Genomic DNA, 72,089 nt, shown 5'->3' with positions numbered 1-72,089 from the left:
TTGGGATAGCCAGAACTTATTGTTGTACATCACAAACCAGTGCCGCCCCCTCCTATCATTGTGATATGATGGTGAATGGACGACCCATGACAGCTTTAGCCGACACAGGATGCCGACAGAGTGTAATACGGCCTCAAGAATTGGGACCTGACCTCAAGATATCCGAAGAGATAGTGAACATACGATGTGTGCATGGAGACACCAAGCCGTATCCTACCACCTATGTGCATATACAACACCCCAACGATCCTGGTTCACAATTAAAAGTCGGACTCATCCCCCAACTTCCTGAACAAATCATAGTAGGAAGTGACTATCCACAACTGTCCCAACTATTGGATAAGGCCAAACTGGAAGACAAAGACTGGTGGGCCGATGCTCCCTTTTCCCGAGATGAAAATCCCGAGTGGCCTCCGTCAAAAAGCAGGAAATTCAAAACACAAAGACGTAAAGAACGGAAGAAACCCGCCATAGTTCTCCCAGTACAGACAGAGAACCATCCATGGGAGGAGGATCGGAACTTCCATGCAGCACAGAGAGAAGACCCAGTTCTGCAAGAAGCATGGAATCAGGCTATACCCAATGAAGACCCCTCACATGTATGTCCTTATTTCTTTATCAACAGGGGGTTGTTGTATAGGAAGGCTGAACCGGACTCGACACCCCAATTATTGGTTCCAGGCCCTTTCCGGGGAAAAGTCCTATATATGGCCCACAGTCATCTGTTAGGGGGACACTTCAGCAACGAGAAAACGGAACGCTCCATAACAGAGCGATTCTATTGGCCCGGAATATACAGTCAGGTGAAACAATACTGCAGAGAATGTCCCGTTTGCCAAAAGAATAGCAGGTATCGACCCCCTAAGGCCCCACTACAGCCCCTACCCATCATAGATGAACCCTTCCATAGAATAGGAATGGACATCATAGGTCCTCTTCTACCTTCTCGTAGTGGTTGCCGCTACGTTCTAGTTCCTGTGGACTATGCGACTAGATTTCCAGAAGCCATCGCATTGCGACACCCAAATGCATCTAGTATAGCTAAAGCCATGATCACAGTCTTCTCTAGGGTTGGTTTCCCTAGCGAAATTATAACTGACCAGGGAACCCCGTTCGTATCCAAATTGATGAAGCAGGTGTGTTCTCAATTAGGCATTAAACAGATACGAACTGCGGCCTATCATCCCCAGACGGACGGTTTGGTGGAGCGTTATAACGCCACCCTTAAACTCACGTTAAAAAAACTGCTAGCCCTAGAGTCAAGGCGATGGGAAGATCTCTTACCCTTAGCTCTATATGCGATTCGGTGTAAACAACAAAAGAGCACAGGATATTCCCCTTTTGAGCTGCTTTATGGCCACCAACCCCGCTCTCTGTTAGATATGACACGGGAAAGCTGGGAATCTGAACCAAACAAATCCACACCCCTCATTGAATATGTGAGTCAATTGAAAACGCATCTGCATCAGATACGTGCCATTGTTAGGGACAATATGGAGAGAGCCCAAGAGGCCCAAAAAGCGCAATATGATAAGACTGCAAAGACCCGTAGTTTCGCCATAGGAGACGCAGTATTGTTAATGATGGCATCATCTGATCACAAACTATTAGGTCAATGGCAGGGTCCCTATGTCATTCTTGAACAAATAACCCCCGTTACTTATCGAATAGAATTGGATAAAAATAGAGGGACGTCTCAGATATACCATGTTAACCTTCTCAAGAAATGGGAGGGACCCCTTCCAGCTCACGTAGGCGTCACAGAACCAAACCCTCCCCTATTTGCCCAATGCATTGATTCGGAATTACCAGCCTCCCTAAAGAAAACATTAGTCGAGGTCTTAACGCCCTTACAGGACATCTTCTCTCAGACCCCAGGGAGAACCACCTTATTAGAACATTCCATTAAAACTCGTCCCGGTAAGAAAGTGCGTCTCCGACCATATAGGATTCCGGAGGCGCGTAGACAGATCATACGAGACGAAGTACAGAAAATGATCAAGATGGACATAATAGAGCCCTCTATCAGTGAGTGGAACTCTCCCATAGTACTAGTACCTAAACCAGACGGCTCCGTCCGCTTCTGCATCGATTTCAGAGAGGTCAACAAGATCTCTGAGTTCGATACCTACCCTCTACCGAGAGTTGACGAGATGATTGAACGAATAGGTAAAGCAAAGTACATCAGCACCCTTGATTTATGTAAAGGGTACTGGCACATACCCCTGAGACCCGAAGATCGGGAAAAGACGGCCTTCTCCACACCGGACGGCCTTTTCCAATTCCGAGTATTACCTTTTGGATTACATGGAGCACCCGCTACTTTTCAAAGGGCCATGAACATAATCCTGCAGCCTCATGAATAATATGCAGGGGCTTACATAGATGATATCGTTATATTTAGCGACTCTTGGTCGGAACATCTTGAACACCTCTCTCGGGTAGTACGGGCCCTGGGAAACCATGGCCTAAACATCAACCCTGCCAAGAGTCACTTGGCGGCACAAACTGTAAGATATTTAGGTTACCTATTAGGGGAAGGTGTCATACGACCACAAAACCAAAAACTAACAGCGATATCCCAAATACCATTTCCCCAAACAGCTAAGGACCTCCGTGTCTTCTTAGGGTTACTGGGGTATTATCGTAGATTTATTCCTCAGTTCTCCCAAATAGCTGCCCCTCTCACGGACCTTTTGCAGAAAGCGGTGAACACCGAACATAAACTCCGACATCCTTCCCCAGAAACGGTACGGGCATTTGAGAAATTAAAATCATCCCTCACATCAGACACGGTACTGGCAAGTCCTGACTACACCTTACCCTTTGTCCTACAAACCGACGCTTCCGATCAAGGGCTGGGAGCCGTCTTATCCCAGAGGGACACTCAGGGGGAGGAAAGACCGCTGTTGTACATTAGTAGGAAGCTGTTTCCGAGAGAACGAAATTACGCTGTCATTGAAAAAGAGGCTCTAGCCATCAAATGGGCCATCGACTCCTTGAAATACTATTTAGAAGGACGCGAATTCACCTTATATACAGACCATGCGCCCTTGGAATGGATGGCTCATAATAAAGGGAACAACGAAAGGGTATTGCGGTGGTTCTTAGCCTTACAGCCCTACAAATTCCAAACCAAACATCGGAAAGGTACAGAGCAAATAAATGCGGATTTCTTTTCTCGATATCCTCTAGGGAACCCCCCCACTAGAAAGACAGCAAGGGAAAGGGGATGTCAGGAAGGACGTACCGAATCTCCGCCATGGCCCGTGTGCAGCGATCCTCACCGTTCACATATCGGCACTAGGACCCCGGGGCCGGAAAACAGGCGAACTGTAGCGAAGCCGATAACCAATCCCTTACGTCTGCCACCCTTACAGGAAGTACTCCATCAGCTCCCGAGAGAAGGCGGGAGTGACCCCGGAAGTACTGAGGAGACCGTGAAGAAAAAGAACCAATCACAGGAGAGAAGGCGCGAAGAAGCCGGAGAGAGGAAGTACACAGAGGACGAGGCGTTGAGGAGAAGAGGTGCGGAACACGACGAATACGACGGAACCAGAGCACTCCGAGGCGAGGAGGAGGAAGACGACGAGACGTGGTGTGAGGAGTGGTGGATACCTCAGGAGGAGGCTGGAGAGCGGCCGCAACTCGGGAGAAGAGTTGCGGCGGAGCCGGTGAGTGACACGGGACCGGGTCAGGGGGACGGAAGTGGGTGATTAAAAACCAGGGAGGTGTCGGGAGAACCTGGGAAACTGCGGGCACTTTCAAATCTCTCACTTCCTGTGCACAGAACCCTTTCTTTGCCCTAACGTGATAACGGTAGCCGAGAACTGGGTAGGATCACGATAAAACCCCAGCCTCGTAAAGTCCCTTGCCTTTATCGAGAAATGCATGATTGAGTACATCTTGGTTTTTGCACGTCCCGCATTGGAAGACGTAGTAGCACTCTTGGGTGATGGTGAAGGAACTATCCTGACCTTATGATATAAAAATTGGAACACTGACGAGCTCCTTTTTCTTTACATGCTCATGAGCCTCCGGGGGAACCCCACAACCCAAGAAGAAGAACCCTCCCGAAGGGAAACCACCGACGGGGACTCCGGGGAAAGAAAAGAAGAACTACCCGAGGACCTTGAACATTATTTCGTATCTCCAACCCCTTTGAACAAAGCTTTGAATAAAACTCGACCATTATCCTCCTACATACAGCCTCCGCGTCTGTTTATACGACCTGCCCTCCCACAGTGATAATGCATACCGCATTAATCACAAGGGGGCCACCATGTTCTAGATGCCAGAGTCGCATACTTCATTGTTGCGGGGAACAGGGGACGGCTCAGAGGCTTTCTGGAAAATAACAAAAAGAACAATTAATGGACAGAATGCAGAACAATGTCATACATTCACCCCAGTACAGAGATCTGGGCCTAAATCCATTGGTTTTTTTTCTCCCCATGCCATTCCAGTTTGAACCCAGCCATATGCAACTCAGTCTTGACCCTGTGCACAATGGGAACAGTCCAGCCCGAACTGCCAGGTCAGGTCCTCCCTGGACTGGAAACAAGCATCCTAGGACCAGTTTCTTGGTTTCACCCCATATCAGCCAGGATAGCTTGACTCCAGTGGCATGCAGAGCACAGGACCCACGTCTGGGCATACCCGTCCCACTCAGGGTGACAATTACAAAAAGAACAATTGATGGACAGAATGCAGAACAAAGTCATACATTCAACACAGTACAGAGATCTGGCCCTAAATCCATCATTTTTTAGCCCTGGCCATATGCAAATCAGTCTTGACCCTGTGAGGTGTCTGTCGCACTATGGTAACCTCCGCCGCACTGTCGAGGAGGGTTACCGCCCATCTCCTGTCGAGGACGAGGGTTCTCACTGTCTGAGGCATTCTTCTGAACTGGGGCACGATATTGAGGTGGTTCCTCCTGCCTGATTTTTGCATCAAACTGGCTCTGCGGGTCACGTCTGGCTTGCGTAGACTCGCCTTGTCTGTGATCCTGTCACCCTCCTCCGCCAAATTGTTGATCCGACTATTCCTGATAGGAACGAGAAGAACGAGGATCAGGAAACTGGGACCTCTCAGGTGTCTTAATTTTAGAGCGGTCACGCAAATCATATCTACGCTAAGAAGCGTCTGGTGGAGGTGAACCTGCACGAGAACCAGGCTTCTGTTGCTGCTGCCGCACATTTTTGTTCCATGCTTTTTGAGGAAAGACAGGAAGACCCTCCTTCTCAGGAAGGGGTTTAACTGGCGGCTGAGTAAAAGGTTGAATCCCTAAACTATTGCATCCCAAGGATGAATACACATCCGCAATAATAATCGGCAACTGTAGCTCCCGATCCACGTCCGCCATCCGCAGCCAGGCGTTGTCACACTTGCAAGCAAACTGTTTCACCTTTAATGTTGGCCAGAATCATATCGAAGACAACAGGGAACATGCCCACTAATTTCATCCCCAAATCCAGGGCTTGACCAGCCTGTGTTCATTCTGTACCTTCTTCAGAACACTCAGCAGAATGCTCATGGAGAGGGTGCCAAAGCACAGTGTATACACTGAAGCAAACACCATCCCCAGGTGGTGCAGTCCGCTAAAGGAGGAATCAGACCACTCGGCATACTCATTGTAAGGATGCTGTGTTTTTCAACAGGAGTTGTATGTGGAAAAACAGCCTCAAGCGTTCAGCTTTTTGGGCGAGCCAAAATGGCGAGTCATTCCGATTTTGAGGACGTTTACCCATCACTGAGTTAATCCCTAAGAATAAAACACCTCAAAGCCGTATGCGGGATCCACCTCAACCACGGAAATAATGTTAACCCCTGCATTGGGGGCTCAAGTGTTGAGTTAAGTAAGCTGTAACCGCTGCGCGGTTGGGTGCTGCAATAGCGACAGGTTGTGCCATGTGTATAAAGAAATGAACAAGTAAAACGGCAGCACAAAATATGTCCAAACACCTTTAAAACTTCAAGCTTGAAAAACTTATAGAAATAGGGATTCCCTACAAACATAGGAGGCTAAGCCTCCCCACACGGAAGTCTCCAGATGTCTTGTGAATAGGTACCAGACCAATCGTTGGTGGCGCCATGTTGCAGGGATTCTGCCCAAACACAGAACTATGTATAGGATTATGGGACCTTAGTGTATAGGGACTGTGTCATCCTCCCACCTTAGTACCCATGAGCCCAGGACCGACTAGCTATAGTGTCTTACTTGCTCTCCTACTCACTCACAGAGAAACAAGTGATTAGACAACCCAGAACTCAACACTCCCAGATCTCTCAGGAATCACGGGAACAAGACACAACCTTTCGCTCGCACTCTTGTACTTGTCCACAATAAGATCTGACAGAGACACAAACAAGTTTAAAATATTTATTTTAACGAATGTGCTCTAAGATGCAGTATGCGTGCCACAACAAGCAGAAAAATGCATAATACAAAAATACGGTCCGCATAGCAGTTAGTCCATATATCATGAAAGTAAATGTCATTGTCAAAAGACAGTAAACCTAAACTCCCTCCCCTTGTATAGAAATAGTATTATTATATATTAGAAGATCTCTGGGTGTTGTCTACAGACCCAATACATTAGCCTATAGAGAGTAGATCTACATCATTGGTGCTATCTCGCGCTTTTCCCTGGAAAGGTCCCTCTCCAAGTGTGTATTCCAATAAGACCAAAGTACGCTGTCCAAAACAACAGCTGCATTGGTATGTTTTGTCTAAGTGCTAAGGCCTGACCAGAACAAAATACCAAGGGGCATTGTTGTTCGACCTTGCTCACAATGTTCAGTCAAAATCCCAGGAACCTGCAGAGTGTGAACAAAGCGATGAGTTCTCATGTGAAAACAGCCATAGAGAATATCGCAAAAATAAAGTTGTGTAGTAACGTGCGCGAAGCAGCGGGCAAGCTGCAGCATGCTCATGCTAACTTAGACAAGACGGCAATGTCCACATGGGCCATGTGACAGGAAGGGGTGCTGGGAAGCGGAGGGCGGGGCTAGGCAGAAGGTGAGAAAACAGGCAGTAGGCGGAAATGGCAAATGAAAAAAACAAGGAGAAGCAGTGAAAATACAAAGGAAAAGCAGGAGAAAGCACTAAAAAAAATGGGGGAGAGGAAGGAGAAAGCAGTAAAAAATGATGGAGAAGCAGGAGAAAGCACTCAGAAAAGCAGGGAAAAGGAAGGAGAACGCAGTAGATAATGAGGCAAAAGCAGAAGAAAGCACTCAAGAGAAACAAAAGGGAAAGGTGGGGGGGAGCAGAAAACCGAGACAAAAGTAGGAGAAAGCACTCAGAGAAACAAGGAGGAAGCAGAGCTGTGCAGCAGCATAGGGAGAGGTGGGCCTGGGGCCAGACACTCTACAGTCAAGGTTGAGCCTACCACAGCTCAAGATATTCAAAACAATCAACATCTGTTGTAGGTACTGCTTTTATTTTCACTGACCACTCTATGGAAGCGGTGTGTCAGAAGGCACCTCCCACTAGTGGTGCATGGTAGGATGCAGGCCCTACCCAACCTTTGTGGGGTGGAGGGCTATAACCCTCATTTCAACCTCTAGCAATTCAGAATTGGGTGGTACTTTAACATGGGGGAATAATATTGCTTTGGGGTAATATGCAATAAAAGTTTACCCCAGGATGAAATTGGCAGTTGTAATTCCTCTGCGGTTAAAATGGGGTCTTTGTGTCTAAGCTCATGCACTGTCTAATTTTGATGCAGGCCAGGAACCACTCCACCAATTTCTTTTTTTTTTTTGTTAAAATTTTTATTAGAAACCGTTGGTACACAATAAAATACAGACAAGGGCCTACAACCACCAGGGCCGGCCGCTATGGAGCCCGAGGGCCCGCAGTGCAACACCACACATTCAACTGAACCAGAGGCAAAGCTCCCGGCAGTTCGTAAGCACATGTAACAGGCCGCGGCCATAGGCCAATAGCAATCGGAATAAACAGTTTCATTTTTTACTAAATATAAAACACACTCAAGGCAATGAGAGTCCGAAATAGTAGCGTGCTCTTCCCAGGACGGGGAACAACGTACAGTGTCCAAAGCAGTTCTTGTCTGGAAGCGGTAGAGGGGGGCAAAGCATGGAACACACCTCACACCATCCCGCAGAATGCGTGGCTAGGGGGACAAAGCAATATCGATCTCTAATGGCAGAGGCGGGGTGCAGATACGTCCTCGATATAAATTCCATGGACCCCATACCTTAGTCCACTTCCCTGGTTTGCCTCTCGCCACATACACCGTCTTTTCCCTGAACATACACCAGTCCATATTCTCCTTCCATACCTCGATCGTGGGCGGCCTCGGGGAGCCCCACAGCTGTGCAATGTTACGCTTAGCCACCATGTACCCCAAGGTCACCCACTGCGTCTGTGCCGCATTACAATCATTCGGTTCCCAGACATTCAACAAACACCTCCTAGCCTCTGGCAACAGAGCAACGTGCGTGACCTCCTCCATTACGGTGTGGATACCGTTCCAAAATCGTACAACCTCAGAACATTCCCATAAGATATGGAGAAAGGTACCCGACAGGCCACATCCCCGCTTACACAGTCCATCCATCGAGTAACCCATGCGCAGCAAACCAGGCCCAGTGACATACACTCTATGAAGGATCTTTAGCTGTACGAATCGTAAGCGGGCCGGGATCGCCACCTCTTTCGGGGAGGCCACCGCTGAGACCCAGTCCTCATCGTCCAGTTCAAAGCCATCGCCCGTCCATGCCTCCCGCAGACGGAGCAGCAAGTCCGCGCGGTCGTTAATGAGTTTCTTATAAATCAGAGAGATGGTGCTGTCGGGCACGTAGCCATCCAACACTCTATCCTCCAGTGGGGAGTACTCAGGGATAGCAGCAACGTCTGGAAAAGCCGAACATAGCGCATGGTAGACTTGAGCATACCGGAAGTACTCTATCATTTAATTTATATTCAGTTTTAAGCATTTCAAACGTTTTGAATGACCCCTTCGCCCACAGATCACCCACCTTACATATACCAATCATATCCCATTTCTCAAAGCCTTTCGATCTCCACAAACAGCCCAACCGCGCAGAGGCATACAACGGCGTCGCCCGAGTCAAACGATCCCTCCACCCCATCGCAGCATTCGCCGCATGCCACACACGTACCGCAACCTGCGTGGGTCCTGTCAACCGCGTGTCCGGGGTCACCGAGTACAGCGCTCTAGTATAGTCTCCGCCCGGGAGCAGAAATGTATCCATCTCGAAGGCCGGATTCAAGGCAGGACCGTATATCCCGTGATTCACCGACGCCAACTGAGACGCCCAATAGTATCGTTTAATATCAGGGAGGGAGACCCCCCCATCGTACCAAGGGAGCGTCAACCTGGCGAGAGCAATCCGCGGCCGCCCGTCCCAAAACAGTTGGCGCTGAAGACCCTCCACCTCCCGGAAATAACGGGCTGGCACGACATCTAGAGTATTTTGCAAAGCGTATAAAAAGCGAGGTAGCGACATCATTTTAAACAATGCCGCCCGTCCGAGTGGCGAGAGCGGAAGTCGGCGCCACCTCGCGACGTCGGCCTTCAATCGCTGGAGGGGAGGGAGAAGGTTTCGCTCATAGCGGACCGCGGGATCAAGGGAGATAAAGATTCCCAAATATTTGAACCCCAGGGTAGCAATCTGGATAGGGCAATCCCGTGGCAGGAGGGGGGCCTCACCCGAGAGGGCGTAAACACACGACTTGGCCCAGTTGATGACCAGGCCGGAGTTGTGACCAAAAGAATTCAGTACGTCCACCAATACAATTAGCGATTGTCGAGGAGAGGTGAGATACAGAAGGATGTCGTCCGCGTAGAGGGAGACACGGTCTTCAAACTCCGGCGTCCATCTAATGCCTCGCAACGACGGCTCCCAACGCAACCAGGCGGCGAGAGGCTCCAAAGAAAGCGCAAAGAAAAGGGGTGATAACGGACATCCCTGCCGCGTACCTCTCCCCAGTGCGAAGGGAGCCGATACCCTACCATTCACCACCACCTGAGCCAGAGGGTCAGCGTATAGTAATTTCACCCAACCAATGAACTCAGGGCCGAACCCAAATTTCGCCAACACGGCCCAAATATATGGCCACTCCAAAGTGTCGAACGCCATAGTAGCATCTAAAGATGCCAAGATGGCCGGCTCACGTATAAATTCCGCTCTCGCAAGCACGCCGTGCAACCGTCTCAAATTGAGAGCGGTATTCCGATGAGGTATGAAACCGGACTGATCCTGATGAATCAAGTCGCCCACGACCCGAACCAGCCGATTAGCCAATACCTTGGCCAGAATTTTGGGTTCCGCATTCAACAGCGAAATGGGCCTATAGGAGGCGCAGCGATCTCGCGGCTTACCCTCCTTGTGTATCACAACTATGTTGGCGAGGCGTTGGTCTGGGGGGAGGAAGCCCGCCGCACGTGCCGCGAGAAACATGTCCCGAAGATGCGGCGCTATCTTATCGGGACGCAACTTATATAGTTCGATGGGAAGACCATTAGGACCCACAGCTTTACCCGATGCGATCGAGCGGGTGGCCAGAGCGATCTCATCTGACGAAAAATTCGCCTCCATCAATACTGCATCAGCCTCCGATAGGGTTGGCAATGTAATGTCTCTAAGCAAAAGATGAGAATCCTCCTCCGAACGCACAGAGACCGGAGAGTATACCCCGCGGAAATGGGCCGCAAAGCAGTCAACGATCTCCACCGGGTCAGTCACACGCACTCCATCCATTCTCTCCACAACGGGCACCACCCTGCTCGCTCTCTCCTTCTTATCCAACCAAGCAATCAACTTTCCGGCCTTATCCCCCACATCATACAGTCGTCCTTGCTGCTCTCTACTCATCCCTTTAGCGGCTTTCGTAACCAGCACTCTAAAATCTGATTGTTTGAGGCTGAGAACATGCACTTTCTCATCAGTAACTCCCCGCTCCAAGTCCTCCTCCATTTCAGCTATTTCAGTTTCCAGGCGAACCACCTCCGCTCTCTCGCACCTCTTAGCATGGGAGATAAGGGACAAGGCCTGCCCCCTGACCACCACCTTATAAGCCTCCCATAGGGAGACGGCCGACGGCACCGACCCCACATTATCATTAAAGTAGTGATCAGTGGACTTGACCAGTTCCGCGCGGATCTTAGGGTTACGTAGATACCAGGGGCTAATAGGCGCAACTCTCCCCTCCGCCCCAGGGACAACCCTCAGTTGCAACCATATAGGGGAATGATCAGAAATACCTCGGGCTAAATGACGCACCTCCCCAATGATCCCAGCCTGGATCGCCGGCATAAGCATGTAATCAAGTCTCGAGAGACTCCCATGGGCCCCCGAGTGAAAGGTGTATTGCGCCTGACCCGGGTGCATCAATCTCCAGCAATCTACAAGTCCCAACGTGTCCAAAAAGCCACTCAACCAGGCCTGAGCCCTAGGGAGATCCCTGGGGGGGTGACGGTCCTCCAACCCAGAGACAACGGCATTAAAGTCACCCCCCAACACCAGAACCCCCCCAGGGAGTCCCAGGACCAAACGCCCCAAATCAGCAAATGTAGCCGTCTGTAACCCCGGGGGTACATACACAGCAACAAGCGAGATAATCCTGCCCTCCCATCTCCCCACCAGTGCCACATAGCGCCCCCTATCATCGTGAAGCACCTCATCCACTTCCAATGGGAGAGAGGCCCTAACCAAAATGCCCACTCCCCTAGAGCCAGAAGTGAAACCAGAGTGAGCGGCAAGGCGATAACCCCTCCTATTTAGGGCATGGAAGGAGTTCCCGATCACGTGTGTCTCCTGCAGGAAAACAATGTCGGGCGAAATCCGCTTCAAAAACTGCAGCACCACCCCGCGCTTGATCCTGTCCCCAAGTCCATTCACATTCCACGAAAGGATTCTCAATCCCCTACCCCCCATCCCACTCCCGTGCATGATACCCACATCCCGGAAAGCACAACCCGACAGAGAACTTCACATTGCCTTGAGAAACAAACAAACACTCCCCAACAACCCCCCTCCCCCACAATCCCCAAACCATAACTCCCCCCTCCCTGCACCCCTGCTTGAGCCCGAACAGCCCCCCCAACTCGCAGTGTGGCTGTTGCCCTAACATATACCACAAAAAGAACCCCAGAAGGAGGAAAAGGCCCCAATAAGCTCCCTACAACCCCCAAACATTTGAAGGGCAGAATGTGTCAATCTAGGGTCCAGTTGAGCCAAGGTACAAAACATCACCAGTTCAGTCCATCACCAGGAACCAAGTTCTAGTCCTGCGTCACCAAATCCCGTCCGCTCTCCTCTGTCCGACTGTCTCGATCCTGTCCCCGTGGCAGGGCATCCAACCAGTCTCCAGCCGACTCCGGCCGGTCGAAAAAGTGGGAGCGACCCTGAAACTCAACCCGCAGCCTCGCCGGGAATAGCATCGCATATTTCAGCTCCATGTCCCTCAAGCGCCGTTTGACACCCGAAAATCCCAGCCGTTGTTTCTGGACCGCTTGCGTGAAGTCCGGGTAAAAGCTGATATTAGAGTTCTCAAACTTCAGCGGCCCGGCAACCCTCGACGCCTGAAGGATAGCATCCCTATCCCGAAAGTTAAAGAGCCGGGCGATTATAGGCTGCGGGGGAGCACCCACCTTGGGCGCACCACCCGGAATCCTGTGGGCCCGCTCCACTGCAAAGAACTTACTCAGTCCCTTGGGCGCGAGATGATTGGTCACCAGATCCTCGACAAAAAGATCCGCAGCAGATTCCTCCGATCTTTCCGGCACTCCAATGATACGGACATTGTTCCGTCTAGCCCTGCTTTCGGAGTCCTCAAGTCGACGGTCCGTCAGATCACTGGCTAGCCGCAACCTACGGACCTCCGTCTGCAGGGCGGCCACGTCCACAGTTAGACTCAACGCCGCTTGACTCAAGGAGTCGACCCGCTCGTTAGTTTTGGACAGGTCTGCCCTGACCAAATTCACATCGATCAGGACCGCGTCCAGTTTATGAGCCAGGGTATCAAACTGCTGACCCACAGCGGTCTTCATCGCCTCAATGGCGCCCATGATGTCCAGCAGGGTCAATTCCGACGATGGGCCGGAGACCTCCTTAGACCTCTCAGGCGATTTATGCGAGCCACCAGGGGATCCCTTTGCCAGCGCATAACGATCCATGTTATTGACCTGGGTATAGGCACCCCTTCGGGTTGACTTGGGTTTTGACTTGTCTCCGTCTAGTCTCGCCGCCATCATCCGGAGGCCACCAAGGCCGGCACCTGCCCGCACCAGGAAAAAGGGGACCAGGTAGCTAAGTCAGTTGAGCACAGCCGTCGCCGACAGTCAACCCATGTATAATCCGAGAGTCAGGCCAGACACTTCGCCATCCGCGCCCCTCGGAAACACCAGAGTTGCGCGGCCGATTTCAAAGAGCAAGCTTGAAAGCGAAAGCGAAAGTGCGGGGTCCGTGACAGGTCAAGCCCAGCCAGCCGCTGTTGTTCACTTCGTGCCCTGGCACATCACCAGCTCGAGATCGGGACCAAGGCAAGAGCAGGCCGCAAACTTTGGAGTCCAACCATTCCGGGTCCCGGCGTCCGATCTGAATTTAGAAAACGGGTGGCACCTCAGCGCAAGTTCATCTGCAAAAGCCCGTCAAATAAACCAGGATTAAGTCAGGATAGACATGGGAGGTTGCGGAGGCCCTCGAGAGCCGTAAGCCTACGCGGCCATCTTGGTTGCGCGCTAGGCTCCTCCCCACTCCACCAATTTCTAATGAGCAGGACCAGGCCTTAGTGCACGTGGCTGGCCTGTCTCTGGATTCGCTTATTGGGCAATGTGATCCTACTCATTGCCTTTGGTTGAGACGTTTGCAAGCATCCCACACATCACCTTTTTTGTTATGAGCTACGTCGGACACTTTCAAATACAATTTAAGGAACCCCACGCCCCTTTGCATCATTGAACTAAGTGTTAGAAACTGAAACCAAATATACTAGTAGGTCCTCATTGTATGAGTAGCATGGGGATAAAAGGTTAGAGGAACAGTTGCCAATATTAGTGTACACGGAGCACTCAAGCACTCAAAATGCTATTCCACCCGGTGCACTGAAGCAATTCTCACCTTTCTTGCGTAGATTTACACTTCAGGCAGCCCCTTCTTTTTTAAATGAATTTGTTCCTGCACTGGAAGTATTCCATGAAACATCAGATTGCAGAAATTGAGAACCCCACCTGTTAATTTCCCACTAAATCCAAATAGTGTACAAAAGAACCATCTCTCCAAGGTCACTGAAGCCAAGGTCACCATGGCAAAGGCTCTCTCTGTGTGCTTGTGTCACGAATACTGTCACTCTAAAGGGCGCAGGGTCCTTCGGCAGCCGCAGAGACCTGCCTGCATGCTCCTCTTGTCCCTGTAATGGCTCCTGCAGCCTGTGCTGTGGCCTGGTGCCTTCACATGGAACTGGGGAAGTGCTGGGCAGAGGAGGACAATGACCATCCAGCAGTGCCACGAAGAAGAGACATCTCTGAATGGACCACAACCGGAGCAAAGATGAGCTGCCGAAGACACAGCGCCTGAAGCCGGATCAAGCGCTTCGTGTGCTTCTGTACACACTACACAGAGCTGCCGGCTAATATTGCCTTGATTTATTCTCCGGCGGCGCTTTCATGAGTATTTTAGGCGCAGATGGCTCCGCGGTTTATCACCTACAGATATGAGATTTCCCCTTTTATGATTGAAAACCTTTGAAAACGAACGACTCTGTTCTGTTCTGGATGAAGCTGCATTTGATTACATATTTCATTGTGTTCTACTTAGTATTCTGTAAGCCTCTTGAAGGCACGTAATAGTGTAGCTGCTTTTCTAACAGGAAAGGACAGAAGGTTTTAAGGAGAGCAGCCAAGGAAGCGATTCTTCCTTAAGCAGGAATTAAATGAAGCAAGTGATGGAGCAGGTAGTGCAAAATTTTGTATACCTCCTCCATTTTTGCATGAAGAAATTAATTAAATAATCTACTAATTGTAATATTATTAAACGAGTGTTGCATGTATACTAATCAACATTATTAATATTAAAACTACACATGGGATTTGCTAATTGCATGGCTATTTAATTCTTATAACTAAATTCTGTACGCATATTAACAATAGTATATGTGGTAATAGAATACTGCATGATATATATGTTGCTTTGTGATGTTGCCCCCTTGAGGAGGATAGAAAAGGTGAATATAATTGCTTTAAATGTCGCTATATGCTAGATAAATACAAGCACATAGAGGGATTAGCAAGGGGTTAACATTAGGATCACCAATTCTATGAATTAATTATTCTTTTGTGTTTGTTTCGCTTAAGTTGGCGTTTGGGCCTAAATCAAAGATGGCTGCTGTCACCACACGACGAAGTGGCCATTTTCTCATGTGGCACGGAGTGAGCTGTGCCTGCGCAAGATGTTTCCTAATCCTCGCAGGAACCTCTGCACAGACTGTCCCTGGTCAAGGATGGCAAAATTGGACTTTCGCCAAGAAAGGGGAACAATCATCCTAACAGTAAACCGGAACAAGCCGATACTTCTTTAACCGGTGACCTCACCCCTCGAACTGTACTGAAAATCCTGGGAAAAGGGTCGGACGATCTCAACCAGCCAATCACGACCACTCTAAAGTTTAAATTGGTATCTTCTATGTTTTATTTTATTATTAAAACCCTAGTAAAATAGAGAGGAAAGGCTAGCTATCAATCGACCGATCGAACTATCCCTACCTACAGCAACAGCAGCGGGTGCTACGTTCGTTTATTATTTATTAACGTGTGTCATAATTCTGTAGTAGGACAGACTGTTCGCTGTTCTCCGGAAAGACAGAATTCTGTGTGAATGAACATTTTCCGTATGAAAATGTCCACCAGTGCCACATAGCGCCCCCTATCATCGTGAAGCACCTCATCAACTTCCAATGGGAGAGAGGCCCTAACCAAAATGCCCACTCCCCTAGAGCCAGAAGTGAAACCAGAGTGAGCGGCAAGGCGATAACCCCTCCTATTTAGGGCATGGAAGGAGTTCCCGATCACGTGTGTCTCCTGCAGGAAAACAATGTCGGGCGAAATCCGCTTCAAAAACTGCAGCACCACCCCGCGCTTGATCCTGTCCCCAAGTCCATTCACATTCCACGAAAGGATTCTCAATCCCCTACCCCCCATCCCACTCCCGTGCATGATACCCACATCCCGGAAAGCACAACCCGACAGAGAACTTCACATTGCCTTGAGAAACAAACAAACAATCCCCAACAACCCCCCTCCCCCACAATCCCCAAACCATAACTCCCCCCTCCCTGCACCCCTGCTTGAGCCCGAAAAGCCCCCCCCAACTCGCAGTGTGCCTGTCGCCCTAACATATACCACAAAAAGAACCCCAGAAGGAGGAAAAGGCCCCAATAAGCTCCCTACAACCCCCAAACATTTGAAGGGCAGAATGTGTCAATCTAGGGTCCAGTTGAGCCAAGGTACAAAACATCACCAGTTCAGTCCATCACCAGGAACCAAGTTCTAGTCCTGCGTCACCAAATCCCGTCCGCTCTCCTCTGTCCGACTGTCTCGATCCTGTCCCCGTGGCAGGGCATCCAACCAGTCTCCAGCCGCCTCCGGCCGGTCGAAAAAGTGGGAGCGACCCTGAAACTCAACCCGCAGCCTCGCCGGGAATAGCATCGCATATTTCAGCTCCATGTCCCTCAAGCGCCGTTTGACACCCGAAAAACCCAGCCGTTGTTTCTGGACCGCTTGCGTGAAGTCCGGGTAAAAGCTGACATTAGAGTTCTCAAACTTCAGCGGCCCGGCAACCCTCGACGCCTGAAGGATAGCATCCCTATCCCGAAAGTTAAAGAGCCGGGCGATTATAGGCCGCGGGGGAGCACCCACCTTGGGCGCACCACCCGGAATCCTGTGGGCCCGCTCCACTGCAAAGAACTTACTCAGTCCCTTGGGCGCGAGATGATTGGTCACCAGATCCTCGACAAAAAGATCCGCAGCAGATTCCTCCGATCTTTCCGGCACTCCAATGATACGGACATTGTTCCGTCTAGCCCTGCTTTCGGAGTCCTCAAGTCGACGGTCCGTCAGATCACTGGCTAGCCGCAACCTACGGACCTCCGTCTGCAGGGCGGCCACGTCCACAGTTAGACTCGACGCCGCTTGACTCAAGGAGTCGACCCGCTCGTTAGTTTTGGACAGGTCTGCCCTGACCAAATTCACATCGATCAGGACCGCGTCCAGTTTATGAGCCAGGGTATCAAACTGCTGACCCACAGAGGTCTTCATCTCCTCAATGGCGCCCATGATGTCCAGCAGGGTCAATTCCGACGATGGGGAGGGAGACCTCCTTAGACCTCTCAGGCGATTTATGCGAGCCACCAGGGGATCCCTTTGCCAGCGCATAACGATCCATGTTATTGACCTGGGTATAGGCACCCCTTCGGGTTGACTTGGGTTTCGACTTGTCTCCGTCTAGTCTCGCCGCCATCATCCGGAGGCCACCAAGGCCGGCACCCGCTCGCACCAGGAAAAAGGGGACCAGGTAGCTAAGTCAGTTGAGCACAGCCGTCGCCGACAGTCAACCCATGTATAATCCGAGAGTCAGGCCAGACACTTCGCCATCCACGCCCCTCGGAAACACCAGAGTTGCGCGGCCGATTTCAAAGAGCAAGCTTGAAAGCGAAAGCGAAAGTGCGGGGTCCGTGACAGGTCAAGCCCAGCCAGCCGCTGTTGTTCACTTCGTGCCCGGGCACATCACCAGCTCGAGATCGGGACCAAGGCAAGAGCAGGCCGCAAACTTCGGAGTCCAACCATTCCGGGTCCCGGCGTCCGATCTGAATTTAGAAAACGGGTGGCACCTCAGCGCAAGTTCATCTGCAAAAGCCCGTCAAATAAACCAGGATTAAGTCAGGATAGACGTGGGAGGTTGCAGAGGCCCTCGAGAGCCGTAAGCCTACGCGGCCATCTTGGTTGCGCGCTAGGCTCCTCCCCACTCCACCAATTTCTAATGAGCAGGACCAGGCCTTAGTGCACGTGGCTGGCCTGTCTCTGGATTCGCTTATTGGGCAATGTGATCCTACTCATTGCCTTTGGTTGAGACGTTTGCAAGCATCCCACACATCACCTTTTTTGTTATGAGCTACGTCGGACACTTTCAAATACAATTTAAGGAACCCCACGCCCCTTTGCATCATTGAACTAAGTGTTAGAAACTGAAACCAAATATACTAGTAGGTCCTCATTGTATGAGTAGCATGGGGATAAAAGGTTAGAGGAACAGTTGCCAATATTAGTGTATACGGAGCACTCAAGCACTCAAAATGCTATTCCACCCGGTGCACTGAAGCAATTCTCACCTTTCTTGCGTAGATTTACACTTCAGGCAGCCCCTTCTTTTTTAAATGAATTTGTTCCTGCACTGGAAGTATTCCATGAAACATCAGATTGCAGAAATTGAGAACCCCACCTGTTAATTTCCCACTAAATCCAAATAGTGTACAAAAGAACCATCTCTCCAAGGTCACTGAAGCCAAGGTCACCATGGCAAAGGCTCTCTCTGTGTGCTTGTGTCACGAATACTGTCACTCTAAAGGGCGCAGGGTCCTTCGGCAGCCGCAGAGACCTGCCTGCATGCTCCTCTTGTCCCTGTAATGGCTCCTGCAGCCTGTGCTGTGGCCTGGTGCCTTCACATGGAACTGGGGAAGTGCTGGGCAGAGGAGGACAATGACCATCCAGCAGTGCCACGAAGAAGAGACATCTCTGAATGGACCACAACCGGAGCAAAGATGAGCTGCCGAAGACACAGCGCCTGAAGCCGGATCAAGCGCTTCGTGTGCTTCTGTACACACTACACAGAGCTGCCGGCTAATATTGCCTTGATTTATTCTCCGGCGGCGCTTTCATGAGTATTTTAGGCGCAGATGGCTCCGCGGTTTATCACCTACAGATATGAGATTTCCCCTTTTATGATTGAAAACCTTTGAAAACGAACGACTCTGTTCTGTTCTGGATGAAGCTGCATTTGATTACATATTTCATTGTGTTCTACTTAGTATTCTGTAAGCCTCTTGAAGGCACGTAATAGTGTAGCTGCTTTTCTAACAGGAAAGGACAGAAGGTTTTAAGGAGAGCAGCCAAGGAAGCGATTCTTCCTTAAGCAGGAACTAAATGAAGCAAGTGATGGAGCAGGTAGTGCAAAATTTTGTATACCTCCTCCATTTTTGCATGAAGAAATTAATTAAATAATCTACTAATTGTAATATTATTAAGCGAGTGTTGCATGTATACTAATCAACATTATTAATATTAAAACTACACATGGGATTTGCTAATTGCATGGCTATTTAATTCTTATAACTAAATTCTGTACGCATATTAACAATAGTATATGTGGTAATAGAATACTGCATGATATATATGTTGCTTTGTGATGTTGCCCCCTTGAGGAGGATAGGAAAGGTGAATATAATTGCTTTAAATGTCGCTATATGCTAGATAAATACAAGCACATAGAGGGATTAGCAAGGGGTTAACATTAGGATCACCAATTCTATGAATTAATTATTCTTTTGTGATTGTTTCGCTTAAGTTGGCGTTTGGGCCTAAATCAAAGATGGCTGCTGTCACCACACGACGAAGTGGCCATTTTCTCATGTGGCACGGAGTGAGCTGTGCCTGCGCAAGATGTTTCCTAATCCTCGCAGGAACCTCTGCCCAGACTGTCCCTGGTCAAGGATGGCAAAATTGGACTTTCGCCAAGAAAGGGGAACAATCATCCTTACAGTAAACCGGAACAAGCCGATACTTCTTTAACCGGTGACCTCACCCCTCGAACTGTACTGAAAATCCTGGGAAAAGGGTCGGACGATCTCAACCAGCCAATCACGACCACTCTAAAGTTTAAATTGGTATCTTCTATGTTTTATTTTATTATTAAAACCCTAGTAAAATAGAGAGGAAAGGCTAGCTATCAATCGACCGATCGAACTATCCATACCTACAGCAACAGCAGCGGGTGCTACGTTCGTTGATTATTTATTAACGTGTGTCATAATTCTGTAGTAGGACAGACTGTTCGCTGTTCTCCAGAAAGACAGAATTCTGTGTGAATGAACATTTTCCGTATGAAAATGTCCACCAGTGCCACATAGCGCCCCCTATCATCGTGAAGCACCTCATCAACTTCCAATGGGAGAGAGGCCCTAACCAAAATGCCCACTCCCCTAGAGCCAGAAGTGAAACCAGAGTGAGCGGCAAGGCGATAACCCCTCCTATTTAGGGCATGGAAGGAGTTCCCGATCACGTGTGTCTCCTGCAGGAAAACAATGTCGGGCGAAATCCGCTTCAAAAACTGCAGCACCACCCCGCGCTTGATCCTGTTCCCAAGTCCATTCACATTCCACGAAAGGATTCTCAATCCCCTACCCCCCATCCCACTCCCGTGCATGATACCCACATCCCGGAAAGCACAACCCGACAGAGAACTTCACATTGCCTTGAGAAACAAACAAACAATCCCCAACAACCCCCCTCCCCCACAATCCCCAAACCATAACTCCCCCCTCCCTGCACCCCTGCTTGAGCCCAAACAGCCCCCCAACTCGCAGTGTGCCTGTCGCCCTAACATATACCACAAAAAGAACCCCAGAAGGAGGAAAAGGCCCCAATAAGCTCCCTACAACCCCCAAACATTTGAAGGGCAGAATGTGTCAATCTAGGGTCCAGTTGAGCCAAGGTACAAAACATCACCAGTTCAGTCCATCACCAGGAACCAAGTTCTAGTCCTGCGTCACCAAATCCCGTCCGCTCTCCTCTGTCCGACTGTCTCGATCCTGTCCCCGTGGCAGGGCATCCAACCATTCTCCAGCCGCCTCCGGCCGGTCGAAAAAGTGGGAGCGACCCTGAAACTCAACCCGCAGCCTCGCCGGGAATAGCATCGCATATTTCAGCTCCATGTCCCTCAAGCGCCGTTTGACACCCGAAAATCCCCGCCGTTGTTTCTGGACCGCTTGCGTGAAGTCCGGGTAAAAGCTGACATTTGAGTTCTCAAACTTCAGCGGCCCGGCAACCCTCGACGCCTGAAGAATAGCATCCCTATCCCGAAAGTTAAAGAGCCGGGCGATTATAGGCCGCGGGGGAGCACCCACCTTGGGCGCACCACCCGGAATCCTGTGGGCCCGCTCCACTGCAAAGAACTTACTCAGTCCCTTGGGCGCGAGATGATTGGTCACCAGATTCTCGACAAAAAGATCCGCAGCAGATTCCTCCGATCTTTCCGGCACTCCAATGATATGGACATTGTTCCGTCTAGCCCTGCTTTCGGAGTCCTCAAGTCGATGGTCCGTCAGATCACTGGCTAGCCGCAACCTACGGACCTCCGTCTGCAGGGCGGCCACGTCCACAGTTAGACTCGACGCCGCTTGACTCAAGGAGTCGACCCGCTCGTTAGTTTTGGACAGGTCTGCCCTGACCAAATTCACATTGATCAGGACCGCGTCCAGTTCATGAGCCAGGGTATCAAACTGCTGACCCACAGCGGTCTTCATCTCCTCAATGGCGCCCATGATGTCCAGCAGGGTCAATTCCGACGATGGGCCGGAGACCTCCTTAGACCTCTCAGGCGATTTATGCGAGCCACCAGGGGATCCCTTTGCCAGCGCATAACGATCCATGTTATTGACCTGGGTATAGGCACCCCTTCGGGTTGACTTGGGTTTCGACTTGTCTCCGTCTAGTCTCGCCGCCATCATCCGGAGGCCACCAAGGCCGGCACCCGCCCGCACCAGGAAAAAGGGGACCAGGTAGCTAAGTCAGTTGAGCACAGCCGTCGCCGACAGTCAACCCATGTATAATCCGAGAGTCAGGCCAGACACTTCGCCATCCGCGCCCCTCGGAAACACCAGAGTTGCGCGGCCGATTTCAAAGAGCAAGCTTGAAAGCGAAAGCGAAAGTGCGGGGTCCGTGACAGGTCAAGCCCAGCCAGCCGCTGTTGTTCACTTCGTGCCCGGGCACATCACCAGCTCGAGATCGGGACCAAGGCAAGAGCAGGCCGCAAACTTCGGAGTCCAACCATTCCGGGTCCCGGCGTCCGATCTGAATTTAGAAAACGGGTGGCACCTCAGCGCAAGTTCATCTGCAAAAGCCCGTCAAATAAACCAGGATTAAGTCAGGATAGACGTGGGAGGTTGCGGAGGCCCTCGAGAGCCGTAAGCCTACGCGGCCATCTTGGTTGTGCGCTAGGCTCCTCCCCACTCCACCAATTTCTAATGAGCAGGACCAGGCCTTAGTGCACGTGGCTGGCCTGTCTCTGGATTCGCTTATTGGGCAATGTGATCCTACTCATTGCCTTTAGTTGAGACGTTTGCAAGCATCCCACACATCACCTTTTTTGTTATGAGCTACGTCGGACACTTTCAAATACAATTTAAGGAACCCCACGCCCCTTTGCATCATTGAACTAAGTGTTAGAAACTGAAACCAAATATACTAGTAGGTCCTCATTGTATGAGTAGCATGGGGATAAAAGGTTAGAGGAACAGTTGCCAATATTAGTGTATACGGAGCACTCAAGCACTCAAAATGCTATTCCACCCGGTGCACTGAAGCAATTCTCACCTTTCTTGCGTAGATTTACACTTCAGGCAGCCCCTTCTTTTTTAAATGAATTTGTTCCTGCACTGGAAGTATTCCATGAAACATCAGATTGCAGAAATTGAGAACCCCACCTGTTAATTTCCCACTAAATCCAAATAGTGTACAAAAGAACCATCTCTCCAAGGTCACTGAAGCCAAGGTCACCATGGCAAAGGCTCTCTCTGTGTGCTTGTGTCACGAATACTGTCACTCTAAAGGGCGCAGGGTCCTTCGGCAGCCGCAGAGACCTGCCTGCATGCTCCTCTTGTCCCTGTAATGGCTCCTGCAGCCTGTGCTGTGGCCTGGTGCCTTCACATGGAACTGGGGAAGTGCTGGGCAGAGGAGGACAATGACCATCCAGCAGTGCCACGAAGAAGAGACATCTCTGAATGGACCACAACCGGAGCAAAGATGAGCTGCCGAAGACACAGCGCCTGAAGCCGGATCAAGCGCTTCGTGTGCTTCTGTACACACTACACAGAGCTGCCGGCTAATATTGCCTTGATTTATTCTCCGGCGGCGCTTTCATGAGTATTTTAGGCGCAGATGGCTCCGCGGTTTATCACCTACAGATATGAGATTTCCCCTTTTATGATTGAAAACCTTTGAAAACGAACGACTCTGTTCTGTTCTGGATGAAGCTGCATTTGATTACATATTTCATTGTGTTCTACTTAGTATTCTGTAAGCCTCTTGAAGGCACGTAATAGTGTAGCTGCTTTTCTAACAGGAAAGGACAGAAGGTTTTAAGGAGAGCAGCCAAGGAAGCGATTCTTCCTTAAGCAGGAATTAAATGAAGCAAGTGATGGAGCAGGTAGTGCAAAATTTTGTATACCTCCTCCATTTTTGCATGAAGAAATTAATTAAATAATCTACTAATTGTAATATTATTAAACGAGTGTTGCATGTATACTAATCAACATTATTAATATTAAAACTACACATGGGATTTGCTAATTGCATGGCTATTTAATTCTTATAACTAAATTCTGTACGCATATTAACAATAGTATATGTGGTAATAGAATACTGCATGATATATATGTTGCTTTGTGATGTTGCCCCCTTGAGGAGGATAGAAAAGGTGAATATAATTGCTTTAAATGTCGCTATATGCTAGATAAATACAAGCACATAGAGGGATTAGCAAGGGGTTAACATTAGGATCACCAATTCTATGAATTAATTATTCTTTTGTGTTTGTTTCGCTTAAGTTGGCGTTTGGGCCTAAATCAAAGATGGCTGCTGTCACCACACGACGAAGTGACCATTTTCTCATGTGGCACGGAGTGAGCTGTGCCTGCGCAAGATGTTTCCTAATCCTCGCAGGAACCTCTGCACAGACTGTCCCTGGTCAAGGATGGCAAAATTGGACTTTCGCCAAGAAAGGGGAACAATCATCCTTACAGTAAACCGGAACAAGCCGATACTTCTTTAACCGGTGACCTCACCCCTCGAACTGTACTGAAAATCCTGGGAAAAGGGTCGGACGATCTCAACCAGCCAATCACGACCACTCTAAAGTTTAAATTGGTATCTTCTATGTTTTATTTTATTATTAAAACCCTAGTAAAATAGAGAGGAAAGGCTAGCTATCAATCGACCGATCGAACTATCCATACCTACAGCAACAGCAGCGGGTGCTACGTTCGTTTATTATTTATTAACTTGTGTCATAATTCTGTAGTAGGACAGACTGTTCGCTGTTCTCCGGAAAGACAGAATTCTGTGTGAATGAACATTTTCCGTATGAAAATGTCCACCAGTGCCACATAGCGCCCCCTATCATCGTAAAGCACCTCATCAACTTCCAATGGGAGAGAGGCCCTAACCAAAATGCCCACTCCCCTAGAGCCAGAAGTGAAACCAGAGTGAGCGGCAAGGCGATAACCCCTCCTATTTAGGGCATGGAAGGAGTTCCCGATCACGTGTGTCTCCTGCAGGAAAACAATGTCGGGCGAAATCCGCTTCAAAAACTGCAGCACCACCCCGCGCTTGATCCTGTCCCCAAGTCCATTCACATTCCACGAATGGATTCTCAATCCCCTACCCCCCATCCCACTCCCGTGCATGATACCCACATCCCGGAAAGCACAACCCGACAGAGAACTTCACATTGCCTTGAGAAACAAACAAACAATCCCCAACAACCCCCCTCCCCCACAATCCCCAAACCATAACTCCCCCCTCCCTGCACCCCTGCTTGAGCCCGAACAGCCCCCCAACTCGCAGTGTGCCTGTCGCCCTAACATATACCACAAAAAGAACCCCAGAAGGAGGAAAAGGCCCCAATAAGCTCCCTACAACCCCCAAACATTTGAAGGGCAGAATAGAATGTGTCAATCTAGGGTCCAGTTGAGCCAAGGTACAAAACATCACCAGTTCAGTCCATCACCAGGAATCAAGTTCTAGTCCTGCGTCACCAAATCCCATCCGCTCTCCTCTGTCCGACTGTCTCGATCCTGTCCCCGTGGCAGGGCATCCAACCAGTCTCCAGCCGCCTCCGGCCGGTCGAAAAAGTGGGAGCGACCCTGAAACTCAACCCGCAGCCTCGCCGGGAATAGCATCGCATATTTCAGCTCCATGTCCCTCAAGCGCCGTTTGACACCCGAAAATCCCAGCCGTTGTTTCTGGACCGCTTGCGTGAAGTCCGGGTAAAAGCTGACATTAGAGTTCTCAAACTTCAGCGGCCCGGCAACCCTCGACGCCTGAAGGATAGCATCCCTATCCCGAAAGTTAAAGAGCCGGGCGATTATAGGCCGCGGGGGAGCACCCACCTTGGGCGCACCACCCGGAATCCTGTGGGCCCGCTCCACTGCAAAGAACTTACTCAGTCCCTTGGGCGCGAGATGATTGGTCACCAGATCCTTGACAAAAAGATCCGCAGCAGATTCCTCCGATCTTTCCGGCACTCCAATGATACGGACATTGTTCCGTCTAGCCCTGCTTTCGGAGTCCTCAAGTCGACGGTCCGTCAGATCACTGGCTAGCCGCAACCTACGGACCTCCGTCTGCAGGGCGGCCACGTCCACAGTTAGACTCGACGCCGCTTGACTCAAGGAGTCGACCCGCTCGTTAGTTTTGGACAGGTCTGCCCTGACCAAATTCACATCGATCAGGACCGCGTCCAGTTTATGAGCCAGGGTATCAAACTGCTGACCCACAGCGGTCTTCATCTCCTCAATGGCGCCCATGATGTCCAGCAGGGTCAATTCCGACGATGGGGAGGGAGACCTCCTTAGACCTCTCAGGCGATTTATGCGAGCCACCAGGGGATCCCTTTGCCATCGCATAACGATCCATGTTATTGACCTGGGTATAGGCACCCCTTCGGGTTGACTTGGGTTTCGACTTGTCTCCGTCTAGTCTCGCCGCCTTCATCCGGAGGCCACCAAGGCCGGCACCCGCCCGCACCAGGAAAAAGGGGACCAGGTAGCTAAGTCAGTTGAGCACAGCCGTCGCCGACAGTCAACCCAGACACTTCGCCATCCGCGCCCCTCGGAAACACCAGAGTTGCGCGGCCGATTTCAAAGAGCAAGCTTGAAAGCGAAAGCGAAAGTGCGGGGTCCGTGACAGGTCAAGCCCAGCCAGCCGCTGTTGTTCACTTCGTGCCCGGGCACATCACCAGCTCGAGATCGGGACCAAGGCAAGAGCAGGCCGCAAACTTCGGAGTCCAACCATTCCGGGTCCCGGCGTCCGATCTGAATTTAGAAAACGGGTGGCACCTCAGCGCAAGTTCATCTGCAATAGCCCGTCAAATAAACCAGGATTAAGTCAGGATAGACGTGGGAGGTTGCGGAGGTCCTCGAGAGCCGTAAGCCTACGCGGCCATCTTGGTTGCGCGCTAGGCTCCTCCCCACTCCACCAATTTCTAATGAGCAGGACCAGGCCTTAGTGCACGTGGCTGGCCTGTCTCTGGATTCGCTTATTGGGCAATGTGATCCTACTCATTGCCTTTGGTTGAGACGTTTGCAAGCATCCCACACATCACCTTTTTTGTTATGAGCTACGTCGGACATTTTCAAATACAATTTAAGGAACCCCACGCCCCTTTGCATCATTGAACTAAGTGTTAGAAACTGAAACCAAATATACTAGTAGGTCCTCATTGTATGAGTAGCATGGGGATAAAAGGTTAGAGGAACAGTTGCCAATATTAGTGTATACGGAGCACTCAAGCACTCAAAATGCTATTCCACCCGGTGCACTGAAGCAATTCTCACCTTTCTTGCGTAGATTTACACTTCAGGCAGCCCCTTCTTTTTTAAATGAATTTGTTCCTGCACTGGAAGTATTCCATGAAACATCAGATTGCAGAAATTGAGAACCCCACCTGTTAATTTCCCACTAAATCCAAATAGTGTACAAAAGAACCATCTCTCCAAGGTCACTGAAGCCAAGGTCACCATGGCAAAGGCTCTCTCTGTGTGCTTGTGTCACGAATACTGTCACTCTAAAGGACGCAGGGTCCTTCGGCAGCCGCAGAGACCTGCCTGCATGCTCCTCTTGTCCCTGTAATGGCTCCTGCAGCCTGTGCTGTGGCCTGGTGCCTTCACATGGAACTGGGGAAGTGCTGGGCAGAGGAGGACAATGACCATCCAGCAGTGCCACGAAGAAGAGACATCTCTGAATGGACCACAACCGGAGCAAAGATGAGCTGCCGAAGACACAGCGCCTGAAGCCGGATCAAGCGCTTCGTATGCTTCTGTACACACTACACAGAGCTGCCGGCTAATATTGCCTTGATTTATTCTCCGGCGGCGCTTTCATGAGTATTTTAGGCGCAGATGGCTCCGCGGTTTATCACCTACAGATATGAGATTTTCCCCTTTTATGATTGAAAACCTTTGAAAACGAACGACTCTGTTCTGTTCTGGATGAAGCTGCATTTGATTACATATTTCATTGTGTTCTACTTAGTATTCTGTAAGCCTCTTGAAGGCACGTAATAGTGTAGCTGCTTTTCTAACAGGAAAGGACAGAAGGTTTTAAGGAGAGCAGCCAAGGAAGCGATTCTTCCTTAAGCAGGAATTAAATGAAGCAAGTGATGGAGCAGGTAGTGCAAAATTTTGTATACCTCCTCCATTTTTGCATGAAGAAATTAATTAAATAATCTACTAATTGTAATATTATTAAACGAGTGTTGCATGTATACTAATCAACATTATTAATATTAAAACTACACATGGGATTTGCTAATTGCATGGCTATTTAATTCTTATAACTAAATTCTGTACGCATATTAACAATAGTATATGTGGTAATAGAATACTGCATGATATATATGTTGCTTTGTGATGTTGCCCCCTTGAGGAGGATAGAAAAGGTGAATATAATTGCTTTAAATGTCGCTATATGCTAGATAAATACAAGCACATAGAGGGATTAGCAAGGGGTTATCATTAGGATCACCAATTCTATGAATTAATTATTCTTTTGTGTTTGTTTCGCTTAAGTTGGCGTTTGGGCCTAAATCAAAGATGGCTGCTGTCACCACACGACGAAGTGGCCATTTTCTCATGTTGCACGGAGTGAGCTGTGCCTGCGCAAGATGTTTCCTAATCCTCGCAGGAACCTCTGCACAGACTGTCCCTGGTCAAGGATGGCAAAATTGGACTTTCGCCAAGAAAGGGGAACAATCATCCTTACAGTAAACCGGAACAAGCCGATACTTCTTTAACCGGTGACCTCACCCCTCGAACTGTACTGAAAATCCTGGGAAAAGGGTCGGACGATCTCAACCAGCCAATCACGACCACTCTAAAGTTTAAATTGGTATCTTCTATGTTTTATTTTATTATTAAAACCCTAGTAAAATAGAGAGGAAAGGCTAGCTATCAATCGACCGATCGAACTATCCCTACCTACAGCAACAGCAGCGGGTGCTACGTTCGTTGTGACGCTTTCCTTGATGATCTAGATGCTGCCCGATTCTTTGAGGACTACGAACTTTCCAAAATCTACTGGCTATGATAGATGCTTGAACGGCTTCTGGTCCTTGGATAAACTTGGGACTGTAGCGTGCTGAGCAGAGAACTTTGAGCTTTGGCTTGCTTTTCGGACAATTTACGACAAAAATCTGGTCATACAGAGCCAATGAATTAGAGGACTTCAAATAGCCGGATTAGGTAAATATGATGTTCTGCGATTTACATGAATTAATCAAGAAATTCTGAACTTTGACGAGACAAATGCAAATATAAATTCTTAAGATAAATTTTGATAAACCATTATTGATTAACAAGAATTAATGAGTTTGTGGTTTTTCATTAAGGTGGAAAGGGTTTCTGAATCTTAAAATGTGTTTTAGCTGGTTCTAAATCACCATCAACCAATCCAACTAAATTGTTCCATTCGACCAAGTGGAAGGAGTGCCTTGATGTTTGAGATTAGGGATCTATAGGCGAAGGATGTCAATGTATATATTGTAAAATAACTTTTCTCTCCCTATAGGGTTTAAGGTATTTTCCCCCCACATGTCCAGTGCTTGAATTACTCATCCCTCCTGTGTGTAGACTCAGTGAGAGAGACGTGTGAGTGTTGGTGTTATGGGCCCCACAAGTGACTGCGTGTGTGAATGAGCAAGTGTGACGTCGGGTCTGCGACGCAGGGAGGGTATCGGTAAAGGTTATTCCCCATTTCCGGCTTTGCGCTGAATCAGTTTTTCTGGAGCAGAGTTATGGTTTTTATTGTTTTGGTTTGGTGATTATTGCTTGTAAATTGCTTATTGATTATTGATTGTGAGACAGTATTGGTTTATGTATTAACACTCTATGTTGAGTCACGTTGAGTTCCATGTTGTTTGACGGCTTCTGGGATGTAGAAAGTCGGATGTTTGTAATGATTCCGTAGTAGGGCAGAGGTAAGCGCTGCTCTCGGGAAAGACAGAATTATTGTTACCCTGTAGGTACACCGGGAAAACGTGTAATGATTGAAGTTGCACGACGCATTGTCTGGGTTCGATTTGGTAACATCGTCGTGTGTTGCCATGAGAGACATTTTCTGTATGAAAGAAGTGTATGGTAGCGAAGGTCACCTGTGAAATTTTGGTCTTTGGTACCAGGAGTCCAAAAGGCACTCTGATTACGCTTATCACTGGAAAGGTAATAGGTGTTCCCTAAGCTTGTTAGAAGGATAAAGTAGAGGGAAGTGCTACTTTATTAACGTGTGTCATAATTCTGTAGTAGGACAGACTGTTCGCTGTTCTCCGGAAAGACAGAATTCTGTGTGAATGAACATTTTCCGTATGAAAGTGCGTGAATGAAATAGCATTCAGGTTAATTGTGAAACTCTGGTTTTATTTCTCAGGAGCAGAGCGTCTCCAATTAGGTGTCTTAATTCTGGAGAAACATTTGGCTAATGCTTGTTAGAAGGGTAAGGTAGAGGGATGTGCTACTTTATCAACGGAAGTAACGATTCCGTAGTAGGGCAGAGGTAAGCGCTGCTCTCGGGAAAGACGGAATTCTCATAAGAAAGGTCATTAACTATTCTTTTGTTAGCGAAACAGATAATGGTGGCGTTTTTATGTCGTTACTAACAGATTTGTGAGTCAGAAAGAATGTAAGAAAAGTTTTCCGATAAAGTTTGTAAAGGAGGGGTCTGCAGAAGCAGGAGTAGCGAGAAAAGCTGACGTCAGAAAGACCGCGCTGGGATTGGCTAGTCAGTAAGAAACGTAGACGCTCCTGATTGGTGCACTAGTGTATGCCACGCTGGGATTGGAGAATTACAGAAGTGACATAGACGCTCCGGATTGGGTGTTAGTGTGAGTCGCGCTACGATTGGTTAAAACAACAGAATAGTCGTAAGGAAAATCTAGCGGTGCTGAAAAGACAAAATGAAGTATTATGATCCACCAGAAATAGAGAAATAGGTCCTGGTTTGGAAAGATCAAAGGTCTATTTAAAAAGGACAAACCGATTGTGACTAGAGAGGGACAGTTGCTTCCCCCACCAAAATCGCCCACATCCTTTATGGTTGCGAAATACGGATATCATACATGTATTTGGTTGGACAATTGGGCAAAATATACAAAGGATGATGGAGTTTTGGCATTTCCAGAACATGGTTCATTTAATTTAGCGTTTTTGAGAAATATGAGAGAGAGAATGATGAATCTAGAACCGAGACCTTGACCAACACAGTTTGAAGCATTGACGGAGTGGGAAGATGAAATGCATGACAGAGAAAGACAGAGAAGTGGCGGAAGATATAGGTACATGTTTGGTAGATCATATGGACAGGAGAATCATGATGATAGGATGAGGAGATGGCGAAATGCAAATATGACTGATGGTTTGTTCCCTGTGAGACATACTGAAGAAGTTAGCAGTAGAAAATGTGTGGAAAAGAGAAATAATATCGAGTCGAAAGGATATGGTGGCCATGAATCGGAGGATGATGTTCTTGACGACATGTTCTATAAAAATCCACCCCCTTATCAATCAGATTCCACCATATTGACACCAAGTGCCCCAATGAGAGAGACTCCACAGAATATAAAATTTGAATCTGTATTACCAGAGACAGGAAGGAACAATCCTTTTAAAGAACAACATGGTAAAGTGGGTAATGAAAATTCAGCCGAATTAGCGAAAACCACTTTAGAACTAACTGCAAAGATTTGGGAATTAACAAAAAATTTGGAAGCCGTAACTGTTCCTGTAACCATAGGACCTGTAATGCCTATTTTTGATAAGCAGAAGGATAGTGAGCACTGTCTGACGATTCCTTATAACAGTAATTAACAAACGGAGAAGCCAGAGAAGAATATAGACGAGAACCCATGGAGACAAACAACAAGAATTTTTTAGAACAGAGTACGCCTAAAAATTTGACAGTAAATCAAAGTTTAATGGATAGGATAATAATGACAACAGAATCAGTTCCAGGAACCCCAGAGAGATTAGCATAACAAAATACTGAGAAAGATAGTGTAGGGCCTACTTCAGAAGAATTAAGTGACTGGTTAAGGAGTTTGCAGCAAAAAGATAAGGAATCTGAATCTACAGATGTGGCTAAGCTGAAGATTGTTTTGGAAGAATTAATAGTAGGGACTAACCCCACGGAAAAGTTAAAAGCCTATCAAGATGAAGAATTACTATTTTTTTGTAAAAGTAGAACCTGGAGAGCCAGAAACTTACATGAAAGACTAGAAGAGGTGGCAAATGAAATGGGTATAGACTTCGAAAAAGTAAAAGCTTTACAAAAACCATATAGAGTAGATTTTTCTGAGAAAGATATTGAAAATCTGAATACCACAGGAAGAACAACCCAGATCAAAGACATAATCATGTTGTTAAGAAAATGGGCAGATGTAGATAAATGGAGGAGTAGATGGTTTCGAAGATTAGATGATGCCTCGGACAAAACGTTTGCAGCTTTCCCTGCAAGAGAAAAGGAAAAGGTAGTAACAGAATGTCCCATGAGAGAAATTCCGGGAGGAGGATATGTACATGTTCCTTGGACTAGACAAGATATGTTGTCATTTACCAATGATTTCCCTCGATTACGCGAAAAGCCAGTCGAGTGGTATAGGCAAGTGGATAGGTTCGTAAAGCTATCAAATGTTTTATGGATTGATTTAAACAGCCTTTTTGATATAATAGTGCGAGCAGATTTATGGACAGAGTGTAAAATCATGATAAATTGGACTACACAAGAATACCCTAGGGACCCAAAAACGGGGGCCCCTGACCCTGAAGTGATAAAAAAATTTGAACAAGTAATTACCTTTTTGGTAAAAACAAAGTACCTCCCAAGGAGACTGATTGGGTAAAAATTGACAGGAATCATCAGGAAGCTAAGGAATCAGTACACACTTATAATGAGAGGTTGATCCTTGCCTTTAAGCAGTTTAGTGGTGATGAGAATTTGAGTGCAAAGAATTTGAGTCACTTTGTATACCGATTTGTATATGGGCTGCGTCCAGAGATGAGTGAAATGATTAAACAGCATACAGTAGACTGGCAAAATAAGAAAATAGATGAAGTACTGAGACATGCAAAATATTTTTGCGACGAAATTGAAGCCAAACAGCGTAAGTTAAAAAAAAAGGCTATGTGGGCACAAGTTGAAGTGGCAGAAAGACAGGAAGCTCAATTGATTGAACAAGCAAATGGTGCAGGTATGAAACCAAAATGTAATAATGGAAATGGAAAAGGACAATTTAATATAGAAGAAGCCAAAAAGAAATGGCCATGTCATAATTGCGGAAGAATAGGGCATTGGAAATCCGAGTGTAAATTTCCCTCAAGTACTAATGGTGATAATGCCTCATTGAATTCGCAGGTGCAGAAAGAGGTGAGTTGTCCACCACAGCAACAGCAGCAGGTTGTTGCCCAACAGAATCAGGCGCCTAAACCGCCTTTTCCACAGAGCGTAAATCCTCAGAAATACAGTAATGAGACAGGATTCTACAACGAAAAACAGGTAAATAGGCTGCCGCGCTCTAGTGCTGTTTCGCAGTATTGGCTACAACGCGATGAGAGTGAGTCAGAAGAAAGCTATTGAAGGTGCCGAGGGGAGGAAGAAGAGTGCGTACTTGGCGCAACACTAGAAGTAGACCAGACAGGTCCTTTTGTGGGTGGAAAGGTAAATGATGAAAATATTACTTTCCTAGTAGATACTGGTGCTACTTGATCCACAGTCAGGTCAGCTGATGTTAAAAACCTTCCTCTCTCGGATGAAACAATCCAAGTAGTTGGAGTATCCAACAGACAGATCAAAACGTATCTTACGGAACCAGTAAAGGTTAACATAGGGAAATTTTCTGAAATGCACCGCTTTGTCGTGTGTGATTCAAGCCCTGTAAATTTGTTAGGAAGAGATTTGTTGTGCAAAATGAATTGCACTATATTTTGCACTCACGATGGTATAGCATTCGAGACCCCTGACAAAGATGTATTGTATAAAATGACTATGGCTAATATGGACACCGAAATTACTGAGGCATTTGTTGTGTTTAACCCTGAAGAGCTACCGAAAGAATTGAAGAAGACAGTAAAGGCAGAAGTCTGGGATTTCACAGGAGAAGATGTAGGATTAATGAAAAATGTAGACCCTGTAAAAGTGATAGTGAAAGAGGGAATAAGTTATCCAAATATTCCTCAGTAGAAATTGACACCCGAAATAATTGAAGGGGTTACTCCTATAATAGAGAAAATGATCAAACAAGGTATTCTGAGAGAAATAATGAGTAGTCCATGTAATTCACCAATTATGGGACTGAAAAAGCCTAATGGAACGTTCAGAATAGTGCAAGATTTGAGAAAAATAAACAAAATAGTTGTCATGTTGTCCTATTGTACCAAATCCATCAGTAATTTTGTATCAAATTCCACATGATGCAGAATGGTACACAGTGATTGACCTGTGTCATGCTTTCTTTTCCATTCCATTGCATAATGACAGTCAGCAGACTTTTGCATTCCGTTTTGGCGACCGTATTTTGGCATGGTGCCGAATCCCACAGGGGTATACAGAGAGCCCCTCAATATTTAACCAGATATTGAAAAGGTCCTTAGAAGATCTAGAGATGTCCGAAAGCTCAGCACTAGTCCAGTATATTGATGACCTGCTTGTAGTGTCAAAAACACGAGAAGCTTGTGTAGAGGATACCATAGCATTGCTAAATCATCTAGCAGATGGAGGACTTAAAGTATCCCCATCGAAATTGCAATTCTGCCAGAAAGAAGTACAATATTTAGACTATAAAATTGAAAAAGGACTGAGAAAAATAACAACAGAAAGAATCAAAATAATAAAAGGAATGAGAGCACCAATGACGCAGAAAGAAGTGAGAATGTTCCTTGGAATGGTAGGATATTGTCGACAGTGGATAAGTAACTTTTCCCTGATTGCAAAACCTTTGGTACGTCTGACAAGAAGTGATGTAAAAGATCCCATCGATTTGAATAAAGAAGAGTTAGCAGCCTTTAAACAGTTGAGAGATAGTCTGTGTTAGGCACCAGCATTGGGTATGCCTGATTATGAAAAGGAGTTTGAATTGTACTGCAGTGAAAGGAATGGATGTGCACTTTCTGTGTTAATACAGAAACATGGGAAACTGAGAAGACCAATTGCATTTTTCTCAGCTATGCTTGACCCAGTGGCTGTAGCGTTGCCTGTTTGTTTGAAAGCAGTGGCTGCCACTTGTAAGAGTTTGGAACAGAGTGAAGGAATTGTGATGGGATATCCTGTGCGAGTGTTTGTACCTCATGATGTGGCAATCCTTCTAACAAGGAAGGAACCGTACTCAGTTCATGACACATAGTCGGCTGACTAAATATGAAAAAGTCATATTAGGTGCAACGAATGTGAGCCTTGCGAGATGTCTGAATGTGAATCCTTCAACGTTATTGCCAGATGCTGAGAATGTGGAAGACAGAGACGACGTGGATCATGACTGTTTGGATGTGCTTGATTTTTGTACCAAACCACGTCCTGATATAAAAGATGAACCTTTGTCAGAAAGTGATTATGTGATGTTTGTGGATGGGTCATGCTTGAGAACAGACGAAGGAAACCTGAGTGCAGCATATGCAGTATGTGCAGTTGCAGCAGAAATGGAAGCATCTTACCTAAAAGGAGTCAAATCAGCCCAAGTAGCTGAACTCTTTGCATTGACAAGAGCATGTAAATTGGGAAAGAATGTAAGAGTGACTGTGATAACCGATAGTCAGTATGGCTTTGGTGTCATGCATGACTTTGGCCAAATTTGGTCACAGAGAGGATTTTTTACTTCGTGTGGAACCCCTATAAAGAATGCTGAAGTGGTTGGAACATTGCTCGAGGCGATACAGCTGCCTAAGCAATTGGCTGTTGTGAAGTGTGCTGCACACTCAAATACTGGAGATTATGTGGCAGTAGGGAACAAGTATGCAAATGATATGGCTCAATATTGTGCGCGGAACCAGAATTCAATCAACAGGGCAAAGGAAAAGGAAATGAATTCATATCCTTTGTTGTTCACTAACATTGTGAATACCTGGGAAGAGGTGAGGCAGTTACAAGAAGAAGCAGGAGATGAGGAAATGAGACAATGGGTCAAGGCAGAATGTGCACCAGGGAAGCAGATCAAGTATGGGTGTATCGGGATGGAAGACCAGTTATGCCTGATAGCATGGTGTCAGCCATGGCCCGGATGTATCATGGACAAGCACATGTAGGGAGAGATGCTATGCTTAGATTATTTAGGCAAACATGGTATAATGCAAAATTCAGACTTGTAGCTGAGAGTCTTTGTCAACGATGCCTTATATGGCAGCAGTTCAATCCTGGAAGAAAAACAGTGGTAAGTCTAGGAACGATAGGTCGAGAAGGAGGACCTTTCACCAGAATGCAAATCGATTTCATTGAGATGCCTCCCTGTAACAGGTTGAGGTATGTTTTAGTGATGGTCTGCCTATTTTCTAGATGGGTAGAGGCATATCCCACAAGAAGAAGTGATGGAATAACAGTAGCAAAACTGCTTTTGAGGGAGTTCATCCCAAGATTTGGATTTCCAGCCACTATTGAGTCAGACAGAGGAAAGCATTTTCATAATGAAATCATGAAGCTAATTTGTGAGGCATTGAAGGTACAACAAAAACTGCATTGCGCCTATCGGCCAGAGGCTTCTGGTGTGGTAGAACAGGTAAACGGTACTATCAAAAACAGAGTAGGAAAGATGTGTTTAGCCACAGGACTGAAATGGCCTGATGCCTTCCTTGCCTCTGGTACTCATGACTATTAGATCAATTCCAGACAGAAACACAGGTTTGAGTCCCCACGAAATTGTAATGGGGAGAGCAATGAGGCATGTATTAATTCCAGTCAACAAGTTATTGCCTATCTCTGATGACTTGGTGTTGGATTACTGTAAGGGGCTGGCTGACGCCGTACATTCTGTGTTTCATTAGGTTTGGATCGGATGCCACCACCCTTGAAAAGAAGCCAGCTATGATCTGAACCCAGGTGACTGGGTGAGAATCAAAGTGCACAGAAGAAGAAACAGTTTGGTCCCACTTTGAGGAAAACCACGACAAGTGATTTTGACTACAACAACAGCTGTAAAGTGTCCTGGAATAAAGAACTGGATCCATGCTAGTCATATTCTGCAAATTCCAAATCCAGTAGATAACAAAGAAGGAGAATATTTTGAAGAATCAGAATCCAGCTCTGAATCTGATACTGAAGACAATAGAACAGGACCAAATTTTGATAGGGGGGAGTCAGAACCAAACTTGACAGTTGCTCCAGAGAATATTCCCTTGAGAAAAAAGTTGCAGATACCAGACACCAGCTCAGACTCAGAAACAGAACAATCACAAGTATGTACTGGGCAAGAGAAAAACAAGAGACAATAAAAGAGATTCTTGATAAAGAAATTCCTGATGGAAAGTTGAGAGAAATTCCACCTGAGGTAACAGAAACAGATGGTCAGGTGCCAGATATAGAGAGTGAGGGAAAGATTTTTGCGGAAGACCCCCGAGGAGTTGTAGGGAATTCAGACATCCAGTTAGGAGAAGGGACAGTTAGTCAGCAGGAAGATTGTGCGCAAGAAACACGAGGAGGGACAGAAGTAGGGAGAATTGAAAAGGTGGTAGAAAGGAAAACGGTTGAAGGTAAAAGTCAAGTTGAAACAGAAACAGAAGACAGTGATGAAGAAGTACCTGAGGGTCGAGTTCTGAGGAAAACAGCATGGAGAGCTGAAAATAATGATAAAGGAAAGAAATGTAAAAGACCAGCAAAAGATTAAATTTGGCCAAACAAAATAAAAAGATTGAGATACTGATTGACACGAGTGAATTCATCTAGAGCTGAACAAGTGAATGAAGTATCTAGTCAAGAAAAGTTGAAAGACGAGGGAAAAACAACAGAAGAAAATAAGAGAACAAGAAGACCTAACCAGAAGAATAAGTCGCCAGAATGGTCATATGTGGCGCTGCCTGAAATAAAAGAAGAGGCGGATAGCCAAGGAAATCCAGAGGTGACTGTACTGGAATTGGTTGAGGAAGACGAAGAATCAGAAATCCTGAGAGTTATCTTGTCCGACATTGGAGAAGAGACGGATGTTCAGGAAGTTCTGTATCAAGACTATGAGAGAAAAGTGAAAGACGGTCAAATGCCAAACTGAAGAGACTACAAGCAATACCGATGGAAAGACAATAAATTACTGAAATAGACATAACTAATAGAACCAAGTAGGTGCTTAGAGCCTTGGGTTAGACAAACTAGTTGTGAAGTAGAAGAGGCTAAGTCAAAAGACACTGTTCATTTTACGAAATGGCAAACACAGAGAATAGAAAAACTAAATGTAGTTTTCTTAGAAGGTGGCTAAAAACATGTTGTTGTACAGGATTACTAATGCTTCTATGGAGTGTTTTAGCTTTGATGATCTCTTTTAAAGTTACATTAGATACAATAGAAGGACATAGTGAAAATAAAACTAATGTAGAAAAGTTTCAGAAAGTATATCCGACTAAAATAGATAGAAATTACTTACACAAAGATAGGTCTATAAATTATTTTTCTAACAATGTATTTTCAAAACTATTGTATGAATATGTGAAGACAATGGATGTGAGGGATTGCTACGTCTGCATGCAGTTACCTGCATCTGTATCTGAGGGAGTGACATACCATCACCTTCCAGTCACATATGGAATAACATGTAGTGTAATAGCAAGTTTGTTTTACAAAATAGGGAAATTAGAATACTACTTTTCAGATGTAGATAATATATTTTCACAAGTACCTGTAATTAACAAATTGAATAAAGCAAAACCTGCAAAAGTATTAGGTGAATTTTTCTTAGAAACTAAAGAATTAACATTAGAATCTATATTTAGAAATAATCTAACTTGTAGTTTAAAGAAGGAGGAGAAAGTGGTCTTGGATATGGTTGAAGAAGGGAGATTAAAAATGCAAAAGAAAGTTGCTGAGGGAAGAGAGGAAAAGACAGTCTGGGATGTTGAAACGGAAAAACATTTAAAAGGAGAAGATATGCCAACAATGGCTTTAGATTGGCCTCAGAAAGGAAAGTTGTGTATTAGAAGGAATCAAACTGCATATGATAATTATTTTGTAGGTAACAGTGATTGCTATGATACATATCGAATCATGGGTGGATGGGGATTTTAAGGAGGAAATGATCCAGTTTTTCCTGGATTATATTTTATCTGCGGGAACAAAGCATATTATTGATTACCGAATCATTGGTTTGGCCCATGTTATGTGGGCCCGGTTTTCCCAAAGATATTCCATGTGGGAAGAGGAAGAGATGGTGTACATGAGATAGGTAGACAACTAACACGTAGAAAGAGAGAATCTTGGTCAGAAATTGTAGGAGACATATTTGGAGCATTGATACCAGCAGTGGGAATATCTCTGAATGCACACAACATTAGAAAATTATCAACAGTAGTGGATCGCTTGTCAACAAGTACCGCTGGAGGATTTTTATTGGTAAATACAGAAATGGTTGCGATGCGTGCCATGATAATGCAAAATAGACTTGCCCTTGATATAATTTTGGCAAAAGAGGGTGGTGTCTGTGGAATGCTGAAAGTTCAACACTGTTGTACTTACATTCCAGACAAAAGTCAAGATTTAAAGTCTTACATTAAAAATATTACTGATTTGCTTGAGGAAATTGCACCACTGGAGGTTGAAGGTGTCTGGGAAAAGATTGGAAAGAAATTATCTTCCATTAAAGAATTCTTACTACAGTTAGGTAGTACATTTATAGGTAAAATCTTATTTCCATTAACCTGTGTAATTTTTCTAGTACTAGTTTTAAGACTAGGATGTTTATGTTGCAAAAGAAAGAAAATACAGAAAAACTTAAAAGGAGAAACTTTGAAAGAGAAAGAGAATAAAAGACAAAAAAGAGAATTTGAAGAAGTAGAATTAGAAGAAATTATAGAAAAGCGAGAGAAGAAGAAATTGGGAAGACAGAAATGTGAACTAAAACATTTATGAATTCAGTTTCTTTGCATAGTAGATATACAAAATTATAGGTATTGTGGTGATAAAAATCACCAAAGGGGGTATTGATGGAGCAGGTAGTGCAACATTTTGTATACCTCCTCTATTTTTGCATGAAGAAATTAATTAAATAATCTACTAATTGTAATATTATTAAACGAGTGTTGCATGTATATAGACAAAGATCAATAACAGTGGAACCTTCTGATGAACAGCACCTAACCTAGTATCACTCTCTCAATACTTTCCCTCTCAGTTTTAATAGGGATTCGTGTGCACACTGAAAAGCACACACTGCCACAGTGCCTATTTCCTCGGGAATCCAACAATATAAAATCATAGCACAGGTGCACCACAAGAGAAGATTACAGTTCTCAGTCATGGGATTGTCTCCAAAGACGCAGATTCTTCAAAATTATTCTCATTTATTCCATTTTCATAGTATGTAGACAAAATAGACTTCGATTCTTGGTAGACAACACACAGAACAGCTGACGCGTTTCGTCCTGATACAGGACTTCTTCAGGGCTGTCAATTACAAAACATACATATATAAATACACTCCACACCACAAGGACAACAAGCATTGGCATAGCCAATAGGTCTCGCCTTTGGGACCTCATAAGTATTGAGCCAGAGATATTGATTTTGCCAATTTCTTTAAGGTATGCTGTATAGAAGCATGACTGCTGTGCAGCATGTTGACAAGTTATGATAAAAAAGTGTCAGAAGCATTTTTGTTACCTTATATATGACCAAGCAGGCACTATGTACAACTGAACGACCATATTAAAAAAGTATTTACAATAAAAAAGTCCTTAGTTTTCTTTTATGCTTGCAATGCTTGCAACTTCTTTCTGCCTGTTCCAATGGTTGTTTGTTATAGTTTTTTTGTTGTTATTGGGGGCATAAACAACGGGAGGGTAAAGGTTGGGAAATAGTACTTGTATTATAACACTAGCAGTGGACGGACGCTAGAGGAGAATCAACAGATACCAGATTCTGAGAGTGATGTTGAGGTGGTGGTGACTGGTGCAGAGGTGATGCTCAGGTGATGCTGAGTGATACTGAGGTGGTGCCGAGTGATGCCGAGGTGGTGCTGACTGATGCTGTGGTGCTGAGTCATGTGGAGGTGGTGGTGCTGCACGTGTGCTCAGTGGGTCGCAGAACTGGTGCTCAGGTGGTGCTGAGTGCTGCTGAGATGGTGCTGTGCTGAGGTGATGCTGGACTGATGCAGAGGTGGTGCTAATGCTGAAGTAGTGCTGCGTTGGTGCTGAATTGATGCTGAGGTGGCGCTGACTGATGCTGTTGTGGCGCTGATTGATTCTGAGGTGGCTCTGAGTGATGCTGTGGTGGCGCTGAGTGATGCTGTGGTTGCGCTCAGTGATGCTGTGGTTGCGCTCAGTGATGCTATGGTGGTGCTGAGAGATGCTGAGGTGGTACTGAGTGATGCTGTGATGGTGCTGAATGATGTTGAGGAGGCGCTGAGGTGGCACTGAGTAACACTGTAGTGATACTGAGTGATGCTGTGGTGGTGCTGAGTAATGTTGAGGAGGCGCTGAGGTGGCGCTGAGTGACACTGTAGTGGCGCAGAATGATGCTGAGGTGATGCTGAGTGATGCTGTGGTGGCACTGAGTGATGCTGGGGCAGCTCTGAATGATGCTGAGGTGGCGCTGAGTGAGGCTGTGGTGGTGCTGAGTGATATTGAGGAGGCGCTGAAGTGGTGCTGAGTGACACTGTAGTGGCGCTGAGTGATGATGTGGTGGTGCTGAGTGATGCTGTGGTGGAGCTGAGTGATGCTGTGGTGGAGCTGAGTTGAGTATGCATGGTGTGGTAGAGCACTGTCTGGTAGGTTTCGACCTGAAAAAACGGTTCAGATGCCTGTGTATCTGTCCTAGAGATACTTGCTGCATAAAAAGTATCCCTCTCGGTTAAAGTTTCCTCACCATGACCAGTGGCACAGACGCCATTCAATTGTCACCCCCTCATTTCCTTACATGTGCTATAATGTTTGGTTGCCTTTTGCTGCGAGTTACAACACAAAATAGAATTTATAAAGACAAATCAGTGAAACCGCCTTCCTCTTACAGGACACCATTGCAATCGTAAACAGCTTTCTTCTAATTAGACTGAGAGGTAGAAATGGATGCTAATCAGCGTCTATTTTAGGCAAACTAGTGCTAATTCCAAAGCGATCCCCACCAGTGCTCACAAGAGTTCAAAAAGATCAGCCAAAATCAGTCCCACCCCACTAGATCCACCAAGGCCCAAGCACAGGGTGATCACCTGGATGACACAATAAGGCACAGACGGCTCAGGACAGAAGGAGGCCCTTTCTGCAACATTGAAATGCGCACACAGATTGCCTGAAAAAAAGCACCAGCATGCCAAGCATGCACCCACGGGTGGGCACCACTACAGGGATTGATTTTTCACCTTCCTTGGTTGATACGGTTGAGGGGAGGAACCTGAGGATGGGCACTGAAAACCTGGAAGGCCAAAACCAAGGTTGGAGCCTCGGAGTCGCGTCCACATCCTGTGATTCTGGGCAAATCACTTAATCTCCCCGTGCCTGAATGTGTAATGTAAATACGGTGCTCGTGTAAAGCGCTCCAATACCTTCGGGTCGAGTTCGCGCTATATAAATATGCAAAAAAAAAAACAACAAAAAAAAAGAGGGACAGACATAATGCACGTGAAATGTAACAGGACCTTCAATGTACTCCAGCAATATCCTAATTCTAGATTTTTACCCGTGATAACTGGTTGGACGATGGCAAGAATCCGTAATGGTAGAAGATGTGATGTTCTTTCACGCGGAAATGTAGGTCACAGCACATTAATGGTAACTCGACAAGAGTAACGGTCTTGTTTGGTTCTCAGATTTATAAGGCAGTGACATAACCCAAGAGTTCATTCATTATTGCACATAGCGGCTTTATTTTACCTTCCCATTCCTAGTTTTCTGGGTTTGAAGAGGGTACTGGGTGCAGTATTGAGTCACTGCACCTAAAGTCTACACACTTTCCTTCGTTCCGAATTTTCTCCATGCACATTTAACGAGGCACTGCTTTGCAGAAAGTGCACAGGGAAAAATGGCGAAATTAGCACAACCGGCTGTAAACAATCAGTCACTCAGAATCAGAGCACACAACGAAGCCTGACGGGCAATGTAAAAGGTACAGCACGGGTCCCAAAATCTCGCTACCTGTACCCAATGCTTCTCGGATCCTCCTTTGCAGGACAAGTTGGCAAACAAACCGACTCCACTTCAGATTGACTACAAACTGGAAAACCCCAAGCAACTTTACTTAGCTCTAATGGTTACAATCAGCAGGCCTCAAACCATCCTAGCACAAATCAAGCTAATAGACCGTATTTTCAACTATTACCCACAGAGCCCGGTCGACAACGCAAGCGTTCTTAACATTAAGGTTACATCGTACCTACTACACGCCTGTTGTCAACGCTTTAAGCATTTACCATTTTATCAAGACTCGGCATCCATAAGGATTCACCATAAAATAAGAATTTACTACTCGTATGGGCTCTTTGTAACGAAAAATATAAAAGAACCGTCATTCATTTCCAGATCAACCGACCTTAATTGAATGTATAAACATCTACCTAGGTGACCATCTATCAGAAAATCACCTTTTTAACTTCCTGGAACCCCGACATTTCCCTCTTGGAGTACAGGAATTGTGGCTTTTTTCCTGACGAAGGCGTTAATTACGCCGAAACGCGCGTCGAATAGTATACAGTTGTGCCACCACATTTGTCTACTTTTCCTCCTCATATAGCCTACTACCTATTTTATTGTTTGTCATGATTTTACTATGTGTATAATAAATTTGTTTTTATTTGTGAATGTACTAAAAAAATTATAATTAAAAAATAATAATAATCTCTAATTTTCGTCTTACTGCTTAAATTGCTCTGACTGTTGGATACAAAATTATTTTTAGTTGTCATCTTTAAGAATAGCCTAGGTTGTTATTTTTCAAACATACAAACTGGAAAACCCCAAGCAACTTTACTTAGCTCTAATGGTTACAATCAGCAGGCCTCAAACCATCCTAGCACAAATCAAGCTAATAGACCGTATGGATCAGGAGGCGTATGGTAACCCTTCTATTCACACCGCAGCAGACTGCATCAAAGATGAAATACAGAAAACAGAAGCAAGCCTCATGCTTATTTGAAAAGATAAAGGATGCACCACTGGGGAGGTGAGAAGGGGCAGATGGGGTAGGCATGTAGGCACACCAGAACACAAAACCAGAGGGTTTGTGGTTATGGCACCGAGCACGGAGGGCCGTGACTGTGGATACCAAGTAACGAGGGGTGGGACTGGGTTACAGGGAACAGGAAGGGTGACAAATGTACCCTAGAAAAGTTACCATAAACACTGAAATGACACAGCAGAGAAAAGGACTTAGAATAACACAGAGAGGGCTGGCATGGAGCCCTAAAGGACACGGGCTGGGAGAGAAACTGCAAAGCACTGACATCGCTAAGAAGGGGCCACAAAGCACCAAGAGAGCTGGGGAAGGGCCACAAAGCGCCAAGAAAGCTGGGGAAGGGCCACAAAGCTCCAAGATAGCTGTGAGCATGAACAACCAAGAGAGCCACTGGAGTGTGCAAAGAAAAAGGAGATCGGGACACGAAGAAACAAGAGGGCTGGAAGGCTCACAGAGAGCCTAGAGATAAGGGGTAGGTGGATATTCCAGTTAAATACCCAGGGTGGCATGACAAAGTACAGGGAAGATCTGAAGTACCACCAGGGCCTGGGGGTGGAGCACGTGGAGCACCAGATGCCCAGCAGGACACAAAGCGTACAGGAGGGACATTAAGTGTAAACAAGCAGCCGTGGGGCTGCGAAAGTGATCGCGATCAAACATCAAAGTGAAAGTAATCGCGGTAAAGTGCGGCGCCCGCGCACATGCACTGTAGCTCTAGGCTGGCCTGGTAGCACTTTTTGGAGCCCTCTCAATAAGTCTCGCCAGACCAGCGCATGCGCTGGGTCAGGCAAGACCTAAAAACAACAATATATGACGATTGAGAGACCAAAGTCTAGTCCTCATACAAGTTACAAATAGCAAAAAATTACAAAAAGTTTCAAAGAATAATATACTAATTTTCATAAACATTAAAAAAAAAATGTGACATACCACAAGGTGCAAAGCTTTTAAATAATTTTCTTTAAATATTCCGACACTTAAATATTTTTGTATTTATCTATTTTCACCTGGATTATTAATCCGGCCCAAAACAGATTAAAAATACACATTACGAAAGTTGAGGGAAAGATATTCCTCTACTTGCTAGCTTCTTGGACAGAATCGGAAACAGAGGGAGAGGAACTGCAGATCAAAAGAATGACGGAAGGAAAGGGGAGCAACAAGGTGATACATAGCGGGGTGTCAAATGATGAGAACATCTGGAAAGCTGTTACTTAGTAAGGAAAATAACAAGTACCCACCGCTAATAGTAAATGGTGAGTAGAATTTGATAGTGCTTGAGAAACTTGATAAGATTTGTGTTCGTCAACTTCTCCTATCCAGTAAAATCTAAAGGATGGAAACAACAGTAAGCATCTGGAGTCAGTTGTGATTACCTGATTCAATATTATAAGAATGAGATCTATTTGATGTATCTGAAAATATTTTAATCAGAGGGATTATATCTCTTTCTGGATTTATTCACCAATAAATGCGAAGCCCGTTCTTACATGGTAATATAAATAGTAACCAAATGGTAGTGCCTCGCAGTGTATAGAAAGAACATGTTATATCAACCTAGTTAGTCAATCTGTATCTCACACTTTAAAGATAAAACAATAAAGACTTAGAGCAAGGATCACCCTGTCTGGTTTTAACAGAACGCGCCAGGGGCATTTATACCTAGCTAGATGGAAAATCTGTATTGGAAGGATCACATATGTAAAACCCTTACCTTTAGAAGATCCAGCAGCAGTATTCACGTAAGTGATGTTATCACAGCATGTAAGCCGGATAGGGCCAAGCCCAAAGCATTCTGAAAGTTGATAATGCAACAGCTCAATATCGGATTTCCAATCGGCAGATATTCATTATTAAAATAACCCATTTTCCGCAAAGGTTATCGATGCCAGCCCCCTATTTAACTGAGATCAGCATACCTATATTTCCCTTACCAATCAACAACAATCCTGAAAAGAACTAGTCAAAGCTAGTAAATAACGTATGTGCTACAGATCCTGTGCTATCTTCTTAAAAAATGTTGAGTCAACAAATAATATTGCCCAGTCCAGGATTCAGATATAACAAGGACCGGAATGTCAGGCTATTGGGTAACATAGCACAACAATTAAAGCGCTAAACACGTCATCAATCTTACAATATAGACGAGAGAGAGAGTCCCTCCACAAAGAAGAACACCACAAGCATAAGGGGACCCAACAGCAATACCTAGAATAGCAATATTAACAAAAGAGACTTGATCCCGAAGGCTCACGAGAAACGACATGCCTTCTCCCCCAACCTTTCCGCAATGTAAAAGTCTCATTTGTAAGAAGTTCAAAAAGTTCAAAAAGCGTATGCGTTCGTGGGAATTTAAAACACCTATATGTAAAGTGTCAATGCAGCCCTGCCTTGGCAGTCCCCAACTCTCAAAGAGCGGCATACCTTGGCCCCCGAACTTAACGCAATATGATATTTGCGGACTGCATCAGATTGCAAATCACGACGTTACGGTCTGAGTGCCAAAACACGGAATCCGAGTTCTCATTCGACAGAGGTGTAGACTATCAACGGTGCCCTGCCTCCGCAGTCCCCGGCGGCACTTGCACGGCGGCCATCTTGTAATGTATAATATGTGTAAGTTTTCCCCGTATGTGCCCAACGTGATTGGTGACTAATAAACTATCTTATCATAAAGAGTGTCTTAAATGCACGGGATTTATACTTCATTAAAAATCCAATACATCTATACCTTAAAACTGATGAAGCGGTGAGAGTTAAAAAGATAATATGGACAGAACCTCCAAATATGGTATGCCATATAGGTAGGACGACTGTTTCAATGACCTCTTACATGCATCCTAGCTGATCGGACGGCTTCAATAAGTGTTCCATCATTTTTCAAAGGTATTAAGTATGATTAGTACTATGAGCAGCTGTATTCACCTATTTATTGTAAAAAACGGGGAGCATTAAGAATGTGCCGCTCATTCCCGGACCCTTCTTATTATTACTTGAGTTCGCCCGGCCTGCTTTCACATGCGCAACCACAGTAGGGGATAATTTTGATGGTCTATTAGTTAATACCTATCAGAATGGACGATCACTCAGAAGAACGCCCTCAGATTCGGAAATCTTAAGAACCTTAAATGCCAGGGGAACTTTGTTTCCCTATTATTGTGGGAGAGGCAATTTAAGACTCAACACCTTCTAGGGCCCCATTATCCCAAATTAAATCAGCCAGTTCTCTCACTCGTAACCATACGGTTTGGATTTTCTAATGTCATGGGGAAAAAATTAGCTTAACGAATAATTCGGAATTGTAACATCTTCGAATCCTCCTCAAATGTCACGCAAAATGACAACAATGCAAGTGCATAAATGGAAAAAGGAAAAAAGAGAGAAAAGGACAAGAAAAAGAGGGACAAGAGAAAAATATTTTACACCATAAGGAACAACATCAAAAATTATGATTATGAAGGAGGGGAGGATCGGCTATGATGATTCAACATGGATGTGCAGATTGTTATACCATTGACATCATTAATGTTGTGTATTGCTATAAGACAGTTAGGTCCATTCACATATATATATTATGCATAGCAAAACTAAGACGTCTTGCTGTTAGTCTGTAGGACCGGTGGGTTTTTTGCAACACCGGGAAGCAGTTGGATTCATTCACATATTTGTATCCTACATAGCAGCACCAATAGGTCTTACTAATGGTTCATCAATCCAGAAATTTGTAACACAGAAACCATAGGAGGGTAATGGCATAAGCAGAAAGTCATAAAAAATAATGCATTTCATCATCATTATTATAACCAAATTCTACACTTCGTAATCTACAGATCCACCGTCGCCTCATTTCTTCTCAGGGCTAATTCCCGATCTCCACCCCTTGGATTTGCAGGTATGTGGTCTATTCCCATAAACCACAGTTCCTCTTCAGAAGTATGAGTTTCCTGCATGTGAAATGTCAGGGGGTATACAGATAAATACAAAAATATTTAAGTGTCAGAATATTTAAAGAAAATTATTTAAAAGCTTTGCACCTTGTGGTATGTCACATTTTGTTTTTATTAATGTTTATGAAAATTAGTATATTATTCTTTGTAACTTTTTGTAATTTTTTGCTACTTGTAACTTGTATGAGGACTAGACTTTGGTCTCTCAATCGTCATTTATTGTTGTTTTTGTCCTTGTGGTGTGGAGTGTATTTATATATGTATGTTTTGTAATTAACAGCCCTGAAGAAGTCCTGTATCAGGACGAAACGCGTCGGCTGTTCTGTGTGTTGTCTACCAAGAATCGAAGTCTATTTTGTCTACATACTATGAAAATGGAATAAATGAAAATAATTTTGAAGAATCTGCGTCTTTGGAGACAATCCCATGACTGAGAACTGTAATCTTCCCTTGTGGTGCACCTGTGCTTTGATTTTATATTTTTAGAGTGTTGCATGTATACTAATCAACATTATTAATATTAAAACTACACATGGGATTTGCTAATTGCATGGCTATATAATTCTTATAACTAAATTCTGTACATATATTAACAATAGTATATGTGGTAATAGAATACTGCATGATATATATGTTGCTATGTGATGTTGCACCCTCGATGAGGATCGAAAAGGTGAATATAATTGCTTTAAATGTCGCTATATGCTAGATAAATACAAACACATAGAGGGATTAGCAAGGGGTTAACATTAGGATCACCGATTCTATGAATTAATTATTCTTTTGTGTTTGTTTCGCTTAAGTTGGCGTTTGGGCCTAAATCAAAGATGGCTGCTGTCACCACACGACGAAGTGGCCATTTTCTCATGTGGTGCGGAGTGAGCTGCGCCTGCGCAAGATGTTTCCTAATCCTCGCAGTAACCTCTGCAGACTGTCCCTGGTCAAGGATGTCAAAATTGGACTTACGCCAAGAAAGGGGAACAATCATCCTTACAGTAAACCGGAACAAGCCGATACTTCTTTAACCGGTGACCTCACCCCTCGAACTGTACTGAAAATCCTGGGAAAAGGGTTGGACGATCTCAACCAGCCAATCACGACCACTCTAAAGTTTAAATTTGTATCTTCTATGTTTTATTTTATTATAAAAACCCTAGTAAAATAGAGAGGAAAGGCTAGCTATCAATCGACCGATTGAACTATCCCTACCTACAGCAACAGCAGCGGGTGCTACGTTCGTTGTGACGCTTTCCTTGATGATCTAGATGCTGCCCGATTCTTTGAGGACTACGAACTTTCCAAAATCTATTGGCTATGATAGATGCTTGCACGGCTTCTGGTCCTTTGATAAACTTGGGACTGTAGCGTGCTGAGCAGAGAACTTTGAGCTTTGGCCAGCTTTTCGGACAATTTACGACAAAAATCTGGTTATGCAGAGCCAATGAATTAGAGGACTTCAAATAGCCAGATTAGGTAAATATGATGTTCCGCGATTTACATGAATTAATCAAGAAATTCTGAACTTTGACGAGACAAATGCAAATATAAATTCTTATGATAAATTTAGATAAACCATTATTGATTAACAAGAATTAATGAGTTTGTGGTTTGTCATTAAGGTGGAAAGGGTTTCTGAATCTTAAAATGTGTTTAAGCTGGTTCTAAATCACCATCAACCAATCCAACTAAATTGGTCCATTCGACCAAGTGGGAGGAGTGCCTTGATGTTTCAGATTAGGGATCTATAGGCGAAGGATGTCAATGTATATATTGTAAAATAACTTTTCTCTCCATATAGGGTTTAAGGTATTTCCCCCCACATGTCCAGCGCTTGAATTACTCATCCCTCCTGTGTGCACACTCAGTGAGCGAGACGTGTGAGTGTTGGTGTTATGGGCCCCACCAGTGACTGCGTGTGTGAATGAGCAAGTGTGACGTCGGGTCTGCGACGCAGGGAGGGTATCGGTAAAGGTTATTCCCCATTTCCGGCTTTGCGCTGGATCACAAGTCTAGTGCTTGGGTAAAATATTATTTAGGTATGCGTCAACTATCCCTTGATTCCCGTCCCCTAACTACATTCCGTCTATGAAAGTCGGTTTTTCAAAAAAATGATCAGCCTCAAGTGATGGTGGTAATACTGTTAGTCTTGAAGTATCTATGATTTATAATATATGACATCAGAGGCGCAACTAGAGCCAAATTTCGGGGGGGGGGGGTCTAACAAAAAGGTTCGGGGGGGCTGAATCTTTAAGCAATAGGCAGAGTGGAGCTGCAGGGGCTCTTAGAAGAGGTGAAACAACAGCAAGGCCTCTTTAACATGAAAATGGTCTTTTAAAGACCTGTGAAGTGCTCGAGTGTGGCTGTGTGTGTGCCCGGGAAGCTGTCTCATCCCGGTCTGCCACACACGACGGGGGGGGGGGGGGGGTGAAGCCCTTTTAGTCCAATGGGTGTTGCGCGCCTGTTAGACATCTTACCTTACATATTTCCAACACTCAGTGTACTTGCCGGACCAGCAAATACCCACGGGCTCTATTTTGTATTGCGGTCCTGCCCTCTAGTGGCTGAATGTATTCGAGACCTACACAGAGGCAGCTCGAGATTTAAGAACCAGATTAAATGACAGTGAGTAATCATTAGTAAGTACATTTATTGCCTTGTTAATTAAAACCTTAACAATTTTGTGGAGGATTACACATAGCACAAGTGAAACTTAATAACACCTCTGAATACAAACAATATTTTTAAATCATTGCAAATCATGGTACAGCCAGCTTTCTTCTAAAATCAGTAAAAACAATACGCAAATAAGCTTGATACATTGGAGGTTTGCTTGAAATTATAGCGTGTTGTCTTGCGCCTAAGGACAGTTCTATATTTTAGAAAAATGCCCTCAAAGTCCTCCAAATATGGTTGTGTATACGATATATGTTCTGCTCGTCCAAAATAATTTTGTTGTTCTTTGTTCTGTATCGGTTATTCACCTTTCTTTCTTAAAGATTCTCCTGATGTGTTAATCTTACCATGAGGTCATGTAATTTAAAATATCTTATCAGTTAGCAATTCAGTTGACAATCTTGACGGGTCCAGAGTTTGTATGAACGCTGCTCTGCATGTCCTAGTTCCTCTTGCAATGAAGGCTTCTTTCAATAAAGTGATGCTTGCTTTATGGAAGTATGGACAAATGCAGATTAGATGAATAAAGTCCTCTTTGGTTCCTACACAAAGTCTGCATACTATGGATATGGACCCGCTATGCTTACAATATGGTTGGTCAGCAAGTGATGGTAGTTGTCCAAAGGGGGTTGCCATCAGGTTTTTTTTTTAAATTCTTGCCAGATAAAGGGAGGCCTAGGTAGGCTGCTGGTTGTAAGGTTTTGTAATTTTTGATCACCATCCAGCCGTTTGATCTAAGGCTGAAGTATTAACGAATAAAGTTTCGCAACTTTGTTTAGTATGTGTTTACACATTTCAAAAGATAGGTTCTTGTTTCAGAGCTGAATTGAGTTGGTTAAAGTTGGTAACCAGATTACATGACAGTGCATTGGCACCAGTCGAGCATTCTCGCCACATTAGCAAGCTATATGGTCAATGTAACAAGGCTGGCAGTAAGTGAGGCACAGTAACCAAGATGCACATGTTTGTTTTTGATACCGTCATGCACTGTTGCTTTAAACCATGAGTTGTTGGAAAATGCTCTGCTTTGAGGAATAAAATACACATTATCGTGCCAAGGCCACAAGTAACGCAGGGGGGGGGGGACGGGGTTTGGGCAAGACCACAGACGTCAGGAGATGGGAGGGAGTCAAGAAAAGCACAAATAGCGGAGTAGGACAGACAGACTGCAGACACATACACTCTTAGAGAGTGCGTGTTTAAAAGTAAAAGAAGCATGCTTGTAATGCATGCAGCCAAGGGGAGTGTGCAGCCATAACCTAATAAAAGAAGTTCCATCCACCAAAGCGGACGAGAATGAGTACTCGAGCCATGGGACACTAATAAGAGAAACACACAAGAAACAACAGAAAATGGAATGCTACATCCTTTAGAAATGGAGGAAAAGTAAAGTGGCAAGCACACGGACCAAAAAGGAGTGAAGCTCCTTTTAAGATTTATTAAATGCAATGGATTTCACAAGCGCAGTGCAAGCACTGGGCAGACAAAACCTAAAAAAGGTGTAACCAAAAAGCGGGACCAGGAGCGCTCATTGGTCCAGCATAAGTGCTCCTTTTAGGATCAAGTATTTCGACAAAGGCTATGCAGTTCCTTATGGTGAAAAGAGAGAGAATATGTAGTCAGTCGTGAACTGGGGAATCGGACTGGGGGTCTGATTCCTCAGGAAGAAGAGCCCTCACACACCTAGATGGTTGTCATGTTTCATCATAGGGCATGCTCCTCTTCGGCCCGGCGCTGCAATGCCCAACGGGCACCCACAAGGGGACTTTTTACTGGAAATATTTTGTTCCAATGCCATATGTGAAGTGTAGGTGTAGGGCTACTTGTGTAGATAGGTGTAGAGAGACGTGTGTGCCTAAAATGTGCATATTAAAATAGACTAAGTAGTCCTCAAATGTAATTCTAGTGGGTGAGTCTACTTGTCCAATAAAAAACGTGATGGCTATCAAAAGAGGCAATAATCTATAATAGCTCAGAGGGTCAACATTTTTCTTGCCTTTTGTAAGTCACTAATGATCTATTGGCAATTTGTCAGGACCAATAATCCCTAATCTACACACAGAGGGACTATAGACAGATGAGGGACCCTGCTGGAGGGTGGTGGTGAATGAAATAGTGGATAAGGAGGTAAATGGGGTGGGGGCGCCAAGAAAGATTGTCACACCGCTCACCATCAGCACTAAAGCTGGCCCTGCAGGTAAAGATCAAACCCTATGCACTAACTACATTCTTTTAATAAATACGTATATAAAGATTATTGCAAAGATTTTGGCTAACAGCTTCTGTAAGGTGGTACCCTTGTTGATACATAAATCCCAGGTGGTATTTTGTCCCAGGAAGGTCCTCCAGGCACCACCTAAGGACAATCCTCAAGGAGCTCCCTTGAACCTACAGTGGCGCTCTCCCTCAACACCAAAAAAGCCATCAACCGAGTGGAGTGGGACTATTTATTTCGAACTCTTAAGAGATTCAACTTGAAATGGCTCCATGAAAACCCAGTGGCCCAGGTTACATGTGGAGAATTTATGTCAGCATAATTTTCAGTGCTGAGAGCTACAAGACAGGGCTGGCCCATATCGCCATAGGTCTTTCACTTAGCTCTCAAGCTTTGGTAATTGTGATTAAGTACCTTCTGACAATTCAAGGACTACAATTCCCGTCCGTGAAACAACAGCTCTTCTCTGTATAGATAATATCATGCTCTCTATCACTGATACACATAACGCTGTCCCTGCCCATGTGACAATAATTGAAGATTTTGGGTCTTTTCAGGATTCAATATCAACTGGTCAAAGTGTGAGGCACTCCTGATGTCACACATGACTTAAAAAACAATCCTCGATGGCTATGATTTTCAATGGATAACTAAATATTTGAAATATATAGGTAATCTATTGAATACAGGATTGAAGGACATGATTACTTACATTCTTAAGCCTTTATTAAAGCAAATGTCTCTAGAATTTAAGCATTCGGAAGCTTTGGAATTCTTTCTCGGGGAGGGCATAGGCCATCAAATGTGATCTTCCCTCAGTTTATCTATATATTAGGTGTTCTCCCTATGCTGGTCTCCTGGCACCTGCAACAGACATTAATCGAAACATAATGCTCTTTGTATGGAATAAAGAGAGGCCGAGAAAGTGACCCACAAATTTGTATGCACACACCTCAGATGGAGGACTTAGGCTCCTAACCACAGAAAGCAATCACACACCCTTACACCTCTCTCGGGTAATATTACTATTTCTGGAGGACATGATGGAGAGCTCCTCATACTGGGCCTCAATGGAGATAGACATCCTGACTAACAGTTTTGAATCGACTAACATTCATGCAGCTGACGCACGTAAGCTGGGACACATACCCTGTGATTAAAAAATGTAAGTAGTCTAAATATAATAAATTAAGATACAATATTTTTTATAAAATTTAACTTAAAAATAAGTTCATACCTAAAGTATAACATTATTTTATTGTTCATTATTAACTATTAAAAATGATGGATCGAATTTATTAAATTATATTTATTTATAATTTTAAACTATTTTGAATAATTCAATTTAGTTTAACATTATTACCAATGAAGTTTTATTTTACGTTCCTACCTACATTATTTTCTATGGGAGGGAGTTCCAGGGGTTGGCCATGTGTGATGCTAGATTTACTACTGTTTTTAGGTCTCGCCTGGGGTTAGCAGCGCGCATGCTTTGCTCTCGCCATGCGAGGGCTTCTTGGAATCGATACGATTCCAGAAGTCGTGTTGCTGCTCCGCCTACAATTTTGATTGGTGCGCTTCATTTTGTGTCATGGATGATGCAAAACACAGTGTAATGATTGCACCGGAGGCAATCATTACACTGAGCGTTGCCACCCTGTCCGCTTTTGGCCCTGCCCACTGGGATTTGATCTTTTACTTGCGGCGGGAGACAGTGTCTCTTAATTAGCGGCTAAGCACTTCTTTTTCGTATTACAGCGTTTGCCTTCAACAATGGCTGACACGCTTTTCATTTCTCGACAAACAGATTTTGCTCCACTTGTGAACATGTCTTTTTTTGTCTACTTCTTAAAATGGCAACATCAGAGATAGTGTGAAACCAGTTTGCTCCTTATACTGTATCAGTGTGAATTTTCAGTATTTCACAAGCCAATGGACTGGCACGTTTTTTGTACCAGTCCAAAGTTTCTGGGATATGACTCCGGTTGATTGTGCTGCAAATCACGTAGCTGACTGTGTAAGACTGAGTTAGAGAGCCCCGACTTGAGACCATCGCTTCTCTAGCCTCCTGCCCATGCATCATCCCAGTGTTAATCCAGAAGGCACCTCGCCCAGAACGCTAAGCTCCTGGCTAGTGATTGCCAGTTACATTTGTTAAATCACAGGCCGTTCACTATCATGTGGTGTGAAATCGTGTTAGCTGCACCCTTGACAAATCTATCAGAGGGGAGTAATGTTTACGCTTTGCAGTGAGCAGTGGGTCGTAAGGTCCCTCAACAGTAACAATCTTACACCAGGCCCCAAATAAGGCTGGTGTAAGTTTCGGCCTGCAGAAGCCAGACGCGCCTGTCCTTGGCAAACAGTGTTGTCTTTCCAGCAGCTTACTTCCTGGCCGACTAGCCCGCTGAGAGCATGCCAAAATGTACTGCGAGAGAGCATGGATTAATTATCTACAATTTAACCCTGGGCGTAGTTTGCGAAGTAGCGCTACGTGTAGCTACGCGAAGTGCACTTCACACTACACGAGCTACGCGTAGCTTCGCAAACTGCGTAGTGCACTGTGCAAGATGCTGTTCGCACTGATTGCAAAGTGCCAGATGCTTGTCCGCACTGTGCAATCAGTGCAAACTGCATCTTGCACAGTGCAAGCAGTCGTTTTCTGCCGCTCGAGTAGATTTCTACTCGAGCTGCAGCTTTCCCAACATGGACTGGTAGTTTCTCATCGTGAGTGGTCGCGAGCATACGCGACCACTCGCAATGAGAAACCTGACCTCCCCGCGTTGAGAAGCTCGCCGGGAGGTTTATTTTCCACGCTCGTGATTGGCAACTTGATGTTGCTGATCGCGAACTAGGAAAAAGTCTCGCCGGAATGTCATTTTGCTTGCTCGCAGTCGCCAACTTAACGTTGAGGACTGCGAGCAAGCAAAAAATGACCGCTGCACTACGCTACGTGTGTTTGCATTGTGCTACGTGCAATTCACGTAGTGCGAAGTAGCGCAAACTTCGCAAACTACGCGAGCGTAGCGTAGTGCTTTGCCCAGGCTTAATCTACATAAGACAGACTCAAACAAATTGCCTTGATGTAGACTGGCCTGAGAAGTTATTCATCGACATGATCATTCTCCCATTCAACATAAAACAAGCATTAAAAATGCAATAGGTCTTGCCTTTCATTAAGTTAAAGCCATTTGCTTTGTTATACAATACCATTAGCAAAGCAAATGGCTTTAAATTAATCAAAGGCGAGACCTATTGCATTTTCAATGCTTGTTTTAGTAATAACTTACACTTGTAGGTTAGGCTCAAGTCCCTTTTTCAGGGTATGCAAATGTGTCTCCATGACCCTGATCCAGCGGAAACGTGGAGGGGAAGAGGTCTGGACGTCTGGACAACAAAAACCTTACTTTCTACTTATCATTCCTGGTATAGCTTCAACTCAAATCATTAGGCTTATTTCTCAATATCTATCACTCTTGTCAATTTGGAAAACTTCTTCCAACTGCTACCAACGTCACTTAGGTACTCCGATGGATCTTACGTTGAGCTAAAAGGGACTAGAATGTTCGGGGAATGAACAATTATCCTATGAGGACCTGAAATAGATAATTGTTATCTCAAACTAATGTTTCAACACAAGCCATGAGTATAGATTCTTAAAAACAAAGAATATCACCAAAAGAATGAGACAGAATCGATAAAGGTGATTTAGTAAAAACATTTATCTAATGCCTCAAGAATGCGGGATATACAGAAACATATTAAGGATCAGGTTTTTAATAACAAACCAAAATTAGCCAGAAAAAACACACAGCACATGAGAAATTACAGGTTTAGTGATGCTCATACAAACCACTCAATGTCGTTTCAGTTTCTGTCCTCAAGATATCAGTTTGTGTCCATTATGCAGCTCCGAATACCACATTAGGAGTCAGAATAACCCCTCAGTCGAGAAAGATTATCTCCATGCGCCCGATTGCCAGCCGGCAATAACACAGGATAAGGTCTCAGTTCACCTAAGTTTCAGTTCGTTTGTGTCTCTGTCACTCAGAATAAGTGATTTGGGCAAGAGAAGGAATAAAGTTAAGGATAGGTTACATGCGTGGATCAAAGAAAAACCCAATAGCATGACGAGCAGGAAAAAGTCAGAGAGCCAGCCAGCATTAACTCCTCCTTAATTTGGCAATTATACTCCAATACATCCAGGATTACACCCCTTAAAGTATCAATTCCATCAGTCCATGGGACTTTCATTTGTCAGTCACGATGGGTGGTTTTGTTGTCATCGGTAACATATACAAATCCGGAAGAATTAAGTAATCCTTTTCTCACGTTTTCTCTGGGGTCATTATCTTCCATTTAGTTAGTATCTAGCAACATCCTCGGAAGTAGGCGGTACATTTTTTCATCTGTCCGTTGCCAGATGCTTTTCGGCTGCGATGCAACAAATTTGTTACAATTTTCTACATTGTAAGAAGTGAGTCCATTGTAAACGAGAATTCATATGGAAACTTTACAGAAATTTCTCATAGAGCTGGGGTGACAGTTTTCACATGACTTAACATTAGCTAAGGAAAGAAAATCTTTTGAGGCCTAAGCAAAATTCAGCTCAATCACGAAATATTAATATTATTAATATGCACACATTTCTAACTGCATTTGATCTTTTCTTATGAATTCAAATACGATTCTTTCATGAAATACACATCAGTATTAAGCATTACTAAAACTTTTTCTTTGTCTCAGGTCATTATTTTTACGTTACCATGCAACTTTTAAACTTCAACGTTTCACTTTTAAAAGTGTGTGATTGTATGCGTTACATTACAAAAATCTTATAACATTCTACATCAGTTTCTCTTTATTAAATGCATTCTATTATGTTCAATAAGTGTAAATGCACAAGTTTTCTTAGTGCAGCTAAAGAAATTACTTTAGTTAATCCACATTGTTATTCATTTATGGAAGTTTTCTAGAGGCTACAGTTTAGTTTTCATTTTCTCTTATAAAACACGTAAATGGTTCAGCATAACTTTATAATTTCTCTTAGCATAGTTTCTCATTGCTACATACATCATATATTTCTAACATTCTACATGCTTTTACGAGGCAGTATCTAAACATGAGTGTGCAAATGAAATTGCTTTTGGTAAGCAAACATCTCTTTCATTTTGTCTCATCCATTAAAAAAAGGTGTCATAAATCAGTTCTACAGGTAGGAATTGGTGAATATGGATGCATGATAACATCTACGCTCCATCAACCCTTGACCCTGTAAACGACCACCTCATCTAACCCAACGTCCAAAAGTGGGCTTGCAACCAACCAGGGATTTGAGCTGGCGCCAGGCTCTGAACATCTGCACAGGCTCTGAGTGACAGCCTCCTCTCACAGACCTGAGTGCCAGAGCACCCACAGGCCGCGCATCTACTCCTGGAAGAGAAAGTGAAAGCTAGACATGGGCTGCAGGTCGTTGCTACAGCTGAAGAGCACACAAAACTCTGCTATGGAGACGTTATGTGCATATGCATCAAGCATTTTTGTTTTTCGCAAATGGGCTGATCCGCAGAATCGGTCCGTTTGCAGACACAAAAAGTGCTTTTCAGATGCAGCAAACCCTATTTTGTGTTTGAATCGCAAAATGAGTTTGAAATTCGCTATTAGGAAGCGGCGTGTTTAGGGGGTCTTTTCCTAATACCGAATCGCATCGGTATGTAGGAATATTTTGTGACCGAAATGCAGATGCAAAATATTCGCATTTTACCACCTACTTAAAGTAGGTGGTAACCCATTCGCAAATGGGAAGGGGTCCCCAAGGGACCCCTTCCCCTTTGTGAATGTTTGTAAAAGCATTTTCTAGGAGCAGGAAGTGGTCGCACGGACCACTGCCTGTTCTTTAAAAATGTAAGGAAAACTTTTAATTTTATTTTTGTAAAGCATCCTGTTTCCCTTTAAGGAAAAGGGGCTGCTTTACAAAAAAAAAGATTGGCTTATTTTAAAACAATCACGGACATGGTGGTCTGCTGACCCCAGCAGGCCACCATCCCTGTGATTTTTGCAATTCCTAGGGGGTCGCAAATTGCAACCTACCTCATTAATATTCATGAAGTAGGTCATTTGTGATCCCCTAGGAATTGCAGAAAGTGTTCAAAACACTTTCATGCATGCCGTTTTGCAATTTCCTACTTGCGAATCGCAAGTTTATTGATGCATCTGGTCCGTAATTACAAAATGGACTAATAAGAGTAACTGAGCACACAGACCCAGTACACTGCAGCTGTGCCTGATTACTGCCCAAGCCAGAAATGGAACCAAGGAGAAGGGAGAGAGAGAGTGAGGCAAGGAGAGGAAAGAAGGGGAATTACCAGCCAAAGTATAGTTGCTTTGCGGGAGTGAAACATTCATGTCTATGACCTATAGTGTGTAGTACTGAGCTGTCTGTGTGTATTGAGGAACTTTTATTTAAAAAAGACAGACGCTAGGTTGACAATCTTTTACTGTGCTGCTGGTTGCAGAATGGGCTTCAGGACATCAGAGGAAAATTACCCCAGCCCTCTGGCTAAGGCCTGGTAGCCTCTGCTTCTCCATGGCCCTGAATGTGATCTGACAATTGCCCGCAAGTAGTGTGAGATTCTGCTGAGCAGGTTCCAACTTCCAACAACAGAATAATAAGTCCAACTTGTACTCCTTAAAACCTACACAGCAACATGCCAGATACCATGTCGGGTGAGGTAGACCTTGACACATTGACATACTATCCATAGACCAGTTAAAGGATCTATATTTGGATAGAGGGTGAAGGGCTCCCAGTAACATGGACATGGACGTCTTGAGTTACATTAGATACCAGTTAGATAAACCTGAGTGGACGAAAGAAACTGTTATGTACTCTGGGGTGGATACCGTGATAAGAACCCAGAGAGGGAGTGCTGAAGTGTCAGGCTCTCTTAGACCCTAAGCACAGGTTTTCCCTAGGCACACCCCATGTGTATCCTCACATTTGCTTTCCAATATTTTCCCAAGACAATTACTGTCACTGATCTCAGGGATATCATTGTCACAGACTCCAGCAGTAATTTCCCTGTGATGGTTAAGGTTAGCTGAGACCCTGAACCTGAAGTTGTCTATCTAGAAAGTTAAGACAAAGGAAGAGGAGGAGACCATGGAGTTTGAGGAGTAGAAGCTGTGATTAGCTCACCAGGAATAAAACTAAAGGAGGAAGGAGAACCAGGAATAATGGGTGCATGAGGAGAAAAAGAGGAGTCTGGGGAGCAGGAAAAGGAAAGACATGAAAAGGAAAAGGAGAGAGAACTGGAGAAAGAGAGAATAGCTATAGAGAAGGAGAAACTTGGCAGCAGAGACAGCTACATCTGGAAAAAGCGATTCCATCTACAACTCTTCAGGAGTTCCTATAAAGTCTCCGAAAGAGCTTGTGCATATGTATGTTGAGGGGCAAGATATTTTGAAATGGCTTGCTGAATTTTTAGACTGCATTTAGAGCTCTGGGGTTGAATGATGAGGCAGCTACCTTGCTCACAGAGGTTATGGTAGACCTAGGGGATCCCTGTGGTTGAACAAATTGATTATGAGTGGATGAAAGAGGCTCCAAGTAGTCAGTCTGGGGACAGCAAAAGAGTAGATGGTATAACAATTGTGTAACACTGAAGTTTCCGTTCTCTCACCTTTGACATGCACAAACCTCATTTTTGTGCTTGGCACAGAAAAGTGTGAATTTTCAGTTAAGCTAGCTCATTGCCTGAGATCTTCACTGCTTTATCATCCCTCAAGGTCTTCTGGCGAGAAAAAACTGCACCTGTTAGTACCATTATCCAATGTTTCAGTTTTTGTGACATGAATACTGCTTCAACCATCTATGTGAAGAAAAGGTATAAATGCTTGGAAATTTGGAGACGGGGTGGCATTAGATGCTCAATTGCTTGCTGAGGTGAAACTCTGGATATCTAGATTTTGTTATCACCATTTTTGCTTATTTGTGTTTAATAAACATGTTTTAGTCTACAAGTAGGCTTGAAACGACTGTTTTCTTTCACACTCTTAACCAGTTAATGTGAAAGAGATACACAAGAAGGATTACTCTACTTTACTTAGGTAATACCTGTCAGATCTGACATTGAAGGATTCAGAAAAACATGCAGTGTTTGTTGACATGTGGTTAGCTAACAGGGTTAATCAAAGGGAAAAGAAAGAGAACTGGGTTTCAAGTCATGAACAGTACAGGGAGACCAGAAGACATAGCTTCTTTGTAAACCAAGGGTTGTTACTTGTTTTAAGTGTCACAAGTAGGGACAAATGCAAGAGAGAATGTGAGGTGAAAGAACCTGTTTACTTTGGGTGAAGGGATCCGCAAGGGCCATGTTGTACTCAACCCTGTCGTTATGGACTTTTGAGAGAGGGACTCAAATTCCCTGAAGCTAAATGCAATGGGGTTTGTTCTACTATAAATCCTGACAAATAGAGAATTTCATAGAACTATGGTTGAAATATCTCAGACCGGGGGGGATTCTCCCTGGGTAACAATGACCTCGGCTTAGTAGCCAGTGACGAAGACATAAAATATCTAGTTGAAATAGTTGAGGTAGAAATCAATGACAAGTCGGCCATGGCTGATGGGGAGTTGAGAAAGAAGCAAGGAGTTGTATGTCTCTAGGGAAGTGGTTAGATTGCCTCTGGTTAGTGCAAGGACTGGAAGCCTGCATGGCGTAGACCATGCCAGCTGTGTTGACCAAAGCACAGGCTGCATATCAGTCTCAGGAGGACACATAGACTATTCTCCATTTTCAGAGACCAGAACAAAGTAAGCAGATCAAAGCAAACTCTGAGTAGGTACTGGCATGGCATTCTTCTGAGACTTTGAAAGGAAGCCCAAGAACAGGGCAGCAAAGTAGAAGGCTTTATGTTGGCTGGTAGGGTGACTTGCTATATAGTGAACCAGTGAATCCTGAGACAAGTTCTCGTAAGAGGCTAGTTATTCCACTAGTGAACAGGACCTGCCAGTTGTCACTGACCGATGAAGTACCCTTGGCAAGACACCTGGGCATTAGAAGAACCCAGGATAGTTTGCACCCTTTGTTCTACCAAATAGGGATCTGCAGAGACATGGAGTGGCTCTTCAGAAACGGTCCCACTATCCAAATAGTTGGATCATTCACAAACAAATGGGTCATTAGAGACAAGACCCTTAATAGCACAAAAGTAACTCTTCCAGAGACTCTCATGATCTTATCCTGCCATGAATCATATTCCCTTACCAGGTGATTCCACAGTAGGGAGTGGGTGTCAGTCACATGGAACTTCTGTTTGGTGACCCAGCAGGTGGCCCACTCACCTCATTCAGAAAAGGCTGGGAAGGAATTTCCCATGCACCTCAATATTATGTGGACTATGTGATTGTCCTCAGGCAATTGATGGCACATACATGGGTGAGGTCAAGAAAAACCTTCAGGCTAGCCAGGAGAAAATGAAAGAATGGTATGAGCATAACGCCTTCACCTCTTCAACCTTTTTCATGATCTGTGCAGTTTTCTTCCGCCCACTTAAAAACTGCCTTACTACCTTAGATGCCAAAAATGTCTGTTTTGACAATTTGGAAAACTCATTCTTCCAAACGTTAACAGATGATAAAAAACTCCCATTGGTACATACAACTGGTAAGTGAAACAACACGTAAAGGAGGTCACAGCCTGGACCCTCTGTTTTAGACACTGCACCAGATAAAAGACTTAAGCCCAATCACAATACCGTCTGGCTACATAATGGTGCAACCTCAATAATAAATAATATTCAAACATCAGTCGTCACACAAAAGTTTAATGACATACCGCTCAGTCACTCAGTTGACTTGATGAACCCCCTAAATGCAAAGGATTCACTGTCTCATTATTGCCTAGCACTTGCAGAAACAAAGGAGCTAGGCCCCACAAATACGAACAACTTGTTCACAGATTACCACCATACATTGAAAAGGCAAGGCAGAGCCTTAGACAGATGCTGGAATGAAACTAACCTCTCATCTGAGCGATTAGCCTGTCAATCATTCTCAAAAGGCTACGCAGGATAGTATGTAAGGGCAAAAAAAATCACTACTGGTGTTGATTCTCTGCATCTTCCATCTCCACTAAGGAGCTTTTCCACATCTTCAGAGAAATAACTTAAGTCATGGCCCCAAATATTCTCTGTCCCCATCAGAAGCTCTCTGCGACAACCTCATGACTCTAACCAAGCTTACCCACTTTTTATCTCATCTTCATTATTAGATGCAAAACAACTGGTTATGCCCTTAATGGTAACAAAACTGTACTCATGCTTTTTGGACTCACCCCCTTCCTTGCATGGCTCTCCCCCAACTCCAGTGTCCCATGCACCAAACTTTGGTGTGATCTTTTACTGCAAACTCTCATTCTCATCATAAATCAACATAGTTTATAAACATATTTTATCCCATATGACATCTGAAAGGGATCTTGCCATTCTTGCTATTCTCCCAGAAATGAAGTTGGTACTGGAGGTTGTTCTATCCTGCTTAGATTACTGCAATAAGCTTTATACAGGTCTCCCTAAAATATCTCTTGCAAATCTCAGCTGCTCAATTGATGTCGGGACTGAAACACCATGATCACAGCACCACAGCCCTCACATTGCTACACTGGTTCCCTGTAAAAGAAAGGATCTCCTCGAAAACCCTCTACATTGTCCACAAAGCTCTACATGACAGCTCTACTAAATACGTCTGTGTCCTGTCCATTAACACAAGTGAGGTCCTCAACCTTTCCTATGACCTATGACTTAGAGGGGTGTACCAAGCATGCCCTCATTTGACTGACATCTCTGACCTATTTGCTTTATACCAACCATCGCCAAAACTCAGACAATCATATTCTTCTGATATCCCAGAAAGTTGGGGATGTTCTCTTCATCATCATGGATCTTCACTGTGTAAGTCTATACCCACCCACTTAAGGCTCAAAAGTGACGACGTCAAATACAGTAAACCCATGAACACACTCCTCTTCATGTTGGCATTTAGGTAGCCCAGCAGTCTGAGCCTAATTGTCTAAGTTTATATTATCACTACCGGTCAGATGCCTAGGGTATGGTATGCCCCTTCCCATCGGGCTGGAATTACATTATATTTAAGGCTTGTTATCAACGTTGCATTGTAGGGTCATTAGACTTCAGTTTCCCATTCAACTTACTACCCACTTCCATTCTTTGTAGAGCTCAAACAACTAACTGGGGTGGTTAATAGTACTTAAAAAAACACTGTAAATAAAAAAACAATGACAGGATACTTGCAGGGCCAAGAGGTGTTGGCGCTAAAGCCCATTTGCCTCAGAGTTTTAGAGGATAGGTGGAGTGGACCATACAAAGTAGTGCACAAAGTGCCTGATGTGAACTATTTGTGGACACAGGAGTCACAAGGGAACCTAGAAGAGTGTTCAGTGTGAACCAGCTTAAACCTTATCTCCAGAGAAATTACACATCAAATACCACGGCAATGGGATAGCAGTTAAGGAAGGCTGTCAACTTCATCTTGACTTGCTGAATAGTAGCATGGGAAATGAATCAATGGAAGGGTACAGTTTGCTTCTTAGTTGACAACTGAGCAGCACAGAGACCATAGAAAGGTAATGGTACAATTTCCCACCTGTTCTCGCTGACTCCGGTATTGACACCTGTCTGTGTTCATGAGATTGACACAAGAGATAGTCTGCCTTTCAAAATCAAGCCTGCATGTCTGAGTGGGCCGGGGATTGTATTAAGTCAGAGCTGGCCAATATGTTGGACTTGGGAGTGATTGAAAGATTTAGTAGCCCTTGGGTCAGCCCAGGGGGGTTATTGCCATAGACCTGCACATCTGTGTGAACTACAAAGCCCTGAAAAAAGTCACTAAGACAGATGTGCAATGGATCCCCAGAGTTGATGAATTTGTGGACCAGCTGGATGCTGGAAAGTACTTGAGCACCTATGATTTGATCAGTGGGTACTTGCAGTTTGCTTTAGGAAATAGTGGCAAGGAGAAAAGACAGAATTTTCTATGTATGAGACATCATTCCAGTTTACGATAATGCCTTTTGTGTTGAACATTGCTCCTGCCACTTTCCAGTTCCTGGTGAACCATGTTCCATCAGGATCAGAAGGGTTCAATGTCACCTATGTGGATGACATTGCAGAGTTTAGCAAGCCATGCGAGTTCTACCTGAAGCACCTTTAAGAGGCGTTGGTAAGGTTACAGGTGGTGAAGCTGACCAGCAAGGCAACCAAGTGCCAACTGAGGCAGTTCAGTGTAGTCTATCTTTGGCATCAGGTGGTTAGTGCGAAGATTCACTTGTTCGATGGCAAGAATCAGTCAGTTTTGGACTGGAAGATGCCCATTACCTCGGCACAAGTGAGAGCTTTTTAAAGACTCATTGGTTACTAAGGGAACTTTATCGCTAGCTATGCAACCATAGGGACTCCTTTCACAGCTTTGACATCCAAGAAGAAGATGATTTGGACTAAGGAGTGTCAAAAAACGTTTTGGGGAACTGAGGAAAGCACTTTGCACTACACCTGTACTGAAGGCCCCTGACTACAATTAACACATTTGATATTCAAGCTATGCATGTTTCACAAGAATTGGTGGTGGTAGTGTTTAGGGAGGGTGATGTTTTAATTCAGAACCTAAAATGAAAATCAGACCACTCATTATTAGTCAGTGCACTCACCATTAGTCAGTGCACTCACCCTTGGTCAGTGCACTGAGACCATTTGTTCCACAGAGCTAAACGTCTTTATTTATTGTCATCCATTCTTGAATTCATTCATTCACCCACTCATCACCCATCCAACTTTCCATTCATTCACCCATGCAGCCATGTCTTCAGTCTCCATCCATCCATTCAATGATTGGACAAGGTTCTGTAATAATAAATGTGTTGTATATAGATTTGTTCCCCAAACATTTCTTGAGGGAGACCCCCCACCAAGTCCCACGAGGCTTGCTTGCTACGTGCAGTATCAAGTTGTTAGGTCTCGCTGAGTTAGCGCGCATGCGCTGCTCGGGGACACTTTTGTAGATGAGTTTTCAAAGTGCTGCTAGCTGGCCTAGGCTTGCATTCCGCGAATGTGTGCACGCACGCAGCCGGCAGCTTTGCAATGTGTACAGCCAGCCGTGATCACTTTCACGCGCGCGCGTAGCCTACTTTCATTTTCGGCGCGCGCACCACTCGCGTTTCTTGTTAATTCCTTCAGTCTAGTTTGCAAAGGTGCAGAAAAGAACCAACGAAAGATAGGGAGCTGCATTCTTTGAGGCAGAGAAGGAACAGTAACATACAAAAACCACCGCTCTCCTCCGAAAGCAGATTCCCCAAGAGTCACTGAGCACGTACACATAAACAATTCCCGTAGTTTCAAATATTATGTCCCATAAAACGAGACTGTCCTTCAATTATTATTTTAAAGTGTTATTATTGTTGGCAAAAAGAAATCCCATCGTGGGATAACAAATATTTGGCTAAAAACTAAAAGCGTTGGCACCCTGCCAGATCCAGTCTCAAACTCCACACTTTACCTAGCCACCCGCAGGTAATCTTCAGAATATCCATGTGTGTCATTCTGCCTCGCTTCCGGGTCTGAGCAGCTTTAAACACGGACTGCAGGGAAAGCAAATGGGAGAGCTCGTTTCTCGTGACTGACAGGTAGTTGGAACGTTCGCTCCGGAAGAAATAATACCGGAAGTTATCGCCTCAGTTCCGTTGTCACTGCCAGTGAACAGAGTGCTGTTGATCTGTGCGAACATTACACTGAATTTCTCGCCCACTACTAGAGCTGTTCACAAGAACTGACTAAATGGTTGTAGACAACCTTTTCTGTGACTGCATTTTTTTGTAAAATGCGCTGGTCCTAAATTGAGAGTCAAATTGTGCGTATACTATTTAAATGTTCTAAGTATCGAAATTTAGCCCCAACTTTATTATTGTGCTCTTAGAAAATGATTAGGCACCCCTTCGGGATCGCGTGTCCCCTGCTCTACTGAAACCTTCTGAGCTCCGCCTATTGGACAGCTCGGACGAATGCACTACCACTGAAGGAGCAGGCGAACCTGTTCTGGGCCAGGCCTGGGCTTCAACAGACAGAAGCAGCGCCGTGCTGAACTTAGTTGCTGCCATCATTACCTGAAAGTATACTATTAAAATACTCGGCGAGTTCGGTTTGGGCCTCATGACAGAGCCTCGTCAAAATAGATAAATGTAATTTTTCAATATTAATACGTTTCCAGGCTTCATTAAGACACTGCACAGCTTAGTAGCACAAGCTTCCCTTATCTGCATAAGGCCACATATGTGCCTGTTGGGTCTAAGTTCAGTGAGACCTAGAGATTGGATAGCCAACAAGGTATCAGGGAGAGCAAGAACTGAGCCACAGGTGTGGCTTGACTCGCAAGAGTCCGTGCACGAGCTGAGAAATGACAAATTGTCCATGTAAACTATGCAACAAATATGTCAAAATATTATAAAATCTATTCAAAATTCAAGAAAGTCTATTCTTTTTAACATGTCGAAGAGTACCTCAGATTATACCCTTGCATTGAGTGTCATTTATTAAAAGTGATAGGTTTTAAACATGAACTTTGAAAACTCCTGCTCTCTGCTAAGATGACAATGTCATAAGAGAAGTGACAGGCAAGTCATTTGTTCCCAATATGTGGCCTAGATTGTTAATTTAGACTGGACATCATCAGCTTCTAATAAATCATGCAACTTTTGTACAGCTAACTTCTTGAACTCCCGTAAATGAAGGGTGCACTCACATGAGAATAAAGAACAAGCATTGGCAAAGCCAATAGGTCTAGCCTTTAGGATCTTATAAGTGTGTAGCTAGAGCTATTGGGTTTGCCAGGGTCTTTAAGCTATGTTGTGAAGCATTATGGCAGCTGTGCAGCATGTTGAAAGTTCTAATAAAAAAGTGTTATAAGCGCCTTACGTACAACCAAGAAGACATTATGTACATTTGAACAACCCAATTAAACAAGCATTGGCATAGCCAATAGGTCTCGCTTTTGGGACCTTCTAAGTATTTAGTTATCCAGCACAATATTCTTGGTGCAACAACAACTGTTGCATGGCTAAACACTTAAAAGGTCCGAAAGGCGAGACCTATTGGCTATGCCAATGCTTGTTTTTTTTTTAATTGCCAGGGTTCCAAGGCCAGTCCTCGGATTTACTGCCACGGAAACGTTTTCAATTGTAAAATTAACTTTTGCGATTTGCAGAATTTGGTTTGTGCTCCTAGATGAAGGGTTTGGGTGTGTAAGTCTGACTGACAAATGCAGATAGTTTTACAATTGAGGCTTTAATTTTACATGGGAAGCGAAGCACACGCCTCTTGCATGTGTATGGTGTTGGCTGTCTCCTATCTGGTGAAGTTGTTTTTGCGACAATCCTGCATAGGCCATGGCCGCTTTGTTTTCTGGATGAAAGGTGGCAGGGAAGTGCTGAGCGGAATGCAGTGATTGTAAGTGTTGGCAAATTTTGTATTGCTCACAGTCGACATTTTATAAGAAACCGCTAATGGCGTGATAGGACAAGCTGCAAGGTAAAGCAGATAGCAGCTTATTCAATTCAGGGTGGCTACACCTAACAAACATTTTCAATGCAATAGGTCTCGCATTTGCGAGAGTTTAAGCTATTGGTATTGTAAATGAGAATGCCTTTTATTTATGTGTTTTTGAAAGCAACACACGCATACAATGCATTGTTATTTATAATGCCAATAGCTCAAACTCTCGCAAATGCGAGACCACTTTAATGGTTGCCGCGCCCCTTCCTTTAGACGCTGCTCACCGTATTCAGGTTACATTGAGCAGCATCTAAAGAAAGGGGCGCAGCCAACATTAAAGTGAAAACACGGTATGGGGCGCTTTCACCCAAAAAGAAAAATGAGAGAAAGAATGAAAGAAAGAAAGGTTCTGAAGCGCAGCCGATAAACTGAAAGCGGACCTCGCTGTAAATTAAATAAATAAGTAAGTGTGGCTGCTATAGTTGAAGCGGACCGTGCTGTAAATTAAAGAAATAAATAAGTGCAGCTGCTATAGTGAAAGCGGACCGCGCTGTAAATTAAATAAATTAATAAGTGCGGCTGCTATAGTGAAAGCGGACCGTGCTGTAAATTAAATAAATAAATAAGTGCGGCTGCTATAGTGAAAGCAGACCGCGCTGTAAATTAAATAAATAAGTGCGGCTGCTATCGTGAAAGCTGACCGCGCTGTAAATAAAATAAATAAATAAGAGTGGCTGCTATAGTTGAAGCGGACCGCACTGTAAATTAAATAAATACATAGTATAAAAAATATAAAAGTGGGCAGCGTGCTGCCTTGTAGAAAAGTATGTTGTGGGTGAAATAGTATCAGATCATTAAGGAAATAAGGCTCACAGCTTCGATAAAGCAGACTGTGTAACAACACAAGTAAAAAGTCCAGTCCTCATGGGAGGTTACAAATGCCGACAAGGCGGTACTAAGGAGGGACTACTAAGCCTATTTATCAATTAAAAGCAAAGATTTCAAACGGACAGTAACAGTAGCCAATTAAAAAGATGGGACCTAAAAAGCGTATCTGTCAATGCAAACGATAATTAGAGATTACTACGAGTGATCTGATTTTGACATGCATGACAATTGATATGAATGCGGAAACCTCTACAATTGTTTTAATAAAAGAGCGTAAAATGGGCAAATTTAGGAAAGCACCCTTTCTACCTTCCTGAGAGGAAATGAGAGTGGGTGACTACTACTCAATAATTAATTTAAAACGTTCTTGGAAAGCAATGGGGAGTTCAATAACTTCGACAAAGGTTACAATCGCAGAGAAGGAAGACTGTGGGCCACATGTATGAAAATGTTTTGCATTTACAAACAGTGCAATTCGGTAAAATTGTCCGTTTGCTAATGCAAAATAGCCTTTCATGATGTATGAAAGCTTTGTAGACGCAAAAATAATCATTATCTAAGATTGCGACTACAAATAGGGAATCACAACTTTCTGAGCACTTGTATGGAGCATTTACCAAATGCACACTGTGCATTTAGGAAAATGGAATTACCATTGACTTCAAGTCGGTGATAACCATGTGCAAACTTTGAAAAATGCAAAAAGCTGCAATTTTCAAAGTGCCATGTAGCGCACACATGCCTCTAGGGCATGTGTGTTCTTTACAGAAGTCCCAGACCTAATCTAGCTGACACACTCTAAATAATCTGCAGTGGGAAAAGTTGGAATGTGGTAAGAAACGTATACAATGCATTATTATAGACCAGGGAAAAGCCGATAATTGGACGAATCACCATAAAACATGTCGTCACTGGAAGCATAGGTAACATTTTTATCCTGTAGTTCAAAAAAGTTGGTTATCAAAGATGCATCCCAGATTGCGTGCAGTAGGTACTGGTAGGAGCAAACCTCCTAGGGAACTCGACCACCATTCTCTAGGCCATAGAAAGGAGACACCACCTATGAAAATTTTTCAGAATTTATTTTCAGTAATTCTGATTCATTCATGATGACACAGCTGTAAGATAGGAATCGAAATTCTGTTGTGCTTGGTAATAATAATTATTAATTGTGTATCATGAGTGTATGACATAACTTCAAATTCAAAGATTTTATAAATTTTTTAAAGGTGCTACATAAATATTGAATAAAGTAGGGCTTAGCGCTGAGTCCTGTGGACCACCACATAAGAGCTTGGAGGATGAGGATTGATACCGGAGGACCGTGACCCTTGAGCCCGGTGAGATAGAAAGCCCGTGGAAGATGGCCGCTCCCTTGTGAGCTCTGACTTGAATCGCAGATCTCCATCCAAGATGCTTGCTTATCTCGATTTCTACCTTCTACAATTCCTGGATACGATTCCTAATGTGGCTCCTACCTATGAGGATCCTTTTCAAGTATGGATGGCACCAATTTTAAAAGGATTACCAGCAGTTAAGAGCAGTTTGGTTAGAAAATCAAAATAGCACCTTGCCTCACTAACAAGCTTTCATAGGTGCAGCTTGCCCATCATTTTCAAACACTTTTGTGGCTATTTTGCATTAAGCGGGACAAAAGGTTTGGCTTAATATCATCGCTACTAAACAAGAGACTGTGCTTTACAATTGCTGTATCTCCATCCCCGGACCTGTCTTCACCGTCGCAGTCAAAGACAGTGTGAGGATTCCCTGCTTGCCTGAGACAGACTTTGATCCGCTCCAGCAACAAAAGGAAGTCTATCTGTCATGTTTATACCATTGTCCTTCCACTGCCTCCATAAGGGCTACCTAGTAAATACTGTTTAAGCTTACTTTTATCGTGTTGCTTGAGCGAGTGCTTACTCCGTTGCAGCAAGTGAACACGGGGCACAGGAGACCATACGAACATGATGGGCTGAGGCACACTGTTAAAAACAGGTGGTCTCGCTTATCACTTCCCTTCACAGCAGTGGAGAAGCGTATGCCCTACTAGCGCCTATTGTTCACGCAAATGTATACGGCTGAGAACAGGAGGAGTTTTCTACAGTAACTGAAGTCTGGCGAGGAAAGACTTGTTTACTATAGAAATCCCTTGAATCAGGAAGCCCATTGCTAAGCATGGGCTAAGAATTGTCCTTCAGTCAAGTAGCACTCTAAGGGCCAGATGTACAAAGAATAGGTATAGCGATTTCTAAACAGCAATTTTATCTGAATCTCGCTAGTTGGAAATCGCTATACCTTGTGTATGAATCTGTTTGTTTCATACTTGCGATTCCTAGTGGGTCGCAATATGACCTACCTCATGAGTATTAATGAGGTATGTTGCAGTTTGCAACCCATTAGAATATCTGCCATCACAGGGACAGTGGCCTGCTCAGGTCAGCAGACGACCATGTCTGTGATTGCCTGTGAATAAAGGTTTTAAATAAAAATGTAAATGCAACCTTTTTTCCTTAAAGGAAAACGGGATGCTTTTCAACAATAAAAAATGAAGGACCATATGTATCAAACTCCCTTTTTGCGAATCTCAATTTGCGATATTTACCAAATCGCAATTTGGGATTCGCAAAACGGTATGCATTTAAACAATCGCAAATAAATAGCGATTCCTTAAAAATGGCTATTTTAATTGCGAGATCTGAAATTGCGATTCCTTATTATAAAAAATCGCAAATTCGCAAGATACGGAATCGGAAACTCAGGTGCTGCATGATGACATCACAACCAGGAAGTGTGACTACCCATGCTGCACCTGAGTTTCTGAAGCACAGTGAGAGAGCAGGAGTGGAGGTGAGGGATCACTGCAGTGCTAGAAAGAATGGCAGAGACTGGAGACATGGCCAGCAAGGACAACCAGCATCAGGGGGAGAAACAAAGAAGGAGAAAACA

At 44.6% G+C, this 72,089-nt stretch overlaps 1 long non-coding RNA gene across 1 annotated transcript; it reads right to left on the bottom strand.

Moving 5' to 3' along the window:
• Nucleotides 1-45,104: 45,104 nt before the first annotated feature.
• Nucleotides 45,105-66,394, bottom strand: LOC146866663 (uncharacterized). Its single transcript, XR_014960346.1, has 3 exons — nucleotides 66,268-66,394; nucleotides 45,580-45,660; nucleotides 45,105-45,194 (listed from the first exon to the last, which is right to left on the bottom strand). It is a non-coding gene; the product is annotated as an uncharacterized LOC146866663 (long non-coding RNA).
• Nucleotides 66,395-72,089: the final 5,695 nt, after the last annotated feature.

This window comes from Triturus cristatus, chromosome 1_2, assembly GCF_964204655.1.
Source record: "Triturus cristatus chromosome 1_2, aTriCri1.1, whole genome shotgun sequence".
Classification (NCBI taxonomy): Eukaryota; Metazoa; Chordata; class Amphibia; order Caudata; family Salamandridae; genus Triturus; species Triturus cristatus.
This window is presented reverse-complemented; position numbering and strand designations above follow the sequence as displayed.